General features: G+C 46.9%; 1 protein-coding gene and 1 long non-coding RNA gene across 2 annotated transcripts in view; both read left to right on the forward strand.

Annotated features, from left to right (window-relative positions):
• Positions 1-10832: 10832 nt before the first annotated feature.
• Positions 10833-41010, forward strand: LOC137411259 (sperm flagellar protein 2-like). Its single transcript, XM_078779008.1, has 6 exons — positions 10833-10878; positions 28886-29029; positions 30654-30706; positions 31604-31751; positions 40342-40530; positions 41005-41010. Exons 2-6 carry the CDS (start codon positions 28991-28993, stop codon positions 41008-41010), a joined length of 435 nt encoding a protein of 144 aa, XP_078635134.1. The 5' UTR covers positions 10833-10878; positions 28886-28990.
• Positions 41011-60715: 19705 nt separating this feature from the next.
• The window catches only part of LOC144889475 (uncharacterized), a 28936-nt gene continuing 17562 nt past the window's right edge, over positions 60716-72089 (forward strand). Inside the window, exon 1 of the long non-coding RNA XR_013621761.1 lies at positions 60716-60896. This is a non-coding gene — a long non-coding RNA (uncharacterized LOC144889475). The remainder of the gene's footprint in view (positions 60897-72089) is intronic.

Consider the following 72089-nt stretch of genomic DNA (forward strand, 5'->3'; position numbering starts at 1 on the left):
GGCATCTCTGGCCCTCATGAACATACACCATGACGTCACCATATCCCCACATGATGTGTGACATTTTCATTCAGAAACACAAGCGCCGTCTATTCCAAAATAGCATAATTTACGATTAATAAAATAATTCACATTCCGCTGTCCTATCTGATCTCTTTTGTGGGGAGAACCCCCTGCCTTGAGCTTCAGAACCGAGGCGCATGGCGGTGCCGGGCTTTGACCAGCACCTACTAAGCTACTCTATACACCTTAACATGGCGTGCCTTTAGAAACATGGGAATTCTTCTGGATTCTTTGTAGTTAATTAGCCTAATTAACTCAGGAGATCATAACAATCATTTCGCAAGACCTACACAAATCAGAAATTCCATATCAGAAAGCTCCAGTAGAACTACACAAAAAACATGCCGCACTCATGCACACCAGACACACACACCAGACACACACACACACACACACACACACACACACACACACACACACACACACACACACACACACACACACACACACACACACACACACACACACACACAATTCATCAATTTATAGCAGAAGGAACAGCTGGGCAAGTCGTTTCCCCAGTTCCTCTATCTGACCATTGGTCATCGCGAATCTGTTGAACTGTTGAACCAGGGAAGAGCACAAGGAACTGCAGAAACTTCCAAGAACGCACGAAATACGGTTTCTGACGATCAATTTTGATTTTAAAAAATAAAAATTTGTTCTTTAATTTCCCGTTCCTGCGTTCCCATAGTTCCCATTGACCCTAAAGACCAAAAACACCCCGAAGACTGAAAAGACAACGAAGACCCTGAAGAGCCAAAAGACTCTTAAAGGGGGCCCTAAACGCATATTTTTTTTCCTGAAAACCATTGAAAATGATTAATCACCATTTAATTTGAAGGTAATTTTTTTTTTTTTTTGCCAATGACAAAGTGTCGAAAAAAGCCCTTGATTCCGAGAGTGTCGATTTTCAAGTTCGCCAGTGATGTCATATTGTGAACTCACTATGATCCTGATGGCAACGGTACCTTGAGAAACGGTGCACTCTTAACTTGGATTCCGATACTGATTGGGGATGGTGGAGGACGGGTGTTGTGTGTGGGGGTGGTCATGGGCATTGTTAGCTCGGGTGACGGTTAATGGGGGATTGTGGCTGAAGTGTATCACCAGTCCAGTAAAAGCAAAGCGTTTAATCACAGACCATCATGCATGCTTCCAGCCAGTCGCTATGCCACCGTATCCTCTACTCCCCCCGCCCTCTCACGGAAGCCCAACCTTGCTCCCGATCAGGGGTGACTGCCCGATTACCGTACAGCACAATATGCTCCATTCCGTTACTGTAAAGCACAATATGCTACATTGGCGGCATGGTGAATGGGACGGGAGGTGATTGTGAGGTGGTGGTGGTGGTGGGTATTCTTGACTAGGATGACGATTGAATGGGGGTTGTGAGGGGAAGGTGGAGTGGGGGAGGGGTTTGCGGAGGTCATGGGTATTGTCAGCTAGGGTGACAGCTGATGTGGGATTGTAGGGGGCAGGGCCGGCCCTAGGATTTTGGTGGCCCGAAACAAGATTTTGTTTGTGGCCCCAAAACACTCCCAGCGCAACCACCAAATCACACACTGCTCACAACTGAGTGGACACATACACACACACACACACACACACACACACACACACACACACACACACACACACACACACACACACACACACACACAATGGAGATGGACAAATTAATTAACAACAAATCTCTTACTTTATTTGAAAACAATGTATATTAAAAATATATAAAAATTTGAGAAGTTAAGAAACAATTAAGTAGACAATGACAAATGAACACCAATAAAAACAAAAATATTTTGACAATTAAATAGCAATGAACAATCAATATGAGTGCAAAATATTCAAAATAAATAAAGTGAATACTACAAAAGTGTTAACTATTGTACAAAACAATAGCTATAGGCTACTGTGGAAACTATAGCTATCCATACTTTCACCACCATCCAACATCAGTGAGAAAGTCCTCAAAATCTTTGCCTCCTTGATTTTCTTGAAGCAAAATCGTGAATGACATCATCGTAAGACACCTGCCTGCCAACCTCATGGTTCATACTAATGATGGCAAGTCCAGTGAGGCAATCTTGTGCCATAGATGATCGTAGGTATGTCTTTATGCTTTGAAAAGCTTCTTTCAGCTGATGCCACTGTCACTGGCAGGGTTCAGGCAATCCTCAGGGATATCCAAAGATTTGGATACAACTCTGTCAGTTACTTCTTGTGGACAAAGTCCAGCAGGTCAAATGCAGTCATCCTGTTTGTGGGTAACTGAGAAAGGTTCCTGATTTCCATGGCCAGCTCTCTCCCATCAATGTCGGCTTCCTCTCCACTCCTCAGTGTGTTCTCAAGCTCCTCACATTGTTTCTCCAGTGCTTAATCATCCAAGTTTGGGAAGTTTTGCAGTACCCCAAACTTGCTTTTAACTTGTCCAAGTGTTTCAAACCCGTCGTCCAAAGATGCAGTGGCAGAGTCGACCACCACATTGAAAAATGTGGTATCTAGCCTCTTCAGGGCATCGCTGACTGGCTCATCTGGTGCTTCATAGGCAAAGTGAGTCTTCGTGCTTCGCAGTCTCTTCTCCTTGAGTACGGTCTCCACATGCATTTCCTCACATGCATCTTTTGCAGAAGCTTGTGCAGCAGCAAAGCCATCGTTTCTGTAGCTTAACAGATGGCTCTTAGTACTCTCCAGGAGGTTGACTGCCACATCCAACTGCATTGTGGAAGACTGCAGTAGTTTGCTGACTGTGTTGATCTTGGAGAGGACGTCATGCCACACAACTGTGCAAATCTGAAATCTGAATGACCCAACCTCCTCTGCCAAAGATTGGGCCTCGATTTTTGTGATGGCATCTGTTGCCTTTTCCCTGACTTCTAACAATGCATCCCTCATGCCAGATGCATGGTGGCGCAAAGGGATGATGCTGTTGATACGGCTCTCCCACCTCGTCTCACTCCAGGACTTTACAGTAATGGTGACATGCCGTTTCAAAATGGCCCATCTCTGGGGAGCAGCTGAGAATAGAGTGTAGATCTTGTGAACATTGTCAAAGAAACTGATAGCATCTATAGAGTTCTTGGCAGCAACAGCCACAACAAGATTCAATGAATGAGCTCCACAGGGGACATACAGGGCACGACGGTTCTTCACCAAAAGCCTTGCCTGCACTCCTTTGTTTTTTCCCTTCATGTTGCTACCATTGTCGTATGATTGCCCTCTGCAATCACTGAAGGGAATGTTCAGCTCTTCCAGGCTGCTCAAAATGAGAGCAGACGACCCAAGACCTGTCGATTCGGGTGCAACCAGGAAGCCCAAAAAGTGCTCCTTGATCTCAGGTGTTTCTTCCAGCTTGACTATTCTGATCACAACAGACATTTGCTCCAGGTGGCTGAGATCTGGGGTACAATCGAAAATTATGGCATAATATTTGGACAGTTTAATTTCAGCCACCATTCTCTCCATCATTTTGTCACTGATGCAAGTAATCAGTTCATTTTGAATTGTTTTGCCTCAGTAGGTGGCATGAGAATTCATTCCACTTTCAACTTGGCTGACGTGTTGCCTCATTACTGGGTCAAACTTGGCTAAAAGTTCCACATCTTTCAAGAAGTTGCCATTATTCTGACTGTACAAAGTGTCAACAGTTCCCCTGAGAGCCAGGTTTCTTTCTGCTAATGACTGAATAATGGCGACCAGGCGATTGAGAACCTCCCTCCAGCGTTTTTGTGATGCTTCTATAAGGGACATTTCTACCTGGTCATTTGTCTTCCCTTTCTTGAGTCGAAGCTGTCAAGCTGTCAAGCCTGTCAAGCTCAGGTGTGCCGAGGAAGGACTTCGCACGACGGAGGATGCCCAGTCGGCGACTGGCTTTGGAGGCCAGATTTGAAATGTGGTTTTTCCAGGAAAGATCATGGCAGATAGTGAGACCCAAAAGCTTGAGTGACGGTGAAACACCGCGAGCAGGGAGCAGCATTGCTGCAGCAACTCTCCACGACTCAGCAATTTGCTCTGAAGCAGATTGCCGAAGATTCTAAGGACTTTCTCAAAGTGCTCCATCTGTGCTCTGTCTCCCAAATATTCCTACAGGTCGCACAAGATCTGCCAGCAACCCTCTTCTGGTTAAATTGCCAAAATCTAGACTCACTACTCACCTTCACTCTTCCCTTTCTTTCTTTCCTGGAAGTCCTGGCAGTGTCCATATGTTTTATACCTCTCCCACCTCCCCCTTCCCATGCCCCCCCCCCCAAAGCCCTCGCCCTCTCTCAGATCTCTCGATGTCTCCATGTCTCTCGGTCCCTGCTCTCAAATGTTGTGTTTGTGTCCTTCCCCCTCTCTCCCCATCTTGTCTACCGCTCCCGATGTTATATGTTTTATGTGTCGGTTTGTCTTTCTGTGTGATTAATGTTCGCTCTTTCACGAGCCTCGATCTTGTATACAAAAAAAAAAAGAAAAAAAAAAAAAAAAAAAAAAAAGCTCCAGTTCATTCCATGTGATGACCATATGCTTTGTGTGATCAGGGTTGTTTTCATGGGTTTTCAACAAGGCCCCAATGTTCATCCAGTCTGACAGTCCCTCTTTAACCAACTTGTATGTCTTGCTGGAGAACAGTTTGCAACAGAAGCAGTAAACTGCATTGTTTTTCCTGGAGTAGATGAGCCAGCTCCGCTTAATTGTTTCCCCATTTACCAGTGTCCTGTATGTGTAGTGGTGATGAAAACGTCTACCATCCTGCCTTCTGGGAAAGGTGAATGCTGGGTCAACCTGAAGCGGCCCTCTGCATACAATATCTGTCCTGTCTGCATCTGACAGGATAGATGGCCAGTCAAATGGATGTTACGGTTGTGCTGCAACTGGATATTGGGAGGTGGCAGATGGAATATCAGTGGATGATGTAGAAGGCTGTGGTACCTCAGTTACGACCTCTGCAGCAGACGCAGTCACGTCAGAGGAGGGAGTAGATGCCCCTGAAGTCTCTGAATCTGACGATGTTCCCTCAGCAGCAGTCATGTCAGCTGACGAGGTAGATGGTCCTGGTGCAGCTGATGTTGCTCCAAAATATTTCAATAATGCCCCTGAAAAGATTATACATTCGATTTTTTTTTTTTTTTAAATATAGGCTGGAAGACATTACATGGGTATGTTATATGTATCTTCCAGGCCTATTTATATGTCGTCAGTTTGTCCAAATAATGCCTATTTGGAACAGGCATGTTTTGAATGGGCACTGCACTAGTTATTTTAAAAGACGACTTTAATTTAATGTTGCAAGAAAAACGACTGTCAGATTCATTCAATCAGAACAAACAAACAATCACATACCTTCATCCCGTGTTCTTTTTACCATCTCCAATTTTCTCTTCTTCCGCCCTTGAGCGCCAGACGTAAATTTTATTTTAGGAGCCATTTGTGTCCTCTGTTGGTCAAAATAAGTTGCGAATGGGAGATTGGGAGAGAGAAGCAAGTGCTGGCGATGGCGCTGCTACATAACAACTAAACGTTGACGGTGTAGCGACCCATGGGTCCCCCAAAGCTCGAGACCAGCAACATAATCTCCTTGCCCCAGCTGGTGACGTAACCGGCGGACAAACCACGGCGCCGAGGTTATAATTGCTTGCACCTGTCGGTCACATGACCACCAAAGCGTGCCTCGCCTGAGAGGCGTGCCTTTGGTTCTGACGTATGCTTTTTGGCTTGGATTAAATGTATGCGAACCCGATAAACGGGTTTTCAGAGTTCCCAAGTTGATTATACATTAAACATCTTCTCGGACGAGTTTGTGTCTTGTCCGTCACTTCGTCCATCTCAAGCAGGAGCACTGCTCCTTCACTGGTGACCCCGAGTTTATGACACCCGATGGACACGGCAGTGTCCCTCAAATTGCCCACTTTCTGGGAAGCACATGCCGCCGTCTGGTTCGCTCAGGCGGACTCCCAGTTCGCCCTGCGTGGCATTACGGAGGACACCACTAAATACCATTACGTGGTCGCCGCGCTCGGCTCCGTGACCGCCGCCCGCTGCCTGAGCCTCCTCCAGAGCCCGCCCGCTGACGGCAAGTACGACGCCATCAAGGCACTTCTTCTGGGCGCTTTCGCCTTCTCCCCGGCTGAACGCGCACGACGCCTGCTCGACCTTCCTGAGCTCGGCTATACGCGCCCGTCCGAACGTATGGACTACATGCTCGCGTTGTTCGGCGAGCACCCCTCGGATTTCCTTTTCCGAGAGCTTTTTCTCCGCCAGCTCCCGGCCCAGGTCCGGGTCGCCCTGGCAAGCACGACCATCGCGAACCCCCGCGACCTCGCCAGGGAGGCCGACAAGATCTATTCGGCAAGCCAGCTCATCGGAGCGGCGAGCCAGCTCGTCGGGGTGGCTGCCGGGAGCCCGCCCGCCGCCCAGTCAACGCCCGCGGCGCAGTTTCCCGCCCACCCGCCCGACGCCCGCGACGCAGCTTCCTTCCCGGAGGCCGCCGGGCCGGCGCGACTGGCAGCGGCGACGCCGCGTCGCCCGGTCCCGACGCGTCGACCGGAGCCCCCGCCAGACCCGGCCTGGTGTTATTTCCATGCCAGGTTCGGGCGGCGGGCCCGATCATGTCGACCCCCGTGCATGTTCGGCAAGTCGTGAAACGGTCGGGCCGGCGCTCACTCCCAGCCATGAGCGCCGGCCGTTCCGGAAGCCTGCTATTCATCGCGGACCAAGCGTCGGGGCGGCGTTTTCTCTGCGACACCGGCGCTCAGCTGAGCGTCATTCCCGCTTCGGCGGAGGACAGGCGGGCCACCATTTGCGGCCCCTCCTTAATCGCGGCCAACGGCTCCGCCATCCGCACCTTCGGCCCACGCGCCGTCGCCCTCCGCTTCGGCAGCCAGCTCTTTCGCTGGGAGTTCGTGACGGCGGACGTCCCCATGGCTTTGCTCGGTGCCGATTTCCTTTGCGCCCATGGGCTGCTGGTCGACGTTAAACGCCGGCGTCTCGTCAACACCGAAACTTTCAGCTCGCTGGCGTGCGCCTTGAGCCGTTCCGCGCCCACCGAGCTTTCCTGCGTCCTCCCGTTGGCAGACGGCTTCGCGCGTCTCCTCGCGGAGTTCACGGCCCTCACGCGACCGACGTTTTCGGCCGTCGCTGTGCGTCACGGCATCGAGCATCATATTCCCACTACGGGCCCGCCGGTGTATGCCCGAGCTCGCCGTCTCGACCCAGCCAAACTCGCCGTCGCCAAGGCCGAGTTCGCCGCGCTGGAGCGCCTCGGCATCGTGCGGCGCTCCAACAGCGCCTGGTCCTCGCCGCTGCACATCGTCCCGAAGCCGGGGGGCGGATGGCGGCCATGCGGCGACTACCGCCGCCTCAACGACGCCACTACCCCCGACAGGTACCCCATCCCGCACATTCAGGATTTTTCCGCCCGGTTGGCGGGGCGGACCATTTTTTCAAAAGTGGACCTGATTCGGGGGTACCACCAGGTGCCCGTCCGCCCGGCCGACATCCCGAAGACGGCCGTTATTACACCCTTCGGCCTCTTCAAATTCCTCCGGATGCCCTTCGGCCTCAAAAACGCGGCACAGGCGTTCCAGCGCCTGATGGACGGCGTGCTGCGCGACTTGCCGTTCCTCTTTACCTACCTGGACGACATCCTCGTCGCCAGCACGTCCAGAGCCGAGCACCTCCTCCACCTCCGGACGCTGTTCGGCCGCCTCAGCGAGCACGGCTTGATCGTCAACCCGGCCAAATGTCACTTTGGTGCGGCGACGATCAACATTTTGGGCCACCGCATCACCCGGAATGGCGCCGTGCCGCTACCGGCCAAAGTCGAGGCCATCGCCGCTTTCCCGCGCCCCCGCTCCGTCAAGGCGCTGCAGGAGTTCCGCGGGATGGTGAAATTTTATCACCGCTTCGTGCCCCGAGCTGCGCAACTCATGCGGCCCTTGTACACCGCCCTCCGCGGCCAGCCGGCGAAGCGCGACGTTGTCTGGTCCACGGACATGGACGATGCTTTCACCGGCGCAAAACGGGCCTTCGCCAACGCCACGCTGCTGGCCCACCCGGTACCCCATGCTCCCATCGCACTCACCACGGACGCCTCCGACTACGCCGTGGGCGCGGTTCATGAACAATGGGTAAACGGGGCCTGGCAGCCGCTCACGTTCTTCAGCCGGCAACTCCTGCCCAACGAGTTGAAGTACAGCACTTTCGACCGCGAGCTCCTCGGGCTGTACCTGGCCGTCCGCCATTTTCGCCACCTCCTGGAGGGCCGCCCGTTCATGGCCTTTGTCGACCACAAGCCATTGATTTTCGCCATGGCCAAGGTCACGGAACCGTGGTCGGCCCGCCAGCAGCGCCACCTCTCCGCCGTGTCGGAATACACCACGGACATCCGGCACGTCGCCGGAAAGGACAACGCCGTGGCTGACTGCCTTTCTCGAGCCGGCGCCAACGCCGTCCACCTCGGCGTCGATTTCGCCCAGATGGCGACGGACCAGGCCACCCACGGCACGGTGCAGGCGCTCCGGGTGGCGGACACGGGCCTCCGCTTGGCTGACGTCCCCTTTGCGGACACGGTCCTGCTTTGTGACGTCTCCCAAGGCCGACCTCGCCCCGTTGTGCCGGTCACCTGGCGGCGTCGCATTTTTGCTTCACTAGACGGCCTCTATTACCCGGGCCGGAAGGCGTCCCACAGGCTGGTGTCGGCACGTTTCGTCTGGCACGGGTTGCGACGGGACGTCCGCGACTGGGCCAACGCCTGCACACCCTGCCAGCGGGCCAAGGTCCACCGTCACACCCAGGCTCCGCTGGCTCCTTTCACCGTGCCCGAGCGACGTTTCGACCACGTCCATGTGGACCTGGTGGGTCCCCTTCCCCCATCGCAGGGGTTCACCCACCTGCTTACCATGGTGGACAGGACCACCAGGTGGCCGGAGGCCATGCCCCTCGCCTCCACCACCACCGCCGACGTGGCCCAGACATTCATCGCCACCTGGGTCGCGTGTTTCGGCACATCGGCGGACATCTCGTCGGACCGCGGCCTACAGTTCACATCCGAACTGTGGGGCGCGGTCGCCCGCACGTTGGGCGTTACCCTGCACCGCACCACGGCCTACCACCCCCAGGCCAACGGGTTGTGCGAGCGGTTCCACCGCTCCATGAAGGCCGCACTCATGGCCGGCCTCCAGGACGACGGCTGGGCCGACCGGCTCCCGTGGGTCCTTTTGGGCCTCCGCACGGCTCCAAAGGAGGACCTCCAGGCGTACACCGCCGAGCTGGTGTACGGCCAGGCCCTCCGCGTCCCGGGCGAGTTCGTGCCCGACGCCACCAGCCCCTGGTCCACCGCGCGCCAGCGCACGGACTTCCAGGAGGCCGCCCAACGTTTCGCACCGGTGCCCACGTCCCAGCACGGCGACCCCCAATCCTACGTACCCCCCAGCACTCCGCACGGCGGAGTACGTCTTTGTGCGCCACGAGGCGCACCGGGGGCCGCTCTGGCCACCATATGACGGACCCTTCCGGGTCCTACGACAGGACAACAAGTCCTTCGTCGTCAGCATCGGCGGCCGGGCGGACCGGATTTCGGTGGACCGCCTCCAGCCGGCCCACATGGACGTCGGCCAGCCGCCATGGCTGGCTCTCCCACCGTGGCGCGGCCGCCCCCCGTCCACTGCACCCCCCCCCCCCCCCCCGCGACCAGCCAGGGGTCGTTTGGGTCGGGTCATCCGGACCCCCCTCAGGTTGACTTTCCTGGACCAAGTCTATTCTGGGGGGGGCGTGTGCAGCGACCCATGGGTCCCCCAAAGCTCGAGACCAGCAACATAATCTCCTTGCCCCAGCCGGTGACGTAACCGGCGGACAAACCGCGGCGCCGAGGTTATAATTGCTTGCACCTGTCGGTCACATGACCACCAAAGCGTGCCTCGCCTGAGAGGCGTGGCTTTGGTTCTGACGTATGCTTTTTGGCTTGGATTATATGTATGCGAACCCGATAAACGGGTTTTCACTTTTCAGAGTTCCCGAGACCCGAGTTGATTATACATTAAACATCTTCTCGGACGAGTTTGTGTCTTGTCCGTCACTTCGTCCGTCTCAAGCCGGAGCGCTGCTCCTTCAACGGCAACGTTACCCCAGCGTTACATGGCTACACACCGAGTTAGCCGTGTGTGCCCCCCCCCCTCCCCCCCCCTAGCGGTTGTGGCCCTAAACAACCGCATAGAGTGTTTATACCAGCGGCCGGCTTTGGTAGGGGGTATAGATATTGTGGTTATCCGCCACGATTGAGAGAGGTTGCCAACCCCACGACGAAGCGAAAGAAACAACCACCAAACGAATCTGTAACACCATCCCTGCCGAGCTACCAACCTACGGACATGGGCGATTTGAGTGATGAATCGAACACGTGTCTCACCTCATTCGTGTTGTAATTTTTGTGCTTGTCACCATTTGAATGATGTTTTACTTGTCGAACTTCTCCACTAATGGTTTTATATAAAATGTTTTTGTAATAAGTTTTCTACACGGAAATTATATTTAATTTATTTGACCGGTCCTGAGGCGAGGTTTCTTCTCTGACCGATTAAACGCGGGATTGGAATATAATAAACTAATCGGGTATTTATCATTGATTAATCCTATCATGCCCTATTGATCTGATTTTATTTCATCTGTTTGTGTCGTGGTTCTTTTTCATAATGGTGTAAAGCAGAAACACCAAAGAACGGCCGACATTGTGCCGGAAGTGGCGCTCTTTGCGTCGGATCGCCGGAAGTGGCGCTCTTTGCGTCGGATCGCCGGAAGTCACGTCACGGTCTTTGCGCCGAATCGCTGTGGTAAAAGGTACGGTCGCAGACGTCTTGCGTCTTCCTCGCTGTTTACTGATGGACGCATTCTGCAATTGCATTAATGGAGAGTTTTAACAATGTTGAACAATACTATGAAGGTAAAGTTGCCTTAATTTCATGCTGTTTGTAATATTAAGGTTGAAGTCTTGGTCACGCAAAAGGACACCTCCAGTGGCGTCCGCTGACAGGAAACAGCTGTTCGAGAAATTGCTTTAAAAACAACTCACACGGTTCCATGTCCTTGGCCGAGTCCGTTAAAAGTTATATTCGCGACCGCAACGACAGACGGTTCGAAGAATTTAATTAGTTATCGATGTATCTGTTCTTTATATTTCACTGACTAGTGACTGGGACGTCTTGCTGGAGGCTTTGCCGTGGTTACGTGGGACTCGAGCTCAGCCGGTAGGAAACCTTCACTGGGAAATCCGGATCTTTAAATAGTTAATATTGACAAACGCAATGAATGTGTAGATTGCAGATACTGATGATAAGAAAGGTTGGGTACATGAGTCATGTGGTCGTTGAGAGCACGTATTTATTAATAAGTTCAGCTTTTAAAGGAGGAATAGTGCGATGAGTACTCACGGATTTACACACACACACACACACACACACACACACACACACACACACACACACACACACACACACACACACACACACACACACACACACACACACACACACACACACACACACACACCCAAACACACACACACATACATAAACACACACACATACACACACATTTATACACACACACAAACACATACATAAACACACAAATAAACACACACACACACACACACACACACACACACATACACACACACAGACATACATAAACACACACACACACACACACACACACACACACACACACACACACATAAACACACATATATACACACACACACACACACACCTTCAATCGAGCTGGAGACTTGCTCTCTCCTCAAGATCTGTGATTGGTGCTTGATATGGAGACAGTGGTTCGGATGACCACCAGGTACCTACATTTCAGAAAGAAAGGTCCTCATTATCAAAAGTGATGCTTCCAAGTGGCCCGTCAGTGTACAATAAATCATCAGACACTGATTTTTGCAGCAATATGTCCCCTACCTGGAGAACTATCACACTTGTGCATGTACCAGCCAGCACAGTAATGAATCTGGACATGGAGATTCATCCATAAAGTATCCCCAGGGTGTCATGCTTTAGATGGTTGAACATGGATGTTGTAGTGATGCTGCTGATTTGACTATACGCTGACAAGAACACAAGTCTGCAATTGCACAATTGGTTGCACCGGCACTGTTCGAAGCCTGCGCGCAACTGCAGTGTGGTAATCTTCATCCTGATGAAGCATCACTTACACGAATGAAGGAAAGAAGTGTCTTCTTCAGTCAAATATTGAGGCTGCTGGAGTGTTCCAGACGATGACCCGTACTTGGGTTATAACACAGCCTTCACTCACTCAGCATGTTGTACATTGTTCCAGTCTAATCGAGTGAAGAACTGATTGGATGGACTCTGCTTTTCGTGAAGAGTCGTTTGATGGTCTTGATTGCATTCTCAGCTTCACCATTGAACTGCATTTAGTGCGTTATATGAGTTCCCTTCCAAGGAACTTCAACGCAAGAGGACGCAATTAGGCCCATTAAGCCTGTGCAATGGTTGCGTCAAGCAAGGAAGCAGCACCTGCCAGCAAGTACCATTTTTTTTTGAGTCTTTGATATGATTTTGCTCGGGTTTGATGAGCCAACGACCTTCCAGACTTAGAGCGGATACTCTAACCATTATGCTGCCGAGTCTGGTAAAGGATGGGACTCAAACCTGCATCCCCACATCAACCACATGGTTTTTATCCCACTAAACCAAACAACTATTCAATCTCCAACTATCGGGGACACCTCTTCATGGTGGTTGTACCCCCCAACGCAAGTTGGGGGCCAAATATTTCCCATTCTCCCGTGCTGCTTGGATTCGCATGTCAGGACAGCTCGGTCACAGTCAGACTGCCAATCGTTCCCAATGGACCGGCCCTTTCCCTCTTGTCTCTGTCTCTTTTCTTTCTCTCTTTTTTTCTCTCCCTCTCTAACTCTGTCGTGGCCCTGACTTAGTGAAGGCGGCGGTACACCATCTTGGATGTGGGGGATCTCTGGGTCGCTCCTGCGAGACTGATCAGCTGTCTCCGTGCCGTGGGCTTGTTTTAGAGAACTGTCTGGGGCTATACAAGAATAACAACTTGGTCTTCTCTTTTCGTATGCAGCACAGGACTGCCGGTAACATCATTGGCTGAGGGACGCGGTTGTGCCGCTGATGCAGTGTCCATATTAAGAGTAGGCGGCCGGCCAACCGGCACAAAAGTGCTTTTAAAAAGTGCCATAGGTATTCTTTGTTAGAAGCTGGCATCCATGCTGCATGTGTTCACAAGACCTTGCTCTACAACATAGGGGTGGATGCCAAGCTCACAATCGCATTTTGTCGGACATACTGGTCAAAACTGACCACTGGTGACCCAAATTACCATTTTGTAAATACTGCTTTATTTTCATCTACAAGACGAGGGCTTTCCAAAACTGTATCATTTAAGGATGGAGAGTAGTTTATAAAAGTTTGGTAGCCTTATAAATCCTTGAAATTATATTGAATTACTAACAGATTCTCGACACAAAAACACGTTTTTCTCTAAATTGTAAAAGCAGGCCTGGAACGAAAAAATAAAGACACCGTTTTGCCAAACTTGAATGATTTATTAAACTTGATCATCCAAACTGTTTGATAACATACATATTCTGCTATTTCTTATTAAATTATTCTTAACTGGCAATGAAATTGACCCCGAAATGGATTTGATATCCCAAATCGCAAAGCATAATGCTCGATCGATGTGGGTACAATATCGGTTTTTTGGGGGTTTTTTGGGGGGGCTTTTTGTATACTGAATCGAGGCTCGTGAAAGAGCTAACATTTATTTCACAAACACATCAACCAGACAAACAAAATATATGAAAAGAGGGAGCGGAAGACAAGATGGGGAGAGGAGGGGAAGCACACAAACACAACATTTGAGAGCAGGGAGATGTGTGGGAGGGAGAGGGCTTGGGGGGAGGAGGCATGGGAAAGGGGGGGGGGGGGGGTGGGAGAAGTATAAAACACAAGGACGTCCAGGACAGAAGTTGGTATTTCAAAAAAGTGGATTTGGGGTGAAATTAGCGGGGGTAGAAAAGATCAAGGTTTTGGATGGGGGAAGATAAGAGATGGTGGTGAACAGCTGTTTTAAAGACCTGGAGGGTGGAGTGGGATTGAAGAGAGTGAGGGAGTTTGTTCCAGAGGCGGAGAAAAGAGGAATGAAGGAGTGAAGGTGAGCAGAGAGTCTTGATTTTGGCAGTTTAACCATAAGAGGGTTGCAGGCAGATCTTGTGCGACCTGTAGGAATATTTGGGGGACAGAGCCCAGAGAGAGCTGGGGGGTGGGGGGGGGGCAAGGCCAGAGAGGAGTCGGTAGAAGACGGAAAGACCACCAACCTGCCTGCGGTGAGTGAGTGAAAGGCCCTTGGAGTTAGCTTCATCGCGGGAGATTCCAATGATTCTGAACGCTTTGGTTTCAACAGCGTGAAGACGAGCTAGGTGTGAGGCAGGAGCACCAGCCCAGAGGGGAGAGCAGTATTCCATTGAGCTGCGGATGAAAGCTTGTATGTGGTAAGGAGCTCAGGTGTGCCAAGGAAGGACTTCGCACGACGGAGGATGCCCAGTCGGCGACTGGCTTTGGAGGCCAGATTTGAAATGTGGTTTTCCCAGGAAAGATCATGGCAGATAGTGAGACCCAAAAGCTTGAGTGGCAGAACTTCTTGGAGAGGATTATTCAGAAAGTGGATGGGAGGATTGTCCAGTCGGCTTTTCGGAGAGACATCGTAAGAGTGTGAGATTTGTCAGGATTGAAAGACATGTTCCACTGGTTGCCCAGTCTGTGATTTTGTCCAGGTCTGCAGAGAGTGAGGAGATGGCAGACTGCCGATCTGAGGGATGAGGAATGGAGCGACAGAGAGTAGAGTCATCAGCAAAGAGATAGAGAGGATTTTCAAGAGAGTCAGAGAGATCATTGATGAAGACCAGAAAAAGCACAGGGCCCAGAACACTGCCTTGGGGAACTCCAGCCTGAACAGGAAGAGGAGATGAGAGAAACCCATTCAGGGCCACACGTTGACTACGACTAGAGAGGAAGTCCACCAGCCATGCGTGGAGATTTCCATGGATACCAAAGGAGGAGAGTTTGGTGAGCAGAGCGGGGTGCCAGACCATATCGAAGGCACGTGATATGTCAAGGGAGACAGCTCTAATTTCCTGTTTGGCATTGAGGACCTCCATCCATTGTTGAGAAAGCAGAAGCAGCATGTCCAGAGTAGAGTGACCAGGTCTGAAACCAAATTGATGATCAGAGATCAAGCCATTGGAGAAGAGGAAAGATTTCATATCTGAAGCAATGATTGATTCCATGACTTTGCTGATAATTGGGAGAAGGCTGATTGGTCTGTATTTGCTAGGATCTGTTTTTGCACCTTTTGTCTGCAAAGCGGTGATGTTGGCTGATTTCCAAGCAGATGGCAGATGACCTTGAGCAAAAGAGAGGGTGAAGAGAACAGAGAAAGGGAGTGAAAGAGCGGAAGAACAGGATTTTAGGACCCGTGGGCTGATGCCGTCAGGTCCAGTTGCAGAATCAGAGTCGAGGGTTGACAGAAACTTTTCCACCTTGTCAGGAGGAAAGGACACAGAGTCCAGGAGCAGCTGGGAACGACTGGGTACAGTGGGCACAGAGAGGGATGGGTTTGGGACACAAGATTTAGAGGCAAACACAGAGTTGAGGCATTCAGCTTTTTCACGTGCGGAGTCAGCCGTGTAGCCATTTGAGGTGAGGGAGGGGATGGAGGGGGCACAAACACCAGAAACAGATTTGACCAGCTGCCACCAGGATTTGGAAGAGGGAGACAGATAAGAGAGTTCAGTCTTGAGAACGGAGAGATATTGTTTCCTGGCTCTCCTGAGGGTGGACACACTTGTTTCGCGCTTTGTGAAAGGAAATGAGATTTCCTTCCGTTGGATTTGCTTTCCAGGAGACGAAAGCAAGTTGTTTCTGGGCAACAGCCTCACCACAAGATTCCGTGTACCATGGACGGGAGGAAGGGTATGACAACTGAAGATGAGATGGGATAAATCTGTGCATGAGAGAGAGCAATTTACTTTGGAAGAATTCCCAGGATGAGTTGATGTCAGAGGCGGTAGAGATGGGAGACCAGTCCAGATGATTGATGGCTGCTTGAAGACCGTGCCAGTTGGCCTGAGTGAAATGCCAGACTCGTCGACGCTGAGGAGGCTCTCTGAGAATGGTCAGAGATATGTCCACTTTAACAAGCACATGATCAGATGAGCCGATTGGAGCAGAAGAAGAGCAGCAGACATTTTCAGGGAAGTTAGTCATAACCAAGTCCAGAAGAGAAGATGCTCCATTGACTGAGATCCGGGTCGGGAAATTGACAGATTGTGTCAGTCCCAGTGAGTCGCAGAAGTCCTTTGCTGAAGAGCCATGGCTGGTGAGAGAGGTACCCACACCCAGCCAACTGGCATGGTGACAATTGAAATCACCACATATGAGGAAGAGTGAGTTGGGATGAGTAGATAGAAGTTAGTCCATATTATCAGACAGCGAGATGTAGATGGAGTCATCACTGTTTGGTGGACGGTACAGCACACATATGAACAAAACGTGGGAGCGAAGGGGAAGCCATAGCCAAAGGTATTCGTCTGGGTGAGGTGGAGAGAGGGCAGTGCAGGGCGAGTGAGGAAGAGTTTGTTTTATAAAGATAGCAACCCCACTTCCAGGACGAGGCTCAGGTCTATCATACCAGAGGAGGGAGTAACCTGGGAGAGATACCAAGGAATCAGAGACATCATGAAGGAGGAAAGTTTCTGTTAAGCAGATCACGTCTGGTTTGTCAGAAGCAACCTGTATGGAGAGATCAATCAAGTTTGAGCGAAGGCCCCGGATGTTTGAGGTCCATACCGTTAATGAAGAGGAAGGGGGAGCATCGGATACAGAACAGGGGGTGGGGGGGAGGGGTAGGGTAAGATGTGGAAGAGGTAGGGAGAGCTGTTGAAGGTGTGTCAGAGATTTCAGAATAGCTTGGAGAAAGGGAAGAATGGGGTGGAGAAAAGGTTTGATGGTAATTGGGTGAGGCACAGTGAGGTGTTATTTGAGGAGGGGGAAGAGCAAGGCAGAAGGTTGGGGGAGATGAAGGTGAATTTTGGAAGGGGGAAGAAGCGGGGAGGACGCTTTGAGGAGGAGGAGTGAGAGGGGAGTCTAGGAGGGGAGGAGAGAGGGAGAGTCTCGGAGGGTAGGGGTGTGGGGGGAGTTTAGGAGGAAAGGGGCAAGGGGGGAGATTTGAAAGGGATGGGTGATGGGGAAGATTTGGAGGGGAGGGGCAAGGGGGAAGATTTGAAAGAGATGGGTGATGGGGAAGATTTGGAGGGGAGTGCCAAGGGGGAATATTTGAAAGAGATGGGTGATGGAGAAGATTTGGAGGGGAGGGGCAAGGGGGAATATTTGAAAGAGATGGGTGATGGGGAAGATTTGGAGGGGAGGGGCAAGGGGGAAGATTTGAAGGTGATGGGGAAGATTTGGAGGGGAGTGGCAAGGGGGAATATTTGAAAGAGATTGGTGATGGTGAAGATTTGGAGGGGAGGGGAAAGGGGGTAGATTTGGAGGGGAGGGGTGATGGGGAAAGTTTTGAAGGGGAGGGGTGATGGGGAAGTTTTGGAGGGAAGGGGTGATGGGGAAGATTTGGAGGGGAGGGGCAAGGGGGAAGATTTGAAAGGGATGGGTGATGGGGAAGATTTGGAGGGGAGGGGCAAGGGGGTATATTTGGACGGGAGGGGTGATGGGGAAGTTTTGGAGGGAAGGGGTGATGGGGAAGATTTGGAGGTGAGGGGTGAGATTGGATTTTGAAAAGGGTACGATTAATGGGAAACGAACATTTATAGCAAAATGGGTTTCTTGAGACCTTCGAGTCAAAAATACGTTTGAGGACGCTGAAGGAGGGGTGGAGTGCAGGAGAGTTACGGGAATGTAGAAAAAAGGAACTGTAAGAGATGGATTTTTTTTTTTGGAATGAATCGATTTGGTGAGCAAGTCGAAAGCATCCTTTTATAGAAGAAGAAGAAAAAGGTGTTATAATATATGACAGAATACAGTTCTTCAGGGGAAAGTTTAAACATTTTTAACAACGTGATCACGAACAACGTGATCGAAGAACGAACGAACAAATAAGAACAACGAATAAACGAATAAGAACAGAGAAGGAAATATATATATATATATTTTTGAGTTGAGATTTTAAACAAGGAAGTATGGGGTGAAAAACTGTGACAAAAACAGAGAACGAAAGTAATTGCAGTGCAATCGATGGACCGCTGAGAGAAAAACAAAGCCTCAAGGTCGGACACGGTAGCCTACTAGGCCTCAGAATACGCGACACAAATTAACCGACGATTTTGTATACATGTATGAAAAATTAACACCGAGAATCTTACTAAAGACACACTTTAGGTACACACACCGACATATAGATACAGTTTCGACAAAAACACAATTGTGAAAAATTACTTAACTTCGAAAGCATGAGCGCATGGACAGCTTCGAAAAAACGTGTTTTACAATTGATATTGTGAATCAACCAACAATACAATGAAAATACTTCCGTTTCGTCCTTTTAGAGTTCTTCATTTATATTGATATACTATATTCACATGTATTCATATCCATGTAAATGAAATATTGATTGATGCAGTGGATGCAACTTCTACTCGCGAACTTTGTTCATGAATAGCATAGTTCTTATAGACGAATTTGTTCGCATCAAAACACACGTCTCAAAATTGTATTTCCATGTCACAGTCCATGAATCTTTATGGTTATTTAGTCCATGGTTTGATCGGACGGATTGCAACAGTTCTCTGCATTACAGCCACATGCTGGAGTGCACACCTGTCTCGATCCATAGCACTTGCAGTTAGCCCGGCGGCATTTCGTTTGACATCCACAGGAGATGATCTCGATACAGGCCTTTGGGATTGATGGGATTCGAGTCCATACAATAGTCAACCCAGTCAGACCTGTTGACCATCCACCACATACAGATGGATCCTCGGCTATGGCAACTGGAACATTTGCTTGCAGCCATATCTTGGCTTGGTGGTTGGACCGTTCCCAGTGTAGTTGGAACGAGTCTTCTGTTGGTGGAAGCATTTCCAGAGATTTCTTGCCTTTGGAAAATACATCATGCCTGCCGTTATTCACGCCACCAGATGGATCTGGCACATTGTACAAGCGACAAACAAACTTCCGTCTGTTTAAAGCCCCGATCTCGACCAAGTCCTTCGAGCAGGTGTGGATGTTCAACATACACTTTCCATGCGGCCTTCTTCCCAACACCGGCAAACGACGAACATGTGTCGCAACCAGTGACAGCGTGAAAACCAAGTATATTTTCAATGACTGGTTGAGATAACTTCTTGACGATTTGGTGGACTGGATAGCATTTCAGGTCTTTTGCTGATCCACCGATCATCCATACTTCCATGTCCCTGGAGACAAAGAAGTGAAGGAGCATGAGAAGCACATCTGTATCCCTACATATCACCTGGAGTCTACCAAAGCCCACATCAGCAGCATGGAGGCCATGTCGGATCAAACGAGTGTCGGCTTCTTCATGATTAGCTGACAATTGGGAGATATCTCCATGTATGCTCGACTGTGCCTTTAATTCTTCAGTGAAGAATGAAGCTCTTGCATCAGACTCCGATGAAGCGCTTGATACTGCAAGGGTCTTTGCAATGACAAAATCCAACTGATCGCTGGGATACATTAGAAGGGATGATTGGACATTTAGAGGACGCACGAAACTACCCTTGGAACCAATACGTTGGCTTACGTCATCGTAGAAAGTTTGTCGTCTTGAAAAATATCGAGATGGCGGCGTTGTATTCGTGGTTTTACAAATTCGCTGGTATTTGTTCCAAACATCCCCCATGTCGTAGACATGACCCAACGATAGCCCGTTTTGTAGGTCCACGCAGATTTTGTCGAAACCTTTGTAATTTTCTCTCTGTGTTGTGACATCTTTCTGTGCTTTGTACATTCTTCGCTCAAACTCCACCAAGCATTTTAAGTGGTACTTCCCCTCAGCTGCCACTAAATCTACTACATTGGCTAATCTGACTCTCATTGTTAGGTCAATTTTTGCCATTGTCAGTATTTTGTCGGAGAGGGGACATCGTCGCCACATTGTGCATTTTCCGTCGATCTGCATCTTGACAAAACTTGCACCGATCGGAATCCATCTGATGGGATCTGCGACTTGTTCATGAGAATGTCTCACCAGATGTTTCGCCGATCTCACATGTTGTTAATTGGGAACCCTGTTTCTTTCTCAGTCGATTCAAGCGATCCTGAGAAGTAAAGTTACCGTAACAAGTTTTGTGCCAATGGATACTGTTTGACTCCCACTGTGTTTCTGAAATATCGCTCAAACTTTCTAGAAGAAGGGCCGAATCAGTGTCTCCTAATTTTCTTCTTATCTCAATAACATCAGAAATTCGAGCTTTTCCAGCAGATGAGCCGATTCGCAGAGGTTCTACCTTGTCGTCTTGACAAAATAGACAGAGGGTGAAATGTAGTACATCTGCATTTCGCCTCCGCTTCAACACTTTCACCGGCTTCACACCAGGGCTTGCCATTTTCAGTAGGACTGCTTTCTATTTAATGTGAATCTGTAAAGATAAAGAAAGCTTGTTTTATTGAGTAGATTGTGTAATGTAGGCTATTATTAACGAATATTTCCTTTGTATGCTGTGGACAGTTCATATCTACCCTGAAATAGACGCATTCAACTGTAAAAATGAAAATCGAGAAAAACGACATTTTGTCCTTGAAATTCCTGTTTTATCATGTAATTCCAAACTTACAGACAGCAATTGTGTTCAACCTAACAAGGCTATGGCTTATATACTTATTTTTTCTGAAAGTCGATGAAATGTAGATTAAATGTGTATTAAAGTCAAAAATAGTCATTTTTGACCATATATGGCGCCTGGGGCCTCGCGTGCTTGGCGAGCCGTTCACAGCCCAGAGGCCGCGATCACGGGCTCCGACCGGTGGCTTGCCGAGAAGGGGTCCGCTGCAGCAGCTGTTCCCGTTACGGGACGTGCCCGTTTGGAGCACGTCAGGAAGAGGTCTGTTCAACCGCCCACGTGCGGAGATCGAGCTACTGGGGCGCAGGGTCCTCGCGAACATCGCCATCCTAGTCGACCTTGTTCGGCCATTGACTTGAGATCGCGATTCGCCTGCGCGAATCGACCTTCACCTGGGTCGGGAGGGGCCCAGAGACATTGTGAGAGACATTGACCATTGAGGGTGCCGTAAGTAGGGGGCAAGGTGGGAATATATAAGATGGCCATCTTAGAAGTATTGTAGGAATGCATATGGAGGGTTGAAGTATTGTGTTGTTGATGATTCTACTCAGGGGTGAATATATTGTTGATTGATCCAGATCCTTGGTGTGGTTTCCTTATTGATTTGGATTGTTTCCTTCGTTGGTCCACTGGAGGGTTTACTTGGTATTGATTGCGTTACGAAAGCGTATAAATCATATATCTTTCTGGCGGGGTTCCTCTCAAGGTCCGGGGGTCACCGAGACCAGGTGGTCACAGGGAGGACCACGTAACAGAATTGGGGGCTCGTCCAATTGAATTCCGGGATATAAAATTGTATAAAATAATAAAATAATATTTTTATTAATTAAAATTAATTAATTAATTATTAATTGGTAAAATTATAAGATTCCCTGAATTGAGTCTGGTAAATTTTTGGGAAATTGTGGTAAAGTCTTGGGTGAAGGTTAACAGGTGTTAACGATAGTCACCATGGCGTTTGTTGCACAGAACTTTGCGGTAACCCCTGGTGAGGCACAGTTCCGAGCGTTACTAAAATCGGACCTCTTGAAATTGGCCAAACATTTTAACTTGGAGGTCCGAATTAATTTGAGGAAGGCCGAGTTGCAGACCACGGTGATACAGTCTATGGTGGGATTAGGAACATGGGACGAGTTAGCCTGGGAGTGGCTACCCGAAGAACCAGAAGACGTTGGGCTCCGAAAACTGGAGTTGCAATTGCGGAGCCAGGAACGGATCAAAGAAGAAGAAAGGAAAGCAGAAAAGGAAAGATCAGAAGAGGAAAGGAAAGCAGAAGAGAGGAGAGAAGAGAAACAAGCAGAGGAAAGGAGAGTGGAACGAGAACTCCAGGAAAGGTTAGAAGGGAGAAAAGCAGAGGAGAGGAGAGCTGCAAGGGAACTCGAAGCAGAGGAGAGAAAAGCCGAAAGGGAGTTAAAGGAACGTGACATGGCGCTTCAGCAAGAAATTAAATTCAAGGAGCTGGATTTAATGAGAGAACGGGGAGAGGTACCACCCTTGATGACTGGGCCGACACCTAGCCAGAACACCTGGGATGTGGGCAGACATGTGAGGCTGGTTCCACCCTTCAGTGAAAAGGAAGTCGCTAAATTTTTTCCACACTTTGAGAAAGTGGCTCGACAGTTAAACTGGCCGGAGGAGTCCTGGACCATACTAGTGCAAAGTGTGCTGGTGGGTAAAGCTCAAGATATTTATTCGGCGCTACCAATGGACCAATGTGCAGATTATGAGGTATTGAAGAAGCACATTCTCAAAGCCTATGAGTTGGTTCCTGAAGCTTACCGGCAAAAATTCAGGAATGCCAGGAAGAGGGAGAGTGAGACCCATGTGGAGTTTGCCAGAGTGAAAGAAAACATGTTTGATCGGTGGTGTGAGTCAAAAGGAGTCGGGAAAGACTTCAAAGCATTGCGTGACTTGATCCTGGTGGAGGAATTTCAACAGTGTGTCCACGAGGACATCAAAGTGTACCTGCAGGAAAAGAAAGTACCAAAGTTGTGGGACGCAGCCACCATGGCAGATGATTATGCCTTAACACACCGGATAGGGGTCCACAAACCTAACTCCTCGCCTAGACTTCAGCAGGGGAGTTATGGAACACCCGGTGCGGAGAACGACAATACATGGCGGTGGCCTCGAGGTGATTATGGGGATAACTCTGATACCCCAACTGCTTGAAATCAGGGGGCTACGGGCCCAAGACAAATTTATTTTCCGGGGGGCCCGAGGCAGACCACGAGTTTTTCCTCCGGGCCTACTTGCGCTTTTTGCAAGAAACCTGGACATGTGATGTCCCAATGTTATGCCCTGAAAAAGGAAAATCAGGAGCGGAGTTCGACTAGTACGACTCCAAATGCAATGGCCATTGTGAGAAATCGCCATCAAAAGGGTTACCAACCATTTATTTCAGAGGGGTTTGTGTCACTGGATGGAGCCTCGACTAACCAGAGACCGGTTAGGATATTGAGGGACACAGGAGCACATCAATCTTTAATGCTTGAAGGCATTTTGCCATGGTCCGAGGAGACGGCAACGGGGGATAGTGTTCGTTTACAGGGGATCGGTGGCTGTGTTAGTGCTCCACTTCATGTCATCCATTTGGAGTCCGATTTGGTGTCAGGACCGGTCACCGTCGGTTTACAAGCCACGCTTCCTGTAGAGGGTGTATCTGTGGTTATCGGGAATGATTTGGCCGGGGTTCAAGTTTATGGTAACCCGAGGGTTGGTAAAGAGCCCAGCAGGGAAAATAAAACCACACCAGCTCGGGATGGCGACAAAAGTACCAAGTTATTTGTAGGGGGACTGAACTTCAAAACAGAGGAAGAAGTTCTGACCTCTGTCTTCAACAGATATGGGCCGCTGGTGGAAATGCGGTTGGTAAGAGACAGGGAAACGCAACAGTCAAGAGGGTTCGGCTTTGTCACGTTTGCAAGCACAAAAGATGCCAGAGAGGCAGAGAAGAATTGGAATGGCAAGGATTTGGAGGGTCGAACCATAACAGTAGGGAAGGCATTTCGTAGGCGTCGAGAGGTCTACAGGAGAGGACAACTGGGCGGTAGTTTTGGTGGTGGCCGCAGCCGATAGTACTATGGAGGCTCCCAGAGTTACGGCATCCCCCGAAAGAATGATAATTATCAGAGCACTGGCCGAGAAGGAGACCGCCAGTCAGGTGACTACTGTGACAAGTGGTCCCACCGTAATTATTAGGAGTCCGGAGAAGTTGAAGCACTGAATACGGCGGAGCCGCCGAGCCCAGATTCCTACACAGACTAACCGTGAACTCTACGTTCCTAAAGGCGTCCATGTAGTGAATACTCGGCTTGGCCTCCCGGAAAAAGTGCTATCGAGTTGCTTAACTTTGGATCTTTGATCAACCCCTTAACCTTCATTCACAAGAAACGGACAGTCAAAGTCAGAGGGTCATGAGATGGAGTTTGGCTTGGCAGGAGTCCAACGGGAAATTGAACATGTAAAGGGCAGGGACAATGTCGTTGCTGGTGCTTTGTCCAGAGTGAATTACCTTTGGAAATCTCTGGGGGTTTTGTGAAATTTTGTTGCTTTATTTTGGAGATGTGATAATTGTTGCCCAGGGGAACTGATGATTTAGGGTGTGAGTTATCTTGTCTGTTTATCAAAGTTGGCCTGCAAATAAAGTTTTCGCGGTGTTCAAACTTTCTTTCTTGAAGGGGGGGGGGGGGGGGGGTGTTACGAATTCCGGGTTTATGGGAATGGCTATTCAGGTCATTTCTTATTAATGTTTATTCTATTAAAGGTTGTTGTGGCTAAAGGGGTAGAAGCGCTCCTGGTAACCACGAGACCGGAAACGGGATGGTGAACCGGAAGAAAAGAGGAAGACCAGGTCTGGAAAGAAAAGCGGCCATCTTCTTCGACCAGCGGACGCGGGTCAAGTCGCCTTTTACCTGCGGCAGAACGCTGAGTTGGAAAAGCCCGTCTGGCGCGAGGAGTTACCTGCGCGGGGTAATTACCTGTTACGTGTCCGGTTGCCGGGGGTTCCTGGAAGGAACCAAGCGTCCGGCACAGTTCGCCTCAACGTCTACGAGAACGAGTACGGGGGCGCCTGGGGCCTCGCGCGCTTGGCGAGCCGTTCACAGCCCAGATCACGGGCTCCGACCTCGGTGGCTTGCCGAGAAGGGGTCTGCTGCAGCAGCTGTTCCCATTATGGGACGTGCCCGTTTGGAGCACGTCAGGAAGAGGTCCGTTCAACCGCCCGCGTGCGGAGATCGAGCTACTGGGGCGCAGGGTCGGCGCGAACATCGCCATCCTAGTCGACCTTGTTCGGCCATTGACTTGAGATCGCGATTCGCCTGCGCGAATCGACCTTCACCTTGGTCGGGAGGGGCCCAGAGACATTGTGAGAGACATTGACCATTGAGGGTGCCGTAAGTAGGGGGCAAGGTGGGAATATATAAGATGGCCATCTTAGAAGTATTGTAGGAATGCATATGGAGGGTTGAAGTATTGTGTTGTTGATGATTCTACTCAGGGGTGAATATATTGTTGATTGATCCGGATCCTTGGTGTGGTTTCCTTATTGATTTGGAATGTTTCCTTCGTTGGTCCACTGGAGGGTTTACTTGGTATTGATTGCGTTACGAAAGCGTATAAATCATATATCTTTCTGGCGGGGTTCCTCTCAAGGTCCGGGGGTCACCGAGACCAGGTGGTCACAGGGAGGACCACGTAACACTAGGTAATTTGAATGTGGGACCAATTGGGGGGGGGGGGGGGGGGGGAGGAGGTAAGGTGGCAGAGATGATGTAGAGAAGGAGGTTGGAAGTGTTGTGTGTACAGAAGACCAGATGGAAAGGAGACAGGGTAAGGAGGTTGGTAGTAGGATACAAGCCTTTGCATGTGGGTGGGGATGGAAGGAGTAATGATGTGGGAATAATCGTATCGGAAGATACCAATAAGTAGGTTGTCAGAGTGGAAAGATGGGAGGGATGGATAGTTATGGCATGGGTGGTGGTACAGAGACAAATGATGTGTGTTATGTCAGTACATGGGCCACAAATGGTAAGGACTGGCGTGGAGAAGCAGGAATTGAGGGACGCACTGGAGAGGATGATGGGAATGGTTGAGATGGAGGTGATGCTGTGCATTGCGGGAGAGATTAATGCACACATGGGAGTAGCGGAACCAGGTGAAGAGGAATCTGTTTGTAAATTTGGTTGGGGAACGAGGTATAGAGAGGGTCAAGAGCTGGTGGAGCTGATGGTAAGGAATATGATGGCCATAGCTGGTTCATTCTTTCAAAAGCGGGAAAGCCACACGCTTACCTAAAGTAATGGACAGCATAGAACAGAAGTAGATTTGGTGGTGATAAGGAAGTGACAGTTGTGGAGGGATAAGGATTGCAAAACAGTAGCGGGAGAGCATGCTACTACCCAACACAAGCCTGTGGTGTTTGTTGTGAGGATGAAGAAAAGGAAGAGAGTTTATTTTTGTTTGCCAAAGGTTTGTGGTGTTTGTGGCGTAAGAGCAGAGGTCAGAAGATTATTTGGTGGGGGAAGTGTAGGGGCAACATCATCGTAGAGTATAAGGAAAGGATGAGGGCCAGGTTTGACGATTATGAGGGCTCGATATGAATCCAGGCTTGACTGCCGAGAGGTGTGCATACCTCTAGGCCATTGATAAATGAAGGTTATCCTACTTAGAATGTCGCCAACAACAACAACAACAACAACAACAGGCATTTTAAGGCCATTTTCCCTGCTCGAGCGGGGTTCGCCTTGCGGTTTCCATGACAATCTTCTCCATTTTGCCCTATTTTCTGCTTCTCCCCTTGTTAACCCCCTTGCCCGCATTTCTTCTTCCACCACCTTTAGCCAAGTCTTTCTCGGTCTTCCCCGTCCTCTACCTCCTTCTACATTCATTTCCATCACTCTTCTCAACCAGTCACTTTCATCCTTCCTCAACACATGACCAAACCATCTCAACCTGTTTCTCTTCACAGCACAGCAATGCAATGCGCATGGAGAAAATAAAGAAAACCAGAGAATTGTCTGTTCTTTAATTGTCCTTGATGTTCCTGTGTCCACCGTACACAATGTTATCAGCAAGTTTAATGCCAATGGCACTGTAGCCAACCTCCCTGGACGTGGCCGCAAGAGAAAACTTGATCGTAGATTGCAGCGAAGGATTGTTTGAATGGTGGAGAAAGCACCTCGATCAACTGCCTAACAGATTCAAGCTGAACTTCAAACACAAGGTACGACAGTTTCAACTCGCACCATCCGTCACCACCTCAATGAAAGGAGACCCAGGAGGACCCCACTGCTGAGAGAGAGACAAAAGAAAGCCCGACTGGACTTTTCCAAAAAACTCCTGAACAAGCCAAAATCCTTCTGGCAGAATGTCCTGTGGACAGATGAGACCAAATTAGAGCTTTTTGTTAAAGCACATGATCGTGTAGCGGTTACCGCTGGATGCACACAATCGCCTTGCACCGGCCAGAACACGGCCAGACGCGCCTCTCCCGGGCATGCCCGGACTCGCTGTTCCCGGGCACGCCCGAACCTCCCGGGCACGCCCGGTCTCGTCTTTCCCGGGCATGCCCGCTCTCGCCTTTCCAGGGCTCGCCCAGAGCGTCCGGGCATGCCCGCTATCGCCTTTCCAGGGCTCGCCCAGAGCGTCCGGGCATGCCCGCTATCGCCTTTCCAGGGCTCGCCCAGAGCGTCCGGGCATGCCCGCTATCGCCTTTCCAGGGCTCACCCAGAGCGTCCGGGCATGCCCGCTCTCGCCTTTCCAGTGCTCGTCCAGAGCACCCGGGCACGCCCAGCCTCGGCTTGCCAGGCCGCAGCCAAACACGCCCGGGCAGGTCCAGACTCGCCTTTCCAAGGCTCGCCCTTGACACCCGGGCATGCCCGGTATAGCTTTTGCCAGGCAAACTTCCCGACATAAATGTGTATATATATTGCTGCCTGAAAACGGGCTTTTGTCAGAATACCTGAGCTGTTTTGTTTCAATAAAGCAACTCGGACGAATTCCGTCTTTGGTCGCGTCACTTCTTGCGACTCGCGTTGGAGCGCAGCTCCTTCAATCTATATGTTTACAGAAAACAAAATGAAGCCTTCAAAAAAAGAACACCTTCCCTCCAGTAAAAGATGGAGCAGGTTCAGTGATGTTTTGGGGTTGCTGTGCTGCCTCTGGCACTGGGTGCCTTGAATGTGTGCATGGCATCATGAAATCAGGAGATCACCAAGGCATTTTGGAGCACAATGTTGAACCCAGTGTCAGAAAGCTGGGTCTCTGTCAAAGGTTATGGGTCTTGCAGCAGGACAATGACCCCAAACACACTTTAAAAAGCACCCAGGAATGGTTGAACACAAAACTCTGGACTGTTCTGAAGTGGCCAGCAATGAGTCCAGATCTAAATCCCATTGAACACCTGTGGGGAGATGTGAAAACAGCAGTTGGGAGAAGGCACCCTTCAAATCTGGGAGAACTGGAGCAGTTTGCACAAGAAGAGTGGGACAAACTGCCAGTAGATAGGTGCAGGAAGCTCGTTCATGGCTATATGAAGCGCTTGACTGCAGTTATTTTGTCCAAAGGCCATGCTACCAAATATTAATCTCGGGTGTCAATAATTTTGTCAATGCCATTTCTATTTGTTGTCTGATTTAAAAGGATATATTAAGCTCTGAATCAAAAACAAATGTTCTGTAATATTAACAGTAAAATAAAGAATTGTGGAGACCTAATACGTTTGTGAATTTCAACTTATTTTTAGGGAAAATTGTGAGTTATTTTTAAAAAGTGCAAGAGTGGCAATATTTTTGGCCATGACTGTAGATAACAACTGGGTTTACAGCAGTAATGGGTACAGTACTTGTGTTTGATGGTTTGCTTGTACTCTTTTTTATTATAATGGGCATTTTTGTCAGTCACAAAAAGCAAATGGTTTGTCAATTTTATTTAATGTTTGTTTTTATTCCTAAAATGCATTTTTTATATAATTTGCAGGATAAGCAGCGTACGATTTTATTGCTGTAATGCCTATGGAGGAAAGACAACTGCGTTGGTATTGTGGATATTGAATGGTACTTCAAAGTGGGTGTTGAAAACACAATGGATAAGAAGAAACAACGCGCGATTGAAGACGTTGAGGTACATTGCACACATGCGAGTACAGTGATATTTATTTGGTTTTTAGGGCTAAAGTCATGCTTGCTGATGAAACATACGAGTTGAGCACTATTCATATAATGCTTCAACAGAATAAACATTTTCAATATAAATGCTTTCAGCAACTAGATGGTATTCATGGAATACTTACCTCGCGCAGTCTTGGGAAGAACTTGGTGCGAGACAACTCTTCGGTTTTTTTATTGAAGTGGCAAATTTGTAATTGCATCTATCTACACATCTTAGGTATATGTGTACAAATTATACTTTGAAGGGTCTGCTCTAAAGTTTACTCATAAGCCTTTACAAAGTTACATTTATTCTCCTTACCTCTGCCACCAAAGGTGGATGGAGGTTATGTTTTCACCCCTGTCTGTTACTTGCAAAATCGAAGATTTTTCAAGCATATTGGTTGGTTGCGTTTGTTATGGGGAGGGGTGGATTTTGCAAGTATCGTGCTCTGAATGACGTCTTCTTCTTTGTCTGTTTGTCACCGGCCTACAGGTCACAATTCTAAACCGATCGTCACGAAACTTCACCAAGTTGTAGAGGTCGTCACAATTGAGAAGCCTATTGATTTTTGAGGTCGAATTTCTAAAATCGCCATTTTAAATCCGATTGACTTGAAAACTGAACAGCATTTGTATATTGATTCACTAAATTGGAAACAAACTATTTTTAAGGTCAAAGGTCAACTCAAGGTCAAATTTCCAAAATCATCAATTTTCATCTGAAAAACCATCAATTTTCATCCCATTGACTTGGAAATTGAACAACATTTACACATTGAGTCACTAAATTGGGAAACTAATTTGTTGAGGTCAAAAGGTCAAAGGTCAACTCAAGGTCAAACCTCCAAAATCATCAATTTTCATCTGAAAAAACCATCAATTTTCATCTGATTGACTTGAAAATTTAACAGCATTTGCATAGCGCCTCACTGAATTGGGAAACCAACTATTTTTTTAAGGTCAAAGGTCAACTCAAGGTGAAACTTCTACAATCATCCATTTTCATTTTAAAAATCGTCACTTTTCATCCTATTAACCTGAGCTTTGATCGAGATCATCAATTTAATCTGGATTAAATGGACAATTTGATGGATCAATGGCATCCTTTTTTGGGGGGAGGGTGGGGAGGGGGTGGATTTTGCAAGTATCGTGCTCTGCATGACATCTTCTTGTTTATCTGTTTGTGAACATGATATCTCAAAAAGTTGTGGACGGATTCAGATGAAACCTGGTGTATACGTTGCTTATGTAACTAGGACAAATCGATTCGATTTTGGTGAAGATCCGAAGCCAGATACATATATGAGAATTTTAAAAAGTGATTTTTCACCATTGAGTGATCGGGCCAAAAACGATATATGGCATGATGTTTCAAAAAGTTGTGGACGATTTATGACAAAACTAGGTGCATGAGTTGTTTAGGTGACAAGAACAAGCCAATTCGATTTTGGTTCAGGTCCGGATTCAGATCTTGCCTATTAGTGGTATACAAAATGTGAGCTGTTCAGCCCGGCGGAGGTATGCGCTCTACCAAGTGCCGTTCTAGTTCTTCATGTATTCTTTGGTTTGCATAATGCAGATATTTTCTTTTGCAGGAATTCACCAGTGGCATTGTTAATTATGCGAAGAAACAATATCCTGGCTTTGAGTATGTATGATTTCATTCCTTATTATTATTTTTTTGCAGTGATTGTGGAATGAAACAGTTTAAACTAAGCATTGGATTGGTTTGCTGCATCACTTATGCACCTACTCAAAATCCCAACATGCCATACGAGCTTGCCTCGCTATCATGCTGCACTCTATAAGATTACAGCCAAATAAAGTCACACGCATTCACAACAAACCACGCCCACTTACTCACAAATTACACAGCCAGATTTCCAGGATGCTTTACTGATGCACAGAAGAGTATATCCAGGCAGGGTGTGACAGTAACATACTGCTACCCCAGAAGTACCTGAACAGAAAGGTGCTTGCACAGCTACTGAGGTACATCTATTATAAACGGATAAGGTGTGTGTGTGTGTGTGTGTGTGTGTGTGTGTGTGTGTGTGTGTGTGTGTGTGTGTGTGTGTGTGTGTGTGTGTGTGTGTGTGTGTGTGTGTGTGTGTGTGTGTGTGTGTGCATGCGTGCGCATGCGCATTGTAGGTTGTCATCTCCATATGAGGGTTTCAAAAGGTGGAATGGAGCCCTCCCTGTTCTCAAAGTATCCGTTTTAAAAGCTAAGATCGATTTATCTGGTTGGAATATATTACAATATACAATTTCACCTTTGTAGTATGATTTGTGGGTATGATTACCAATTGAATTTTTTTTTTAATGTTCACACTTCTTGGAGTAATGTGAAGTTCTTGTTCTGAGTACTTTTTAACCCTTCTTAAACAATCTGCTACTTTCTTCAGTAAGTAGATGACCAAATGATCAGTTCAGTTTTATTTTGAAAATGTTGTGTGCTTGGAAATTTGTTACATCAACATCAGCCATGTGGTCGGTCACAAGACGATAAAGAGACTTTTTACGTACATGTTATCCTCACTACTAGAACATGCATCCCAAAACCTTGGGGAACAGAAGAGTACCTGGCTTCCATTCACAAAAATCTTCATGAAGTGACACAGACAAGGGAGAAGAAGAAAACACGTCAGAGTAGAATGCTTGCTGACAAAATGAAAGTGCATGAAGGACATGAGGTAAATCATGAAGCATGGTGGCTGATAGCAGTTTTTGTGGGTACATCATAATACATGATATCGAACTGCTCAAATTGACGATCTTACAATTGTTAATGAAGTTTCCTCTTTATCGGCTTAATTTGCCATGATTATCTAATTTTGTGATGTAGTATGATGCATCAATGGTTGCAAAATATTCTGTATTTTAAATATAAATTTATCATTTACACATTGAGGTTTTAAAAGAATATGCCTCAATTTTATTTGCGTAGTTTGTTCATATATCCTAAACAAATGGCATGAGATTCCCCAATGAAAAACAACGAAATTTCACACTTTTATGGCAATGGTTGTCTGTTGTAGCTCGCCAGAGAACTCACCAGTACAATGTAGTGGTTAGTGTACTTTTATCGGTTCCTCTTTGGTCCATGTGTCAATATTTCCCTGACTAATAATGCATCGTAACTACATCACAATTGATTGGCAGTCATTTGGCAATACTTGTTAAATGTAGTTATTTTACAATCAGCTGTGGTTTTGTAAATACCGAACATAAACGTAACATAATCTATGCTGCCAGGTAAATATGTCGTTGCTATTGCTGCCATTTAATGAATGCACAACGACTGAAATTGGAGCCTGTAATTTGTTTAGATGAAGATCATGGCAACAGGATATCATTACCTCCACCACCGATGGGTCGGTACGAAAGTAATTGCTCTTATTTTAATTCTCACTAAATATACCCGGTAATTCCAATTATTATAGGGAATATGTATACATATGTGGCAAGTCTGAAGTTATTTTTCCACATAGTCTCCATTAACTGCAACGCACTTTCCTGAGCATCAATCTGATTCTTGTTTTCCGATGTCACTGTGGTTATAGGCTGACCACCTCGAAACTTGTCATCAATATCGGTTTCCCCGCTCTTGAGGTGCTATGCCCAGCGTCTAACAGTACTCACATCAATGGTAGAATTGCCATACACATTATTTAAATGACTATAAATGTCCACTGGAGGAACCTGTGATGCATAAGAAATTCAGTTGCTGTTCTCTGCTTCGTACGTACATCTAGCAGGGCAGTCATTTTAAAAGCGTCGTGTGATGTCACTTCACCAGTCACAGTGTAGCTCAACTTAGAATGGGTGGGAGATACAAACCTTTCATTGTGATCTTGCGTAGCTTTTCTACAATGCTTTGGTCATGACATGAAAAATAAAAGGCATTACTTTCGTATCAACTCTCATATGTTCACAATACTCCCCTGATCTGGAAAAACCTGGTAAGTGATCTCCACTGGAATTTGAGATATTCAGAAAAAAAACAATGGCCCTTTGAGATTAGGGTGCTGGGAACAAAATAGTTAGTTTAGGCATGTTAGCTGAACATGTGGGACAATGTTTCCAGTGCACATGTCTTTTTTATTCCAGTGCACATCTTTTTTTGCTTTGTTTATATGGGTACATAACGGTTTACTAGGTTTTTTTCCTGATCAGATGCCTGCTGTTTTGGTAGGCATCTGATGAACTTGAACTCCTTTCGCTGAACTCAAAGCGATCAGATGCCTGTACCAACAACGGAACGGGGTCGTAAATATCTCAGTAACAGGCCGTATTGCCTTTGTCTTGGTTTATCTCTCCCGGGCCAGATGGTAAATAAAAGACAGATCAAACGTTGTTGCTTTGCTCATATCTGATCGTCGATTGCTTATATACTGAAATGCAAAAGAAACTTACCACCTTTGAAACCTTTAAATATCAACAATAACACTGCGTGTAGTAAATGTGTGAACTTATTTGCGGACAATAGTGTCCTCACTGTCAGACAAAACGGTCACGGATGGTCACTTGAACCTTCAATGGTCACTTCATAGCACAGCTGTTGAACAGCCGTTTTGACTGTCAGTGATTAGCCAAGGGGTACGGGATGATTTTAATGAGCTGCACGTGATGTCTTAATATTGGCTTTAAAAAGGCCAGTACAAAATGGGCATTTTGACCGAAAAATTTGACCATTTTGACCAACTTCAAAAAGACCGAAAACGCAAAAGAAACTTACCACCTTTGAAACCTTTAAATATCAACAATAACACTGCGTGTAGTAAATGTGTGAACTTATTTGTGGACAATAGTGTCCTCACTGTCAGACAAAACGGTCACGGATGGTCACTTGAACCTTCAATGGTCACTTCATAGCACAGCCGTTGAACAGCCGTTTTGACTGTCAGTGATTAGCCAAGGGGTATGGGATGATTTTAATGAGCTGCACGTGATGTCTTGATATTGGCTTTAAAAAGGCCAGTGCAAAATGGGCATTTTGACCGAAAGATTTGACCATTTTGACCATTTTGACCAACTTCAAAAAGACTGAAAACGCAAAAGAAACTTACCACTTGTTTGAAATGTAATAAAATTGTAACAGTTCAAAATAAAACAAACCAACAATTGCTAATTGAAACATTGGCATTTTATTGATGACATGTCAAGTTTTTGACCAAGATACACCATCTCATCAGTTTGTTCTACAGTACAGAACAGCACAGGGTGCAATGTCAGTCCCCTTTCAATAGCGTGTGTGGCCACCATTGTTTTAGATACAGGCAGTGCATCATCGGCGTATACTGCCTACCAGTCTTTGGATGGATTGCTGCTGGATTCTGTCCCACTCAGTCCTCAATGCTGAAAGGTTCTCAGTTCTGGGTGGTCTAGCAGGAATGGCAGCAGATGAGGTCGCAGGATGTTATCCACATACCGCTGGGCATTAAGATTCCCATCCACAACCACCAGTGGCGTCCTGTACCGGCCTGATATGGCGGCCCACACCATCACACTTGGGCCACCCCACCTGTTGGCTTGATGCACGCAACAATCGGCATATCGCTCGCCAGTTCTTCTCCAGACACGCTCACGCCCATGAGGACTGTCCACACAGAACCTTGACTCATCGCTGAAAGCGACCTCGTTCCACTGCGCCAAGGTCCACCGCTGATGCTGCTGGCACCATCTCTGTCGGTTGCGGCGATGGGCAGCCGTCATCACGGGGCCTCTGTATGGTCTTCTGGCAGTCAGGCCATAGTCATGCAGTCGTCTTCGTGCAGTATCATTGGAGATCCGTGGGTTTGCACGCCCCGGAGTTTCTGCCGCAGTGCGGGATGCTGGACGGAATCGATCCCGCAGGTGACTTCGGACCATCTGCCTGTCCTGCCTTGCAGTGGTGACTCTTGGCCTCCCTGATCGAGGTCTGTCATCTGCAGAGTTGTGGAGGGTGTCTCTGTCCACCAGGGCCGATATCGTCTGGTGTGAACAGCCAAGGCGACGTGCCACCTCACGGTAGCTCAGTCCGCCTTGCAGCATGCCCAGGGCACGCTGCCGTTGATCCCTTGACAATCGTGGCATGTTGATTGAAATGCCCATTTTGCACTGGCCTTTTTAAAGCCAATATCAAGACATCACGTGCAGCTCATTAAAATCATCCCGTACCCCTTGGCTAATCACTGACGGTCAAAACGGCTGTTCAACAGCTGTGCTATGAAGTGACCATTGAAGGTTCAAGTGACCATCCGTGACCATTTTGTCTGACAGTGAGGACACTATTGTCCGCAAATAAGTTCACACATTTACTACACGCAGTGTTATTGTTGATATTTAAAGGTTTCAAAGGTGGTAAGTTTCTTTTGCATTTTCGGTCTTTTTGAAGTTGGTCAAAATGGTCAAATTTTTCGGTCAAAATGCCCATTTTGCACTGGCCTTTTTAAAGCCAATATCAAGACATCACGTGCAGCTCATTAAAATTATCCCGTACCCCTTGGCTAATCACTGACAGTCAAAACGGCTGTTCGACAGCTGTGCTATGAAGTGACCATTGAAGGTTCAAGTGACCATCCGTGACCGTTTTGTCTGACAGTGAGGACACTATTGTCCACAAATAAGTTCACACATTTACTACACGCAGTGTTATTGTTGATATTTAAAGGTTTCAAAGGTGGTAAGTTTCTTTTGCGTTTCAGTATATATCCGTGCGTGGCATGATTTCATTTAGAGTTTTCTCGGCGAGGCCACAAGCAATTGAGTTCTGGCTCGTCGTGATGATTCTCCATGGCTGTGTTGATTGAATAATAAACCTGCTACTTGAGAACCCAATTTGGCTGGACTCGCCGGGAATCCGTCTCCGGGCGAGCGGGACCGGCGCGGTATCCAGCATTTGCTACAGCGAACCCTTGTTCCACAGCGCTTTGAGCTTGCGCGAGCATATATAATTAATTATGCATAAACTCCCTCTGGCTTCGCATGACTAGGACAATGTCTGGTTTCTGTCAAAACCTTGTGAAAATTACTTTCTAAGGGGAGTTCTCTCTCCGAGCAGCAGGAATTCGGCTGAGACGCAGATAACGTTGTACCAACACCGGAACGGGGTCGTAAATATCTCGGTAACAGGCCTTATTGCCTTTGTCTTGGTTTCTCTCTCCCGGGCCAGATGGTAAATGAAAGACAGATCAAACGTTGTTGCCTTGCTCATATCTGATCGTCGATTGCTTATATATCCGTACGCAGCACGATTTCATTTAGAGTTTTCTCGGCGAGGCCACGAGAGATTGAGTTCTGGCTCGTCGTGATGATTCTCCACGGCTGTGTTGACTGAATAATAAACCTGCTACTTGAGAACTGAATTCGACTGGACTCGTTCGGGAATCCGTCTCCGGGCGAGCGGGACCGACGCGGTATCCAGCATTTGTTGATTGATTTATGACTGCGATATCTAGTATGATTTATGACCGCGGTATCTAGTACGATTGGTATGACTGCGGTAATGCGGTATCCAGCATTATCATTGATTGATGATATTGACAATGAATTTATGACCATTTGATTGGCCAAGTTGACATTATGACTGGCCAAGTTGCTTGGTTTTGCCAGAACTAAATATACTAAAGCAGAAGAGTTTTGTTAACTTTTGTTGGACTAAATGAAAAAGCAAAACCTAGTATGTCAAAAAATATGTCCAACTAAGTTTTGACCAAAATTCGATTTACGAGGGTTTTCCAGATCATGGGAGAGTATAAGGCTGTTCATCAGCATGTGACTGGAGTGTATCTTTCACTCTTTCAGAACATGAGTATATGCCTGTGATTAGATCATTGTCCATGAGCTGAATGGGAAAATGATCATTCACCCATCACTAACGAAACAAATTGATATAATTTATGTTATGTTCTAACATCCCTAAACAATGCACTACTCACAATAAGTTAGGGATATTGTGGGAGTGAGTTTATTTTTTTTTTTATAGGGGTTAGGGTTACGGTATTGAAATCAAGAATGCTGTGTTTTTTCACACATTAATAACCATAGAATTAGGACCAACAGTTTTTTAAAACATAATTAATACACAAAATCAACCACACCGAAGAACCTGCCAATATCCCTAACTTATTGTGAGTAGTGTATGTGAAAGGTTTATCAACATATTGTCGTGTGTCTGTCCTGTAGTGAACACTGCAGGGCGACAGATGACCAAACGAGCTTTAACTCCAAGGCGTTCAATCCAATGGCGGACCTACGTGAAGGAGAGGAGTGGGGGAAGGGCCACGAGCGCTTACCGGTACGGGTCCACAGGACGTCTTCGAACCTGCGATAATTAATTCCACTGACACGGATTTAAAATGTACAAAAATACCGGCTTTATTGAAGAAATGCCGGCGAACAAAACAATGCACGGTAAAATAAGATTCCTAAACAGGACGTCCCCAGACAAACTCGAATGCAGACAATGGGTAAAATAACTGTAAAAATAAATGCGTGTTTGTTTTGTGGCACTTATCTCTGAGCGTCTTCTAAACCCCGTCGAGAATCATTCAGGCCTCGAGCGCGCAATCCGGGCGTGGCACAGGCCCTGGCAGGAAGTAGGCCTCAGTACGCCCTCGTTCCCTCAGCCACGCTCGTCCTCATCGTCCGCCTCACCAGCACTCACGTCTCTCAGCGCAAGAGCGCTATGAACTGTCACTGCACAGCACCAATGTTCCAACGCCAGAGCTTATCGGCGACCATTCACCTCTGGTCTACAAGCCGAGAGAAAGCCAAGAGCGCTCGTGAACTCCGACCGTTCGTTGTGAAATCCCGAAGAAGATATAAAATCGTGACCGTTCTCAATGAATGTCCCTCGCTCAAGAGCGCACCATATATGTGACCGTTCGCTATGGAGGCCAGCCCGGAGAGAGCTATCGAAGCAAAGAGACAAAATGTCGGGAACGCGACCATTCGCCACCAAACCCAGAAAATCATAGACAAAATGTCGGCCCTCCAACTCCTTTGTCCTCAAGGCTCTGACATCATCCGACGACGTCTGCCTCCCCACTCCTATCAGCTTGTGCCATCTCATTGCTCTTGGTGTCCTGACCAATCGCTGCTCTTCGGGGTGTGGCCTTACGGACCTGCCGTGCCTTTGTGATCACCAGGTCGGCGGTATCATCGGTGGTTCAATGTCCTGGTTCCGGTCGCTTTTATTTAGTGTTCTAAATGCGCGATTTCTTGCTATGTGTGTGTGTGCTGCATTGTCATAAGGAACAGAGGAAAAATAACAGAGCCCATTACATACAGGGGATTAATTACCCATAATCTCTAACTAATTAACATAACCCCACCCCTCTCCTGGGGACACTTATACAGTCATGTGAAAAAGTAAGTACACCCCATGTAAAGTTTTGACTTTTTCAACATATTTCAACATACAGCTATTTGATCTTCATTCCAACAATATTGATAGACAAAGGTGATATAATATAACAAATATCATGAAATATTTACATTTTGTAGTCCATAGTATAATTTAAATAAACATAAATGCAAATTTCGCATGTGGAAAAAGTAAGCACGCGACTTCAAGCATTTTAAGCAAACATCAAGCAAGCAAACGACTTCAAGCAAACATCAAGCATTTTATCCCACTGATAGGCTGGATCTGGATTCAGACATGAACCAAAATTTAATCGGCTTGTTCTTGTCACCTAACCAACTCGTCCACCATGTTTAGTCATAACTCGTCCATAACTTTTTAAAATATCATTTACACCCTCGCCAGTATGTGTTTTCAGTGGTTTTTAAGGCTGTTGTGTTAAAACAACTATGGCGGCCGAACCATGTGACCGATGACGTCATCATTATTTTTTTTCTTCATTAATTTATCCCTAGATGATGCTCAAGAAATTTCATCTTGATTGGATGAAGTTTTGTACTTGTCGACTTATGACGTCATAATGGAGGCACCTATGACATCATCATTAACATGTATTATTCCCCATGGAGAGTTCTTTACAATGAGCCATTTCTCAATTTTTTCTATGCAGCACTTTTGGAGATGTAGAGGTGCAAAATTTTTCTGTTTTTCCAAGATACAAAACATAAACTGTTCAGCCTGGCGGAGATATGCGCTCTACCGAGTGCTGTTCTAGTTTTTTTGGGGGGGATTGTGGGAAAGCATATGAAGGAACTGTCAGACACACAATGCTTCAGGAAATGCCAACCTCCTCATGCAGAAGGCTGTGGAGTCTGCTCCATCACCAACAGTGTGCTGGTCGGAGATGACACAGACCTCCTCATCCTACCATGCAAGCTTAGAGTCTCATGACCTGTTCTTCCGACCAGAGCCCAGAGCAAAGAACAAAACTAAGTTTCACATCTGGAACATCAAGGTGTTTAACGAACAGCAAACACATCATCTCCCTCTATGCTGTGCTTGGATGTGACACAACATCTCACCTCTACGGGATCGGGAAAGGAGCTTCCCTCAATAAATTAAAGACAAGCAGTCACTTCCCTGAGCAAGCCAAGGTGGTTAATGCACAGTCAGCTTCTAACGATGATGTTGTAGCTGCAGGAAAGTAAGCCTTGGTGATCCTCTACAATGGGAAACCCAGCGAAAAGCTAAACTCGCTGTGGCACATGCAGTTCTTTGAGAAGGTAGCTTCCAGCACGTCTCATGTTCAACCACAGAGCTTACAACCTACATCAGCAGCAGCAAAGTACCACATCTTCTGTGTGTACTCTCAGGTTCAAGAGTGGAATGGATCTGGGATGGACTCATTCCAAAAGAGTGGGGATGGCAGGAGAGCGATGTGTGGCTTGTCCCCTCTCCAGGTGTCTGTGCTCTACCTGTTCCTGAGACTCCTGTTCCTGTTGACCTCCTGTGATCCTCCTGTGATCCTCCTGTTCCTGTGAGTCATGTTCCTGACTCCTGTTGTGTATTGACTCCTGTTCCTGAGGAGCTGCTTACGGTCATCAGGTGCAACCATCAGACCGACTGCAGCAGTTTGAGGTGCACATGCAAGAAGCATGACGTTGTATGTACGACTGCTTGTGGAAACTGCAGAGGATCTGGTTGTACAAACACAACACAGCTGGCATTTGGTGAAGATGAAGATGATGACATTGTTGGCTTCTGAATGTATTGTTGGCTTACAGAGAGACAGAGACACAGGTTTATTGCATTGTGTTGTGTTTATTGTTGTTGATGTTCAATAGTTGAGCCTCTTGTAGGAGATCCAGTGAAATCAGAACACTGCTTGATTTGTATAAGCTTTCCTTATGTTCCTGTTTCTGTTTATTTTTCAGCAATATTGTAGAATCAAAAAACTTGCCAACCATTTGATGTATCAAAGTCATGAAGAATCTCAGATTGCTGTTCAGCTTTTTCACAGTCGTCGAGAGAAGCATTTGTTTTGTGAAACCAAAATATTTACAGAAATGCAGTGTGAAAAATTACGAATGCAAGAATTTCAAGATTCCATGGACATAGAAAAGGTAAGATAAACATAAAAATTTCCCAGATTTTGGTATAAAACATTCATTCATTTTCCCATAAATTAGGATGCCACAACCCTAGCATTGTAGGTATGGTTTCATTCTGGTATGATGAAACTACTTATAGGGGCAATTTGTAGGGGTGCAAGGAGAAGGGTTGGTGTCTTTAAAGATCGTCGGGTGAGGTGGAATGCTTGTAAACATTAGCTAGTTTAGCAAATGCACGATGCATAGTAGAAACAACGAGTTTGTTTGCTAGGCAAAGTTTGCGAGGCTAGTACAAGGCAAATGTCACAGAACTGGACGATTTTCTTTTGGAGTTCCTTTCAATGATGGTTTGCACTTCACATCAAGCATTTATTGCTTGCTGCTTTGTGTTTTATCTGAAATACAAACACGAGGCAAGCAGCGCTTAAATATGGGCCTTTTATTCTTATTGTTGTTTTATAACACATTGCTCATTGATTTGAACAGGACTAAGTGGTTCAATTTATATGTGTAAACAAGAAAGAGCAATCAGAGATTGCAGACCCTCGCCAGGACATGTTTGTATTTTGTGGGGTGTTTATTAGCTGCTGTGTTTGTGTTGTTTATTGATGACATGGACTTATGTCCAATACAATATGGCTGCCAAACCACGTGACCAATGACATCATCAATTTAATCCTCCCATACAATTTTTGTGTAGGTCATGCTCAATAAATTTCAAACTGATCGGATAAAGCGTTATACTTATATAATTATGACGTCATAATGAAGGCACTGATGACATCATCATGAATATATGTTGTTCCCCATGAGGAGTACGAGACAATGGGCCATGTTTCAATTTTTTCCATGGAGTGGTCTCGGAGATATGGAGGTGCAATTTTTTCAGTATTTCCAAGATGGTGCCAGTACCACGTGACCTATGACGTCATAAGTATCATTAAAAAATTCTACAGGAGGAGGTGCTCCTACGGTGAAAATTTCTTCGTAATCGGACCAACAGTTACAGAGAAAAGCACACTCACATTCTGTGCAGACAAACAGACAGACAGGCAAACAAATGAAAAATCACTCATAGAGCGACACTTGGCAAAAGAGTACAAAGCAGAATGGCACTCAGTAGAGGATCCTTTTGACCTCACAAATAATTGGTGGTTGAATTCAGTTTGCTGATATGAAAATCCAATTCAAATTTCAAGTCAATCGGATGAAAATTTAGGATTTTAGAAATTTGAAATTGTTGCTGACCTTTGGCCTATGTTGCTCTTTTGGCCTATGCTGATCTCAAAAATAGTTGTTGGTTGAATTGAGTTAACTGATATGTAAATCCCATTCAAATTTCAAGTGAATCGGATGAAAATTGAGGATTTTAGAAATTTGAAATTGTTGGTGACCTTTGGCCTACATTGCTCTTCTGACCTAAGCTGATTTCAAAAATAGTTGTTGGTTGAATTCAGTCAACTGATATGTAAATCTTATCTTCCATCTCTTATCTTCCATCTTATCATTCATCATACCATCTCTTATCTTCCCCCATCCAAAACCTTGATCTTTTCTACCCCCACTAATTCACCCCAGATCCACCTTGTTTGAAATTCCAACTTCTTTCCTGGAAGTCCTGGCAGTGTCCATATATTTTATACCTCTCCCACCCCACCCCCCCCCCCCTTCCCATGCCTCCCCCCAAAGCCCTCTCCCTCCCACAGTTCTCTCGATGTCTCCATGTCTCCATGTCTCTCGGTCCCTGCTCTCAAATGTTGTGTTTGTGTACTTCCCCCTCTCTCCCCATCTTGTCTACCGCTCCCGATGTTATTTGTTTTATGTGTCTGTTTGTCTTTCTGTGTGATTAATGTTCGCTCTTTCACGAGCCTCGATCTTGCCAACCATTTGGCAAGATTTGGCAAGAATGCCAAAAATAAAAAAATAAAAAAATATCACATTCCAATTTCAAGTCAATCGGATGAAAATTGAGGATTTTAGAAATTTTTAAAAAAGTGGTTGACCTTTGGCCTACGTTGACCTTTTAACCTGCTTGAACCAGTCGTTGGTTGACTAGCCTTCTGGATACAGGCACATTTGTCAGTTGCTGCCACTCAGACCTAAGCCGATTAGCTGACTTGGTACGGCCATTGCGAACTAACCGGTGCCGCTGGCGATCATCCCTCCTTGTGGTTCTGCGGGGACTTCCTGGCCTCGGTATTGGAGTAGGGACACCCCTCTGAGCATTTCGTTTCAGGATCTTTGACACCTGACCTTGAGTGATGCCATTCTGCCGAGCAATAGCACGCTGTTTCATGCCGTAATTTCATAAAGCCACCACTCCATGACAAACAGCATTGTCGAGTTGACGGACCATCTCCAGAGGAAGCGGCAATAACTTTTGGAGACGTGCAGCAGTTGTTTTCCACTAATACAGAACGCAACAACCCTTGTATACCCGACTGTGAAGCCAATCATCAAATGCACCTGTCCGTACATTTTGCCACACCACCTGTGATATATTCCTGTTGTTGACTTCTTGCTGCGACAGACAATCAGTGACATGGTTCTTTTAACAAATAAATCACCAAAGTGTAAAAGAAACTCACCAGATTGATATACTGAGTTAAGAAAGTAAACCCAAGTCAAGAAAAAAAAAATATTCCATATTAAATGCCAAGTCTGTATATATATATTTATATATACACAGACCTGGCATTTAATATGGAATATTTTTTTTGTGGGGGTGAACTTACTTTTCAAGTTGACTTCGAACCAAAAGTTCATTGGAATAATGTTGAAATTATTCGAGATTTTGTTAATGTGACCATTAAAAGAAACAAAAACCACATTTGACATTTCGAAGCAAATAAATTGATCCTTGAAAGTGATGGAAACTGATATTGAACTCAATTCACGGACAGTACTGTGTTAAACTTCTGTACGTTTTCCAGAAGTATTTCTTTATTTTGCACATTAGCCAAAATCTTTTTTAACAAAAACAAAAGTAAAATTACAACTGGGATTACGGACAGCAAAATTACAGTTCAGTACGTTGTGTAACCCCCACGAGCATTCAGGAGAGCACGTACACGTTGAGGCATGCTGTTCACGAGATTTGCCAAGGTTTGGACAGGAATCGCTTGCCATGCAGTGACAATAGCCTGCTGCAATTCACGCACAGAGGTAGGCTGCTGGTCCAAGTTGTCGATTTGACGCATTAATTCTGCCCACAAGTTCTCTATCGGATTCATATCCGGGGACATGGCAGGCCACTCCATATGCTCTACACCACGGTCAGCAAGAAAGTGTTGGATCATGCGAGCATGATGAGGCCATGCATTGTCATCTTGGAAGACAAAGTTTCCTCGAAAGGCTACACGAGCAAATGGAAGCAATGTTTCTTCCAGAATGGCCCTGTACTTGAACTGGTTCAGGTTTCCATTCAGAACAACCAGGTCCGTTTTGCCCCCTGCATGAAAAGCAGCCCAAACGGTCACCCCACCACCTCCAGCTTGGACTCTTGGCACTATACAATCTTCGTTGTTGGCTTCATGCACTTGTCTGCGCACTCGGACATGGCCATCTTGACGATAGACCAGAAATCAAGACTCGTCACTGAAGATCACGTGATTCCAGTGTCCTGGCTGCCATTGGCGGTGCTCTCTGGCCCACTGCAATCGGCGTTGGTGGTGTTGTCTTGTCAGGCGTGGCTTTCTCAGGGGACGCCTGGCACGATAGCTTGCTTGAACCAGTCGTTGGTTGACTAGCCTTCTGGATGCAGGCACATTTGTCAGTTCCTGCCACTCAGCCCTAAGCCGATTAGCTGACTTGGTACGGCCATTGCGGACTAACCGGTGCAGCTGGCGATCATCCCTCCTTGTGGTTCTGCGGGGACGTCCTGGCCTCGATATTGGAGGAGGGACACCCCTCTGAGCATTTCGTTTCGGGATCTTTGACAGCTGACCTTGAGTGATGTCATACTGACGAGCAATAGCACACTGTTTCATGCCGGAATTTCGTAAAGCCACCACTCCATGACAAACAGCATTGTCGAGATGACGGACCATCTCCAGAGGAAGCGGCAATAACTTTTGTAGATGTGCAGCAGTTGTTTTCCACTAATACAGAACGCAACAACTCTTATATACCCGATTGTGAAGCCAATCGTCAAATGTACCTGTCCGTACATTTTGTCACGCCACCTGTGATATAATCCTGTTATTTACTTCTTGCTGCGACAGACAGTGACATGGTTCTTTTAACAAAGAAATCACCGAAGCATAAAAGAAACTCACCAGATTGATATTCTGAGTTCAGAAAGGAAACCCAAGTCAAGAAAAAAAAAAATTCCATATTAAATGCCAAGTCTGTATATATATTGTTGTGGATATGAGGATTGTGTTTTTTTTTATTGCTTTATTGTGGACCCTCCTGCCTCCAGTTGTGTATAAAGGTCAAAGGTCATGCTCGTAGTTATTTCACAAGCACCCACGTAGCCAATAATAGATTTCCTCCTTGTTGACAGTTATTTCCTTATTCTGTGTAGTAGGGTAAGGCCTTGTCTTCCATTAATTTGACACTCCATTGCACTGAATTCAAATAGATAGATCCCCTTTCATTCCCATTCCCAAAGCCTCAATTGCCAACTGCATTCACCGCGACTCCATTAGCCACGAGGTAGGCTTGGAGAAGAAGGGGGAGGAGCTGCCGAATCCTGGGCGTGCCGCCCATCGTCATCAATGGTGGAGCCAGAGGGCCCGGGCCGACCAATCAGGGCCGAGGCGAGCTCACCGATGGGCGTGTTCTAGAGGCCGGCGGCTTGATCGCCGGCGGCGTTATAAAAAGCGCGCGCGGAAGCCTTTGAGAGAAGTGATGAGAAGGAGGCCAAGAGAAGTGCGAAACTAGAAGTGCGCCAGAGACGGCAGAGGAGTTCAAGTCCAGAAGTGCGAAACGAGAAGTGCGCCAGAGACGGCAGAGGAGCCCAAGTCCAGAAGTGCAAAGAAAGAGTTCTGCAGAGAGCCGCTTCAACCAGCCGCGTGAAGCCCTGACGGGGCAGCAAGTGACCCTGCCGGTGTGCGGTGAAAGCCGAATACAAGGAGCTGCCGGCTCCTCGCTTCCCGCCCGGAGTGGACCTGCTCGCTGTGCCCTGTGACCCCACCTGCTCATCCCTCCAAACGATTCCTGTCCTTCCATCCTTTTGTGTACGTGAGTTTGTTTTGTGTGTTCTGTCCAGGGTATAAGTTAAGCCTGTTTAGATAAGCTAGCAATTTTCACTGTCAGCCTCTTCTTCTGTAAATTATTTTCTTATCTTTCCTCCTCCTTGGTTTCTTTCAATTGTGTAAATAGTAAATAAATAATAGTAGTATTCCCAACCTTTTGTCTTCTTCTTCTCCTTCTTCTTCTTCTTCTTCACATCCGTGTCATCTTTGTCTTTTCCTCATTGAATATCTGTGGCACGATTTGGCCAACGTTTCAGGATCGGATCTAGTCATTGTGAAAACGGTTCAGGCCGCGGCGCCATCCACTCGGCAAACTAACATCTCATCCGCGGTCCGTAACAATTGGTGCCAGGAGCGAGATACGGACCTGAAGCGCTCAGTGCGCTCAAATTACGAGTGGGCCGAAATTTGTTTTATAAAATCTTAAATTGTATTTTAAAATTCCAAATTAAAAAAATCGTGCCAGGGATAGTCAAGATGATCGGATGCCGGTGGGGGAAATAGAGGAGGAGTTAGGAGTAACCCAGGACCAGAGGGAAGAAATGGAGGATAATAATGAGGAGGTGGTTGAGGAGGTGTCAGGTGCACAAAATGGCGCCCTCGCGCACGTGGTTACAGCGGCACCAAATGTCGCCGCGCCCGTGACCGTAGCAGCGCCGCCGATGGATTGGGGCCTATTTATGGAAAAATAAAGGCCTTTATGGTTAAGTCGGGTGAAGAAATGGAAAACAGAAGGAGGGCTGACAGTGAGCAATTAAGAAAGGGGTTAGACAATAATTTTAAGGGTTTAGACAATAATTTTAAGGGGTTGGACAATAAATTTGAGGGGTTAGACAACGGGATAAAAGAGGTAAAGAATGGGTTAAGGGAGTTAGAAAACACAATGGACGACAAATTGCGGGAAGTAGGGGAGCAATCCGCCCGGGAAATCAAACGGATGGGGAACCAGATAGAGGAGGTGAAAATCGGGCTAGAAGGTAAATTGGATGCTCAGAGGGATGAGTTGGAACAGATGAGGGCGGCATCTACTAAAGAAATGGAGGAAATGGGAGAGGAGATAAGACGAGGTGTAAGCGAGGAGGTCTCGGGGGTACGCGAGGAGGTAAAGCGAGGTGAGAAGCGTATGGAGAAAGAGGGGAGAAATAATACGGCAAAGTTACAAGGGGGCATAGAGGACCTGACGCAGGAGGTGGAACAGCTGACGGTGGGACAGACGGAGTTAGTGGAGCAGGTGCAAAAGAACACTGCGGTACTAGGAGGGTTAAAGGCGACACAAAAAGAACTAAAAAATGACTTAATAGCGACGAAGAGGGAATGTCAGATGGTACGTGAGGGACTGACAATGAGGTTGGACGAGGTGACGGAGGCAATGGAGACGAAGGACCGGGAGGTGAGGACGCACATAGAAACGGTGAAGGTAGCCTTAGAGGACGAAATTGAGGAGACGCACCGGGAAATAAAAGAGGTGAAGCAAAAGTTAGAGGAAGTGGAAGAGGGGGTGAGTGACATTAAGAAGAGACGGAGGGAAACTAAGAGGGAGATAAAGGAGGAGGTGATGGAATATGTACAAGGTCGGTGCTCAAATCGTGGTGGTGTGCTCGCTAACCAAATAAAGAGTTTGTAGGTGGCGAAGGAGGTGCGGAGACGAGGTACCGAGGTGAGTGGCGGTATACTCGGGAATGTATATGGTGTGAGGGAAGATTCAGTCGGCTTGGGGGTTGGTTTGGACCCGTGTGTTCGTGAGAGGCCGCTGGTGAAGTGTGCGACAGGTACGGAGTACGAGAGAGGAGGTGTGCGAGAATGTCCGACTCTGGGGTGCATGAGGAAAGAGTGCGCTGTCAAGAGTAAGGGAGAATGCACACCTGTGGTGAGTGTTACGGAGGGTGTAACGGGAGAGTGTGCGCGAGAAAGGTGTGTAACGGACGGGTGCATGAGTACAGAGTGCGCTGTCAAAAGTAAGGGTGATTGCGCGACCGAGTGTGGTGGTGAAAGTAGTAAGAGTGACACGGAGCGTGAGTTGGTTGTGGCAGGTGAGAGAGGATGTACACCTGGAATGGAAGGATGCACACCTGGAATGGTAGAGCGTGTATGGGAATGCACACTTGAGTTAGTAGTGAGGCACGTGTTTGGGTGTGCAAGTGATAGCACACCTGTGGTTGTCACAGATTAGGTGACCGAGGAGGGAGCGCGAAGAGGTGTGTTGGTGAGGTGTGTGAATGACGAGTGTGTGTCAAGGTGTGCGGTGGTCAGGTGTGTGACAAAGTCTGTAAGCGGAATGAGTGTACCTGGGTGTGTCAGGGAAGGTGCAATGACAAAGAGCATGGAGACGGCTGGATGTATGAGCAAGGAACGAGCTGCGGGGTGTAAGCATGCGAGTGGAGCATCGACGCTAACCGGGTTAGCGGTTAGAGCGACTTATAGCCGAAGCGGGCCCTCGGGGCGTGCCGGGCAGCTTTGCGTGCCGCGGGGATTGTGACCGCGGCGGTTTCGAAAGAACCGCCGTGCGGGATCCACGCCGGGCCGCGCTCTGATCGGCCGCGTCCGTGCTCCGCTAGGCGGAGCGGGCGGCCCGGTAGGAAGGGTCGTCATGGCGACCCCTTTTTGTTGAGGCGTTCCGGCAGGGCGAAATCGGGCCATTGGACGGCTCCGTGCCGAGATGGTGCGTGGGATCTCGGCCCGGGTAAGCCCCCGTCCCTGCACCGAATGCCGGACGGATCCAACCGCCGGCACCAAGCAACCCGCATTCATTGCTCGGCTGTGCGAAGCCGGGCTTTAGAGATGAATTGGCGCACCGAGGCTCAAGTATAGGGGACTGTGATGATGATAGTGTTTTGGACCCGAAATTGAAAAAGCAAAATTTAATGATTGGCAAAGGATTGGCAGAGTGATGATTGGTAGTGATTGGCAAATTTTTAATTGGCTGAAATTTGATGTGCCAAATTGGTAGTGAGAGATACCCGATGTGGTGGGATGGCAACTCTGCCATCTCTGACAGCGGGGGCAAAGGAGCAATAGACTTATGGGGTTTGGCAGTGAAAACTAGCCCGGGACGGTTAGGATATAGTGTGTAGGGACCTAGAGATTGACAATAGGTAACGATAAGGTTAGTTAGTGACAATGATACCTGTAGTGGGGACGCAGGTAGATTAGTTTGGATTATAATGACGAAGGAGCGCAATAGTTTAAAGGCGCGACTGGGAAGCGCAAGTTCCAGAGGGGAGTAGTTAGTTCAGATGATGCCGTGTGTGTGGTTAAAAGGTGTGATTGCACAGTTGTGCAACTGGACAGGTGTATGGAGCAATGGTTGAGTGAGTAATGGTGATGTGTGCTGAGTTGACCAAATGGTCCAGGAAGGAAGGAGGGTGCAGAAAGCACCAGGAGTGATTGCACAGGTGTGCAACTACAGGTGAATGGAAAATGGTTGTGTGGAATATATGGAGTATTGGAATGGATGGCCGTGGAGTGAGTATGGTGGAAACTGTGGAGTGAGTATGGTGGAATGGATGGCCGTGGAGTGAGTATGGTGGAAACTGTGGAGTGGAGTGGATGGTGCGAAGGTGTGAATGGGGGAAGGATGGACCCCCATCACGAATACCCGGGGAGGGTAGTGTAAGTGTTAGGTAGAGGGTACAGGTAAATTGTGGTTGGATATTGGCATCTGTGGTGCGTGTGGAAGAATGGTACTTGGATGGGTGCGTTAGTGTTGTGGAAATGGCTGGGCGTGTAGCCTGTTAGTGTGTGTAGTTGGTTGACACTCCGCCACTGTTAGGATGTCGGCCAGGTGAGGCCGCAGGTGGGCTCTGGGAGCCGGTAGTTGTTGTGGATGGGGCCCGAGGATCCGGAGGACGGACCCGGGTAGCCCAGTGCCAGAGGGCACCAAGGGGTGACAGAGCCAGGAGGGGCCTTCTCCAATTAGATAGGTTAGGGTGAGGAGCTAGGTAAGCTTGGGTGGCAACTACAGTGGTGGAGGTGTGCAGGTGGGTACGCCTGCTGGGAGAGCTACATGCCCCAGTCCTGAAATTGTGCAAGGGCACAGGGAGTTGAATCAGGGGAGTGAGACCCCAAATTGATGAAGCACCACAGTTTGGTCAATGGGAATTTGGTTCTTAAAACCACATAGAGTAAGATGGCCAATGGTTTGGCAGGGAAAGACCCCGGTTAGTGTAAACGTGTGTTAATGTCATTTAGAGGATAGTTAGAATTAAGAATCTCCTCGCACCATCTACATCCACTCACCTGAGGTGACGCTACTCCACACCATGCCATGGATGTTTGTTATTTTATTATTTTGATGCAAATGTTTGGAATGTGAGATGCATCATGACGTGGGTGTGACATTGTGCTGATGTTCCATCTCTTCCTCCTTATGAGGATCGATGATGAATTGGGTGATGGCAAATTTTGGTTAGAGGGATTGTGGAGACGAATTTGGTATAGGGGAAAAATGGGGAAGACGTGACGATAGTGACGAATTTGTAATGTGTAGATTGTTGTAAATATGGGGTGAGGGCAAGGGTAGAGTAGGTGACAGGGGGGGTGACGTACGGTAGGGACGAGCTTTTCTCCTCTCCGTCTCCATACGCACCTCGCCTTGCATTGCCCTTATTGATGACCCTTGTGACCTTACCCCTCGCTCATCTGTCTTTTCCCCCCTTTGTCTCCCACATGAGGACTGTGCGCCACTGGGCACCGAGGGGAGCATGCGTGAGTCCACCATTGGGCGCCCGAAACTCTCGCAACCACAGCTGTCTGCATCGATGCACCACCTTATGGACCACATGTCTGTGGCTGAGCACAAACTGATGGACCCCATGGGTTGGGGCATGGCCCCTCTGCTGGAACCGGCCATGAAGGCCCAAGATCTTGCTGGCGGACCTTGGTCACAGGGCACCTATGCCCCACAGGTGAACCACACTAGTCGGCCCTGTGGGCCATAAATAAATAAAAATGGACACGTTGGGCGCATTTTATTTTAATCCAAATAGGCCGCCAGCAAAGAAGATGACAACATCAGGAAGAGAGCATTAGCCAGCAGAGGGGGCCGAAGAGCAAGACACCACCAAGGGTTTGTTGTTTTTATTTTTTATTGAACAGTGATGACTGTGCACCGATTGGTGCTTGAGGGTGTATTGGTGTGTTGTGGGTGCTTTCATGGTGCATCGATGCAGGGCAGACTGTTTCCCCCCCCAAAAGAACAATCACAGGTCCTGGGTTGCGTATTGTAAATAAAAGTAGCGTCAACTAAATAATACTCCCCCATCGTAAATGTATAGTTTGAAGACAATTCCGCAATTCGGTTAGCTGTGGGCGTGAGTCTGTTAGGTAGGGTGCAATGGAGCAGCGGGACATATTTATTTATGTTTTAAAACTGTCACACTCAGGGTCAGGTTAAATGTAGAGGGAACTACACCTATGTGCCACACTAAAAGTAAAGGTAAGAGGCCCGGGACGTGCCTAAGAGGAGGAGGGTGCAGTGTTGTGGATATGAGGATTGTGTTTTTTTTTATTGCTTTATTGTGGACCCTCCTGCCTCCAGTTGTGTATAAAGGTCAAAGGTCGTGCCCATAGTTATTTCACAAGCACCCACGTAGCCAATAATAGATTTCCTCCTTGTTGACAGTTATTTCCTTATTCTGTGTAGTAGGGTAAGGCCTTGTCTTCCATTAATTTGACACTCCATTGCACCGAATTCAAATAGATAGATCCCCTTTCATTCCCATTCCCAAAGCCTCAATTGCCAACTGCATTCACCGCGACTCCATTAGCCACGAGGTAGGCTTGGAGAAGAAGGGGGAGGAGCTGCCGAATCCTGGGCGTGCCGCCCATCGTCATCAAGGTGGAGCCAGAGGGCCCGGGCCGACCAATCAGGGCCGAGGCGAGCTCACCGATGGGCGTGTTCTAGAGGCCGGCAGCTCGATCGCCGGCGGCGTTATAAAAAGCGCGCGTGGAAGCCTTTGAGAGAAGTGATGAGAAGGAGGCCAAGAGAAGTGCGAAACCAGAAGTGCGCCAGAGACGGAAGAGGAGTCCAAGTCCAGAAGTGCAAAGAAAGAGTTCTGCAGAGAGCCGCTTCAACCAGCTGCATGAAGCCCTGATGGGGCAGCGAGTGACCCTGCTGGTGTGCGGTGAAAGCCGAATACAAGGAGCTGCCGGCTCCTCGCTGCCCGCCCGGAGTGGACCTGCTCGCTGTGCCCTGTGACCCCACCTGCTCATCCCTCCCAACGATTCCTGTCCTTCCATCCTTTTGTGTACGTGAGTTTGTTTTGTGTGTTCTGTCCAGGGTATAAGTTAAGCCTGTGTAGATAAGCCAGCAATTTTCACTGTGTCCTTTTTTCTTCTTCTGTAAATTATTTTCTTATCTTTCCTCCTCCTTGGTTTCTTTCAATTGTGTAAATAGTAAATAAATAATAGTAGTATTTCCAACCTTTTGTCTTCTTCTTCTTCTTCTTCTTCACAGCCGTGTCGTCTTTGTCTCTTCCTCATTGAATATCTGTGGCACGATTTGGCCAACGTTTCAGGATCGGGTCTAGTCATTGTAAAAACGGTTCGGGCCGCGGCGCCATCCGCTCGGCAAACTAACATCTCAGCCGCGGTCCGTAACAATATATATGTGTATATATATATATATGTATGTATGTATGTATGTATGTATGTAAAGGTAAGAGGCGTTATATATAATAATTAACCGCAACAAAAGGTTAAAAATTTGAAAGGGGGTGTAGACTTTCTTTTGGCACTGTATATATATATATATATATATATATATATATATATATATATATATATATATATATATATATATATATATATATATATATATATATAGATATATATATATAGATATATATATATATAGATATATATATATATATATATATATATATATATATATATATATATATATATATATATATATATATATATATATACAGTGCCAAAAGAAAGTCTACACCCCCTTTCAAATTTTTAACCTTTTGTTGCCTTATACCCTGGAATTTAATTGCATTAAATCAGACTTTTTCCACCTTTATTTATACATCGTAAACCACAACCTCCAAGTGAAGAATAAATTCTCCAAATTTCAGAAAATTAATTTAAAATACAAAAATATCATGTTTGGATAAGTTTCCACCCCCCTGAGGTTAATACTTGGTGGAAGTACCTTTGATAGCAATTACAGCTGTGATTCTGTTGGGATAGGTCTCTACCAACGTTGCCCACGTTGTTTGGGCAATATTTGCCCATTCTTCTGCACAAAACTGTTCAAGATTCCAGGGTATAAGGCAACAAAAGAAATCTCGCGAGATCTCGGAGACGGTGGGAGGGATTTTCGAAGCTCCACACGGTCTCCACGTTTTTCGAAGTTAAGTCTGTTCACAATTGTATTTTGTCGAAACTGTATTTATATTTCGGTGTGTGAAGTTATTGTGTGCAACTTTGGTTGTTTCTCGGTGTTTATCTTTCATAAATTGATCGTCTGTTTGCCGTGTCGTGTCTTGAGGCCTTGTACAGTGTGCACTGTACAACCTTGAGGCTTTGTTTTTCTCTCAGCGGTCCGTCGTTTGTGATCCAATAACTTTCGTTCTCTGTATTCCCAGGCTTTTCACCCATAGCCTACTTCCTTGTGTAAATCTCAACTCAAAAAAAAAAAAAAACAAAAAAAAAAACATTTCCTTCTCTGTTCTCATTCGTTTATTCATTCTTATTCGTTCGTTCGTTCTTCGACCACGTGTTTCTCCCCAATTTCCCCAGATAGTTTTCACTCATTAACCTTCAATGTTTACACTTTCCCCTCAAGTTATGTATTCCGTCATATTTTATAACACCTTTTTCTTCTTCTTCTTTAAAAGGCTGCTTTCGACTTGCTCACCAAATCAATTCATCCCAAAAAAAATATCCATCTCCTATAGTGCCTTTTTTCTACATTCCCTAAACTCTCCTGCACTCCATCCTCCATCCAGCGTCCTTAAACGTATTTTTAACTCGAAGGTCACAAGAAACTCATTTTGCAATAAATGTTCGTTTCCCATAAATCGTACACTTTCAAAAATCCAATCTCACCCCTCCCCTCCAAATCTTCCCCATAACCCCTCCCCTCCAAATCTTCCCCATCACCCCTCCCCTCCAAATCTTCCCCATCACCCATCCCTTTCAAATCTCCCCCCTTGCCCCCTCCCTCCTAAACTACCCCCTCACCCCTCCCCGCCAAGACGCCCCCTCGCCCCTCCCCTCCTAGACTCCTGCCTCACCCCTCCCCTCCAAATCTCCCCCATATCCCATCCCTTTCAAATCCCTCCCCTTGTCCCTTCCCTCCCAAACTCCCCCCTCACCCCTCCCCTTCAAATCTCCCCACCCTCATTGCTTCGCAATTTCCCCCCTGTCACTCCCCCTCCTCAAAGCGTCCTCCCCGCTTCTTCCCCCTTCAAACTCTCACCTCCATCTCCCCCAACCTTCTGCCTCGCTCTTCCCCCTCCTCAAATAACACCTCATTGTGGCTCACCCAATCACCATCAAACCTTTTGTCCGCCCCATCCTTCCCTTTCTCCGAGCTATTCTGAAATCTCTGACACACCTTCAACAGCTCTCCCTATCTCTTCCACCTCTTCCACATCTTACCCTACCCCTCCTCCCCCCTGTTCTGTATCTGATGCTCCCCCTTCCTCTTCATTAACGGTATGGACCTCAAACATCCGGGGCCTTCGTTCAAACTTAACTGATCTCTCCATACAGGTTGCTTCTGTCAAACCAGACGTGATCTGCTTAACAGAAACTTTCCTCCTTTATGATGTCTCTGATTCCATAGTATCTCTCCCGGGCTACTCCCTCCTCCGGTATGATAGACCTGAGCCTCGTCCTGGAGGCGGGGTTGCTATCTTTATCAAAAACTCTCTTCCTCACTCGCCCTGCACTGCACTCTCTCCACCTCACCCCCAGGAATACCTCTGGCTACGGCTTCCCCTTCGCTCCCACCTCTTGTTCATATGTGTGTTGTACCGTCCACCAAACAGTGATGACTCCATCTACATCTCGCTGTCTGATGATATGGACCAACTTCTATCTACTCATCCCAACTCTCTCTTCCTCATATGTGGTGATTTCAATTGTCACCATGCCAGTTGGCTGGGTGTGGGTACCTCTCTCACCAGCCATGGCTCTTCAGCAAAGGACTTCTGCGACTCACTGGGACTGACACAATCTGTCAATTTCCCGACCCGGATCTCAGTCAACGGAACATCTTCTCTTCTGGACTTGGTTATGACTAACTTCCCTGAAAATGTCTGCTGCTCTTCTTCTGCTCCGATCGGATCATCTGATCATGTCCTTGTTAAAGTGGACATCTCTCTGACCATCCTCAGGGAGCCTGCTCAGCGTCGACGAGTCTGGCATTTCACTCAGGCCAACTGGCACGGTCTTCAAGCAGCCATCAATCATCTGGACTGGTCTCCCATCTCTACCACCTCTGACATCAACACATCCTGGGAATTCTTCCAAAGTAAATTGCTCTCTCTCATGCACAGATTTATCCCATCTCGTCTTCAGTTGTCATACCCTTCCTCCCGTCCATGGTACACGGAATCTTGTGGTGAGGCTGTTGCCCAGAAACAACTTGCCTTCGTCTCCTGGAAAGCAAATCCAACGGAAGGAAATCTCATTTCCTTTCACAAAGCCCGAAACAAGTGTGTGTCCACCCTCAGGAGAGCCAGGAAACAATATCTCTCCGTTCTCAAGACCGAACTCTCTTATCTGTCTCCCTCTTCCAAATCCTGGTGGCGTCTGGTCAAATCCGTTTCTGGTGTTTGTTCCCCCTCCATCCCCTCCCTTACCTCAAACGGCTACACAGCTGACTCCGCACGTGAAAAAGCTGAATGCCTCAACTCTGTGTTTGCCTCTAAATCTTGTGTCCCAAACCCATCCCTCTCTGTACCCACCATACCCAGTCGTACCCTGCTGCTCCTGGACTCCGTGTCCTTTCCTCCTGACAAGGTGGAAAAGTTTCTGTCAACCCTCGACTCTGATTCTGCAACTGGACCTGACAGCATCAGCCCACGGGTCCTAAAACCCTGCTCTGCTGCTCTATCTCACCCTCTCTCTGTTCTCTTCACCCTCTCTTTTGCTCAAGGTCAACTGCCATCTGCTTGGAAATCAGCCAACATCACCGCTTTGCACAAAAAAGGTGCAAAAACAGATCCTAGCAACTACAGACCAATCAGCCTTCTCCCAATTATCAGCAAAGTCATGGAATCCATCATTGCTTCGGATATGAAATCTTTCCTCTTCTCCAATGGCTTGATCTCTGATCATCAATTTGGTTTCAGACCAGGTCACTCTACTCTGGACATGCTGCTTCTGCTGTCTCAACAATGGATGGAGGTCCTCAATGCCAAACAGGAAATTAGAGCTGTCTCCCTCGACATATCACGTGCCTTCGACACGGTCTGGCACCCCGCTCTGCTCACCAAACTCTCCTCCTTTGGTATCCATGGAAATCTCCACGCATGGCTGGCGGACTTCCTCTCTAGTCGTCGTCAACGTGTGGCCCTGAATGGGTTTCTCTCATCTCCTCTTCCTGTTCAGGCTGGAGTTCCCCAAGGCAGTGTTCTGGGCCCCGTGCTTTTTCTGGTCTTCATCAATGATCTCTCTGACTCTCTCGAAAATCCTCTCTATCTCTTTGCTGATGACTCCACTCTCTGCCGCTCCATTCCTCTTCCCTCAGATCGGCAGTCTGCTGCCTCCTCACTCTCTGAAGACCTGGACAAAATCACAGACTGGTCAAACAAGTGGAACATGTCTTTCAATCCTGACAAATCTCACACTCTTACTATGTCTCTCCGAAAAGATCGACTGGACAACCCTCCCATCTACTTTCTCAACAATCCTCTCCAAGAAGTTCTGTCGCTCAAGATTTTGGGTCTCACTATCTGCCATGATCTTTCTTGGGAAAACCACATTTCCAAGCTGGCCTCCAAAGCCAGTCGCCGACTGGGCATCCTCCGTCGTGCGAAGTCCTTCCTCGGCACACCTGAGCTCCTCACCACATACAAGGCTTTCATCCGCAGCTCAATGGAATACTGTTCTCCCCTATGGGCCGGTGCTCCTGCCTCACACCTAGCTCGGCTTCACGCTGTTGAAACCAAAGCTTTCAGAATTATTGGAATCTCCCGCGATGAAGCTATCTCTGAGGGCCTTTCACTCACTCACCGCAGGCAGGTAGGTGGTCTTTCTGTCTTCTACCGACTCCTCTCCGGCCTTGCACCCCCAGCTCTCTCTGTGCTCTGTCCCCCAAATATTCCTACAGGTCGCACAAGATCTGCCAGCAACCCTCTGATGGTTAAACTGCCGAAATCTCGGCTCTCTGCTCACCTTCACTCTTTCATTCCTCTTTTCTCCCGCCTCTGGAACAAACTCCCTCACTCCCTTCAATCCCACTCCTCCCTCCAGGTCTTTAAAACAGCTGTTCACCACCATCTCTTATCTTCCCCCATCCAAAACCTTGATTCCCACCGCCCCCTTCCCATGCCCCCCCCCCCCCAAAGCCCTCGCCCTCTCTCAGATCTCTCGATGTCTCCATGTCTCTCGGTCCCTGCTCTCAAATGTTGTGTTTGTGTCCTTCCCCCTCTCTCCCCATCTTGTCTACCGCTCCCTATGTTATATGTTTTATGTGTCGGTTTGTCTTTCTGTGTGATTAATGTTCGCTCTTTCACGAGCCTCGATCTTGTATACAAAAAAAAAAAAAAAAAAAAAAAAAAAAAAAAAAAAAAAAAAAAAAAAAAAAAAAAAAAAAAAAAAAAAAAAAAAAAAAAAAAAAAAAAAAAAAAAAAAAAAAAAAAAAAAAAAAAATCAGTCAACTTACGTTGGGAGCGTTGATGGACAGCAATTCTCAAGTTATGGCATAGATTTTTGGTTGGGACTCTGACTGGGCCACTCAGGGACATTTATCTTTTTGTTCCTTAGCCACTCCAGTGTAGCTTTGGCTGTATGCTTTGGTTTGTTATGCTGAAAGGTGAACTTCCGTCCCAATTTCAGCTTTCTTGCAGAGGGCAGCAGGTTTTCCTCCAGGGTTTTCTGTATTTTGCTCCATCCATTTTCCCTTCTTTCCTGACGAGTGCCCCAGTCTCTGCTGATAAGAAACATCACCATAACCTGATGTTGCCACCACCATGCTTCACAGTAGGGATGGTGTTCTTTGAGTGATATGCTGTGTTGGGTTTGCACCAAACGTAATGTTTTGCATTTAGGCCAAAGACCACAAAAATTTGCCAAATGGCTTCAGAATCTCCGGAGTGTTGTTTTGCATACCTCAAACAGGACTCGAGGTGGGCTTTTTTGAGTAATGGCTTCCTTCTTTGCCACCCTACTACAGGCCAGACTTGTAGAGTGCTTGGGATATTGTTGTGACATGCACACAGTTACCAGCCTTTACCATAAAGGCCTGTAGCACTTTCACAGTTGCCATTGGCCTCTTGGTGGCCTCTCTGATCAGTCTCCTCCTTGCTGGGTCCTCCAGTTTGGAGGGATAGTCTGATCAAGGCAGGGTCTTGGTGGTACCATACGCCTTCCACGTCTTAATGATTGTCTTGGCTGTGCTCGAAGGGATATTCAAGGCCTTTGAAATATTTTTATACCCATCCCCTGATCTGTGCCTTTCCACAACTTTATCTTGAAAGTCTTTATCTTTACTGAATTTTATCTTGTTCAATAGCTACTTGGTGGAAACCTCTTTAGGCCGGAGTGTCCGAAGTTAGGGTTCTAGGCCCTGACCTATTCCTAATCTTCATCAATGATCTGTCTGGCTCTCTGGAAAATAACATTTATCTACTTGCTGATGATTTTTACCCTCTGTAGTGACATCCCTCATCCTTCAGATAGTTAGGCAGCAGCCTCTTCCCTCTCTTCAGACCTTGACAAAATCATGAGCTGGTTAAATACTTGAAACATTTCTTTCAATCCAGACAAATCTCACACTTTCACTCTTTCTCTCTCTCTGAAAGGATCATATGGCAAACCCATCCTTGGCACAGCTGAACTCCTATCCACCAACAATGCCATCATCTGCAGCTTGATGGAGTTCTGCTCTCTGGTCTGAGCTGCAGCACTTGCATCACACCTTTATCAGCTTGACACCATGGAAACCAAGGCCTTCAAGATCATTGGAATCTCCTGTGACGATCTGAGTCTCTTGGCCTATCACTTTATTGGCAACAGTTTGGTTGTCTCTCTGTTTTCTACCGCTTCCTCTCCAGTCTTGAACCCTCTGCTCATTCTGTGCTTTGTCCCCCCGACCCTTCCCTCAGGTTTCCACATGGTGAATGTGGTCGACCGTCAACCCCCTTCTGGTGAAACTCCCAAAATCCAGTCACTGTTCACCTCCACTAATTTGTTCCTCTTTTCTTCCTCCTGTGGAATCAACTTCCACATTCTACTATTGGGGATGCTTCTTCGTGGTGGTTGTACCCCCCAATGCAAGTTGGGGGCCAAATCTTCTCTATTCTTTGCTGCTGCCTGGATTCGGCAGGGTAGCGTGGTCGTGGACAGAGTGCCAATCGGTCCCCATGGACCGGTCCTTTCCCTCTTCTCTCTCTCTCTTTCTCTCTCTCTCTTTCTCTCTCCCTCCCTCTCTCTCTCTCTCCCTCTCTATCTCTCTTGTTCTCTAACTCTGCAGTGGCCCTGACTTTGTGAAGGGGGGGGGGGGGGGTGCACCATCATGGATGTGGGGGGATCTCTGGGTCGCTTCTGCGAGATCATTCGGCTGTCTCTGTGTCACCTGCTTGTTCGAGAGAACTGTCCAGGGATATACAACAACAACAACATCAACAACTTCAACATTCTCTCCAATCTCGTTCTTCTCTGCAGGTCTCAAGACAACTGTTCACTATCATCTCAGTTAATTTACCATCCAAAACCATGATCTGTTCCATCCCCATTCACCACCCAAGCCCACCTCCTTCCAAATTTCCATTTTTCCTCCTGAGAGTTTGCTTTTGTATCCATCTTGTCCTTCCTGTGTATCCTCCCCTATACCTCATCCCCGCCCCCCCCACATCCCTTATTTGGGCAAGTCACCCTCTATTTTGTCCTTCAATTCTGCTGTTGGTACCTCCCTCTCTTTCTACTGTTCTTGTATTCCGTTGCGTTCTGATCCATAAAGTGTTCTCGCTTTTACACAAGCCTTGAATTTGTACACAAAAATATATATATAAATACTATGATAACACATTAATGCCATTTTGAGATCATTCCGGACATCTACTATATGAATCGGGGCTTCCTTACCTATATAAAGCAAACCTAACCAGATTTCATCATTGAGAAGAGGCCTACATGTGAGTCTTTGTAGCCAAGGTAAATTATAGACAAGCAAATGGTTACCAATGTGGACAAACTTGCACATGCAAAATGGCCACTGCATGCACTATTGACAACACAAAAATCTGGCATTGACTTGGTATATTTTAACAGCTGCCAAATACCGTACTGTGTGGTTCTTCTGTGAACAATAAAGCAAGTACACATCATATAATACATCTTTTTTTTGGACCTTTGCTGAAGAATGCTATCTTCTCTTCAACGCAAAACAACTAGGTCTGACTTGTTCCATCAGATGGAATGGAGAAGATAATTATAACCTGTGCTTCATCATACTCTTGGTGAATATACTGTTGAGGGTGTGAATCATTTCAGTATTTGTCAATCAGTTTCTGATTTTACCCAGATCTGCAGTCAAAACGCCACACTCACTGCTATGGGGGAATTTGCTGCATTTTCCTCAAAAACATTTCCCTAAAAATGCAAGATTATTGATGTATACAGGTACAAAAAAAACGATTGGTGTCAATATGCCATATAGTTTCATTAGTTATATTTTGAGAAACAATTACGTGCCAGATCATTTGGATTGTTTTGTTTTTGTAAATGACATCCATGCCATAATGTCTCACTTTTTGTGTATGAATAAAACAATTAATTGCCTTTTGTCTTTTAAACTTCCAAATAGGCAATGTGCAGGCTACATGAACTATCCAGAAGGGATAAACGACAACAGGAAGAAGCCTTGTATATGAAATCCCAAGATGAGCAAGTGCATGCACACTGCCAAAAACATTACAACATGTGCTTTCATATTGCACTTCAAATAACTGATTTTGCTACCAAAGTTGGGGAGTACTTTGAGCTTATGCAAAGGTATTTTTTTGTTATAGCTTTCTCATTTCATCTTTGGTTGTCTCCAGTGTGCATTATGGTTAAGGTTGTACAGTTAGCATGTTACTTTGTCAGATACTATGACAAGGATTGTGGCCCTGATTTAATGGTAACACGTGACTGAAATGCTGAATGTTTTCACGTGCAAAATGATGTAAAATAATTATTATACAAATATATTTGGCTTTTTACTTTTTAGAGTTTTTGCGCATTACTTGCTGAAAAAGTATCGTCTAGTATCGTCTGTATATTACAAGAATAATCTTTTGATGTTTGTGTGATATGTATTTCATGGGTCTAAGGTGTATAAAAGGTGTAGGGGTCTTTAATAGTTCTAAGGGTCTAAAGGGTATGTTCCAATAGTAGTTAGGAACTGAAGGATCTTAAGGTTCTATGGGGTCTAACGGATGAAAAGGTCCAAAGGGTCTAAGAGGTCGAAGGGGATCAAAGGCTCCAAATCAAAAAAAAGTCTTCACTCTGGAGAGGAGCTTCAGTGGAGAGGAGCTTCTGCTTCTTCTGATAAGGGCCAACAAGGCCGAAACACATGCCCGTGGATGTTCCCTCTCTGGGGTGGACTGCTATATATATATATATAGTGTTACAGTTTTGAGATGTGTACAGTAAGGTCAATAAATGTTAAAGGTTTGCCCCCCATAGTTAGTCACACGAGCAACATGTAGGCCCATTTGTAGTATAGTTATGTCTTAGTATATGTGAGAATAGGCCATTTCCTCTGTTAGTTCTGCGTTGTGTAAAGACAGGAGAATAGGCCCTACTTCTGCAAACCATTCTACCTCTGTAGGCGCAATCCATTTTGCTACCCATTGGTTGTTCATTAGTCGAGTTAACACGAGGTAGGCCTAAGAAGGTGGGGGTGGCGTAGAGGGTGGAGCGGCGTCAGGAGCTGTCGGTAAGCGCAAGCCGCCAATCAGAGCTCGAGGGTGGTGGCGTCGGCGTTGCGTCAGAGGGCGTGGTGAAAATATCTGGTGAGTTCCAGAGGGTTCGAGGGGCGTATCTATAAAGCCCGCTGCGCGAAAGCCCTCGACAGGACTTGCGTCACAGGACTTGCAGAGAGGGGACTTGATGAGAGAACTCGCATTGTACCGCTTGATGAACTTGACCATCGCATGAGAACGCGCGCGCTAACCAACACCAAGGCATTGAAGAAGAGGAGTTGGTCGTTGAATATACGCGGGCGCAGCCAGGCGCGTTTATAACGAACTTGCGCATTTCAGCCAAGCGAGTGAACGAGGCAGAGTAACCGCCCTTTGCCGTAAAAGCCGTCCCGCCCTTTGCCGTAAAAGTCCTCTCTACCGTTCGCCCCGATATTATCTCCGTGGTTCGAGAGACACGCTACGAGTCCCTGCCTTCGCCGACCTCCATCTTCACGGACGTGCCGGGGACCGTGGAGAGCTGGACGAGGACCATCCTTGGACGCGCTGGGGAACACCTGCCCGTCTGCAATACCCCGTGTGAGTGTGAGACGGGCCCGTTGTCCCTGGGATAATTAAGTCTGTCTAAGCTTGCTCTGTGTCTCTTCGTCCTTGAGCTGTATATACATGTAATAATAATTAAACCAATCTGTTCTTTCTTCTTGATTCGATCGTCGTTGTGGTTTCATCATTGACTAAGCGTGGCACGAATAAGATCGCTTAAATCTGGGTCCATTCATTATAACTGTGCGGATCACGTGAACGCAAACCGCTCGGCGTGTTCCAACCACACGTGGTTCGTGCGAGGCTTGTTTCCTCGCTTCCAGGGCAGCACGAGTACTTAGGTACGAGCGACAATTTGGTCCCAAAACCCTATTTGGCGCTGTCCTGAAGGGACGTTGCAAGCCCCGGTTCTGCCAGGCCCAGTAAAGACAAGGGGACTAATCCCCCCTTGATAAGGGGAAGAAGGCCGGCGAGAGAACCATAACAATATATATATGTATATATATATATATATATATATATATATATATATATATATATATATATATATATATATAATCGTTAGATTAAATAAAACGCGGACGTAGCTTCAGGACGTCGATCTTTAATTGGGTCTTTAATCTTTTGTGATCTTTAATCACAAAACAAGACAAACAAACAATTAAAGATCGACGTCCTGAAGCTACGTCCTCGTCTTATTTAATCTAACGATTATTTATTCAATACAAATGAGACGCCCTGCTCGTACTTTGGAGTTTCTACTATTTCTTACAGTTATATATATATATATATATATATATATATATATATATATATAATGGTATCTGTAATCTGGATCTCCAACCTAATGAGCGGACAACATGACGTCATCGCCATGCACGTCCGCCTTGCCTGCAAAGTTCCAGAGGAACCATCTAGCAGTGCGTCATTACGGATTATAAATACAGATACTGTCACAAGTGCATGCAAAACTCACAGTTACCGACCTAGTTGGTCGGTACCGACCTGGTGTATATATATATATATATATATATATATATATATATATATATATATATATATATATATATATATATATATATATATATATATATATATATATATTGTTGCGGATATGGGACTTGGCCTCAATATCCGCTTGTAAATACTCCCCTATTTCCCCAATACTCCCCAACAATCCCCCATTCCCTAGTCCCATTGCCTGTAAATAACACTCTGTAGAACCGACCTTCCCCTTTTTCCCCCATTAAATGTCGTGCCCAGGTTCACCGCATCTCACGTAGACAACTATAGGACATCTTGCTAGTTATTCTTAGTCTATGTCAGTTAAGGACTCGTTTCCATTAATTCTGACTCTTCGTTGCACCAGAATGTGATCGTATGGCACCAGTAGTGAGTTTAGGACCTCCCCTTACCTCCTCCCATCTTCCCCATGAAACAACAACAACAACAACAACAACTACAACTACAACTACAACAACAGAGGAGAATGGGGGCGGCGCGGCGCGGGGGAGTGTGCGTCCTCACACCGGCTCGGTTAGCCGCCATTGACCATGCGCTCCGACGGGGTTACCACGAAGGGGCTCCCTGTCAGCCCCTCGTCAAGGGCGGAGCCGGTAACCCCCCCGCATGCACCCAATGAGAAGCAACGGGCCGATTCCATCTGGGGCGGAGCTAACGAGCCGAGGGCGTGTCACTCCCCGCCGGATATACGCGGCCACTTACCGGACGTGACGTGAGATGCGCCCCGAGCTTGAAGAAGAGACAAGTCGCGACCTCCAAGCGCTGAGCGAGCTCCACACATCGACCCGGTATTGCAGTACCTCCGAGAACGGTGCACCCCCTCCGAGAACGGTGCACCTTGAGCCATCGACTGCCCGCTTTCCTTGCCATCAATCCCCGTGTGAGTCAGTTTTGTCCTGTTTATCTGTCGTCTGTCGGGGCTAATATAAGAGTGTGTCTAAGTGCCTGCCTTTCTATGCTGTCCCTCTTGTCGTTGTAATCTGACCTTCCGCCCTAATATAACCTCCTCCGGAGGTCTTGAGAACTGAACCCTTGGTGTCGTGTCATTTTAATCCAGCCGTTGTGTCTTTTCCATCATTGATTTAGCATAGCGCGACTTAGTCAACGTTCGAGCATAATCGGGTAAACTGTGCAGACGCGGCCATACCAAACCGCTCGGTAAACTAACATCTAAAAGCCGCGTCTGTAACAATATATATATATATATATATATATATATATATATATATATATATATATATATATATATATATATATATATATATATATATATATATATATACTAGACGACCCATGACCCGTTGGGTCAGTCAGTTTGAATAGATATGAGAATAGAACTAAAGCGAACGCTGGACATCATCAGGGAGATTATTTGGGCCAGCAAGCCATAAGGCTCACCTCTCCAGCGTTCTAAATCACTTATCTGTGACACGTGATTTCGGCCCTTATCTCCGATCACGTGTTTTTTTTGTTTTTTTTGTTTTTTTTAGAAAAAACACGCGACCCGTGGACTACCACGATTTTGTTGTCAGAGGACACTTCTGATGACGATGTTCTTTGTCGACGATCCTCCATTTACATAAACTCGCACGTTCTCTTTCCTCTTCCCTCAACTGAGCGCCACATGCAGCTGACCATGCTGGAAGACCGGTTTCTCCAGGTAGACCAGCACATTCTCCATAGTTTGCCCTTGCGCCTTATGGATCGTCATTGCGAAGCAGGATTGTATGGGGAACTGGCAGCGCTGCAAAGGGATATCCTCAGCTTCCGACAGATTTAGTCGGATCCGAGGGAGCATTACAGTTTCGCCTTCAAACGTTGAACTTATGATCCTCGCAACTATAATATTTCGAAGCATGTCCTCAACAATCATGCGCGTCCCGTTGCAAAGTTTCGGAGGGTCCAAGTTCCGCATCAAAATGATAGGGGATCCTTTTTTGAGCTCGAGGTTGTGCGGCGGCAATCCCGAGACTTCAACGGAATCTAGGAATTCCGTTGGGAAGTGCGTCGCATCAGTACCCTCAGTCACACTGTTGAACGCAGCATACTCCTTGCTAGCACCAGGGAACCTTGTGATGCATCTTGAATTGATGTTTCGCATCATATCGTTGAGGGGCACTAATATAGACCTTGCTGAAAAAACCTCCATCGGATTGGCGAATGATGGATATATGGTATCGATGCACTCATCGAGCCCACTCGCTGTCAGCAGTATATCCTCTGGCAAATCTATCTCATCATCGGCATTTTTCTCGATTCTATCCTCGCCGATGTCGAGCAAAAATCTTGAAAACTGCCCACTTCCGTCGGTCAGTCGCATATTAGTTCTCAAGTGAAACATTCCAAAGCTCTGCCATAAGTAGGACTTCTTTATGCAAGCATTCTCAACGTCAGCATCACACCCTCTTTTCACCATGGGCAGAAGTTGACAGAAATCACCACAGCATATCGTCAAGATCCCCCCAAAAGGCTCGTCTTTGTCACATACATCACGCAACGTGCGATCCACAGCCTCGAAACTCTCTCTCCTGATCATAGGACACTCATCCCACACGATGAGTTTTGTACTTCGAAAGAGGTCTGCGATAGTGGAATTTTTATCGATGTTGCATACGCCATCTTCCCTCGGTGTCAGAGGGATTTGGAACCTTGAGTGCGCTGTTCTTCCACCAGGCATGAGGGTAGCAGCTATGCCAGATGAGGCCACCGCAAGGGCAACTTCTCCACTCGCTCTCACTTTAGAGAGAATCAGGTTAATAAGAAACGTCTTCCCTGTGCCTCCAGGCGCGTCAATGAAAATCATTGATGACTGATTCGTGCGGATGCAACCGCACGCAAAGTCATAGACAACTGTCTGCTCATCATTGAGCAGAAGCTGCCTTTCGTCTACGATTCGCTGTTGTTCCTCCGTGTCGTATTGGAGTTCTCTCAGTAGGTGAATGTTGGCAATCCCTTCATGACGAAGAACAGTCGTTGGAGTCGGCAAGTGAAAATGTGCAACAGTTCTGTTCAACAATTGCAGTTTCTGCTGCAAATACGATAGAGCCAAGTCATGATGGCGCTCGTTGATGGCAATATTGGGATCATTTGCAGATCGTCGATGAGCTAGAAGATAATCTTCAGCCATAGCGTCCTTGAAACGTTCCCATAGATCCAATGGATTGTCGACTTCACTTTGTGTGAGGAGCACAACGAACAAATCCCTCATGGGTCTGGGAAGGCGTGTCCTCTCAGCATCTCGTCTCGCGCCAGACAGCGTCTCCTTGCAGCAAACCCATTTCTCTGCAAGCGTCTTTGAATGTGGGTAGAATGACATTATCACACGTTCTCAGGACTTTGAACGAAGTCGGCCCTCTCACGTGGTGGAGGAGTAGTCGGAAATAGTACAGGTCACCAGTACGCGGCGAAACAGTGTAAACTCGTCCCAATATGTCATCCTCAAACATTCCAGGGTTACCCTCCACCGGTCTGCCCTGTTTTCTTCGTTGCCATCTCTTCTTGGTCCATGTATAGAATCTCGGAACATCCACGTACAACAGTGTCTTAGCGAAATGGTCACGTCTGCAAAGATCCATAAACTCTGTCAACGTGGTTTTGGCCATATTGGGATTATTTCTTTGTTCACGAACGTTCCCAGCAAAAAATACCTGTTGTTCATTTGGCAGATGTACTCCTAAACGGATAACGGCCGGCTTCCTGTCATGGACTGAGAATCCAAGAATGGAGGCAACAGCCTCTGAAGGTCCAATGTATCTACCCGTCAAGTACTCCGTTATCTCGTCGTTTGTGCGCAGTGCATACGTAGCTTGATCGCTACCTTTCATGGCATACTTAATAACATACTTGATCGACTTTATAGAGCAGCATATTTCAACGTTGATGTGGCAATCAAACGTTTTCAGGAGATAGAGATTATGGGGAACAACCCACTGATTTGTAACAGGTCGTCGTTGCCTCCCTTCTTGGTGCCCTTCAAATCCTCCCATTTCTGGGGATCTTCTTCTATATATTGGGTACGAATCGTCTCCGCACCGTGTGTACGGAGCATATGACCGCGGGTATCTGTGTCTGCATGCTCCATTCTTCCAGCATCCAGTTGCTGTGGAACAATATGGACCATGGATCATGTGCTTCAACACCAGTCTGTGTCCCTCTGGATCTTCATCGGGATCTGGTATTTCAGCTTGTACAAATCGATCATAGTCTTGTGGTCTCGGCTTTGAAGCTTCATCGAGCCACAGCAAACAGTGTATGTGAGGGAGACCTCGCTTTTGGTACTCCACACACACAACGTGAGCGATACAGTTCCCGAAGAAGCCTTCTGATCCAGTGAGGTATTTAATGAACACCGTTTTCTTCAACTCGAACACTCTCGCAATGAGATCCGGTCTGTCGTTCTCACTTTGGTGAGGAAACAGGTTATTGGAGATTTCAGGCCACTTTGGATTACACGTCATAGTGATGAAGTAGGTCGCGTTACCATATTTTCTTACGTACATCATGGCATCTTGACATCGCTCCATCATATACCTCGGCCCCCCTACAAATGTCGATGACAGTAGTACGCGGCGTCCGATGTTGGACAAATCGTCATTGTCATTGAGAGCATCAGTGAAGCCACTGTATGTAGCAGACCTCAGCGATGCCTGGTTCAGTCTTATAAACGCCAATCTTGTGCCTTCCATTTTGGCTGCCATATCAACAAGATACTGCTGGAACAGACGCCCCCCTCTGAGGAGGTAGTTGAACTCATCCTCGTGGTTCATTATTCGGTAGGAGTAGTATTTCATGGCAGTCAATCTCCTGCCATTGGTCATGTTCATTTCGGGCTGCCATCCGTCATCTCCGAATGGGAAGAAGAGAACATACTGGAGTGCGTCGTAAGAACGGTGCAACTCAGAAATACTTTGCAGCGCTCCTCCTCTTGCTTTCAATACAATGTGACGCGCTGTAGCTTGAGGATCGACAGTATTCTTCACAACGACACCCACTTCATCAGCGATTTGACCATTGAACCTCCTCTCATGTTCACCAGCTGGTCTCCTGTTGGGATCAATAAGAACGAACGCCTCTGGCAAATTGCCTATTTCCTCGCGTGCCATGCGGAACGAGTGAACGTAAGGATTCACTTGTCTCAGCATGGTCTCTAATGCTCCAACTACATCACGGTGAATACCAGCATTGGTGAGTATCCGCATCCTCAACTGTACGCTGTCATGTGGATCTAAGAAATAAATTTGGAGGAATTTCGGTTGTTCATCCGCATTTGGCAAGAAGGAACCGATACGATGATGTATTTGACCCTGAATTATGACCGATGGGCTCCATGCACCATGCCGAGGAGAAACTTGGCTTCCTCCAAATGATGTCATTTGAAATAGACAGTTGTATTGTCTGATGTTCCTGCGGAATTCGTTCGCTGTGGGTCCATCGCCGGCAAACAGATCGTGTAATTGATGGGGTAAAGGTCCCAGATTTCCCAAGGACACCTTTCCATTCGTGCAGCAAAAATGAGCTGTTTCACCTTGGAAAAGAAGCGCTCTACAATGTGGACAAATCTTGTCCATCGCACCGACGTCAGCAGAAGTGAAATTTCTTGCATTCTGCGCGTTTCTCTGCCTTGTCCCAAGAACTTCCCTTATCCTATCTCTTTCTCGCTGGTCCTGAAGACGCTGTGCCGTCTCCTCTGCAGATTCCGCATCTCTCCTCATACGATCTCTTTCTTGCTGCTCTTGATGGCGCTGTGACGTCTCCTCTGCAGATTCCGCATCCCTTCGCAAGCTGACTCTCTCTCGTTCCTCCTGAAGACGCTGCGCTCTCACCTCCTCCGTCCCAGCACTCCTTCTCATCCTTGCCCTTTGTCTTTGCAGCTGAAGGCGCTGTGACCTTTGCTCAGGCGTTTCAGCATGTCGTCTCTTCCTTTGGCTTTCTCGTTGCTGCTGAAGACGTCGTGATCTCCCATCGTCTGTTTCAGCACCCCTCGGAGATACTGCTTCCGCACGAGAACTTGAAGGAATGTTGCTATTCGCGTCCATAGACGTGAGGTGTGATTCGTTGGCCGCGTCCGTAGCGCCGTCGGAGGGTTGATACGACATTCTTCCTGCAAATAGTATTGTTTTTGTGCTATCGTTTTGCCGATCATCAAATGACAAATAAATTACATTGTGACAATTAAAGATTTCAAATAAACCTATTTAAAGTGTATGCGCATATAAATAATAAAAAAAATCGAAGAAATATCTCTCGGTAATTTCCTGAAACATTTTACTTCCGAGTAATAATGTTGAATGAAATAACGAAGATATATACTGTATGCTTGTTATTTTAGGCGGTGTATTTTCGTATATCAACGTGACGCGATTTTTAAAATATATCTCTGCAATTTCCCGTGTGTGCGTGAATGTTCTCAATTATTTCTTTTACCGAGTCTAAAACCATCGATAAAAATGAAATCAGATGGAAGCGGTAATAATAAAAAAAATCGAAGAAATATCTCTCGGTAATTTCCTGAAACATATTTTTGCCGATCATCAAATGACAAATAAATTACATTGTGAAAATTAAAGATTTCAAATAAACCTATTTAAAGTGTATGCGCATATAAATAATAAAAAAAATCGAAGAAATATCTCTCGGTAATTTCCTGAAACATATTTTACTTCCGGGTAATAATGTTGAATGAAATAACGAAGATATATACTTTATGCCTGTTATTTTAGGCGGTGTATTTTCGTATATCAACGTGGCGCGATTTTCTTCCCGTTTTTTTTCAACCGAGTCTAAAACGATGTTAGCGACTGTGAAAAATGAAACGATATATCGAATTTGATTTGAAATAAAGCTGGGAGAGAGAGCAAGACACCACGGGCCTACAAAACAGGCCTCAAAGCTATGCGAGTTAATAAAATGGTGGATATTACTACTCTCTCAAAGGGGTTAGCCACGCCCCCGGACCGATCGAATGTTACACACAAACACGCAAGATTTCAATTTTATAATTATATAGATATATATATATATATATTGTCGCGTAACCGTGATTAACACCACAGTTACGGATGACCGATTTGCGAGACTTTAACTCCCGAGGCGAACACTCAATGGCGGACTCAAGTTCAACACCAACGCGCGGAATGGCGGGACGCAGCGAAGGCTCCGCAACCTTATCTATTAAAATCAAACACCCAGGAAAACTGCGTTCAAATATATACAGAAAATAATATAAGGGTTTATTAGGAAAAGTAAAGCCAGTGAAAAAGCCCGCCGGTAAATCTAATAACTCTAATCGGGACGTCCCCACACGACAGACAGCAAACACAAACGAGGGAGATTAATTACGAAAATAACACGTCTTGTAAAATGTACACAAGGAGCTCGGCTTATCTGTCTTTGTCGTCTTGTATTGTTTGCCGTCCACCCCGGCACCGCTCGGCCCCGATGCACCCACGAGGCCTCGCTCCACCAGGCTCCGATCCTCTCGCCGCCCACCAGGTCCGTGCACCACGCTCCAAAGCACCCAACGCAAGCCAGCAGCTTCACACGAGGTCGATCCCCACACAAAGCACGAAGACAGGACCGGAGAGAACGCAGGTGTGACTGCACGTCTCGTCCTTCCAACTCGCTTCTCAATTGCTCACTGCCAAGCTCGAACTCGACTGCGACTGCCCGAAATGGCGTGTCCTCTCCAACTCCAACTGGCGAACTAACTCCGTGTGACTTGCGACTCAACTCTCTGGTGCCTGCCTGCGTCTGCCACGAACTCAACTCAACTTCGCGAACTCCTGAAATGGCGTCCGACCGTCGCCTATATTGGTGGCCGATGACGTCACATTGGCGCACTCCTCAGCCAATCAAAGCCTCCCGCGACTCCTGACATCTCTCCCCTCCGCCACCCTGCGGTCCCGGCATAACACGTGCCGGCCAGGTTTGTAGGCCTTTGGAGGTGTACACGGTGGCGGCCAATTGTGGTGGTGTTTTTGACCTGGTTTCCTGTCAATTTAATACGAAGTCCTTGTCAGGGAAAGGGGATTATTTAATGTTGCGCTAAGGACCTAACTAATGTTTATGTGGTTTGCAGTGCCATAAAGGACAAAGGTTTGATTACTAGGTGATACTCACAGGGGCGTTACCTTTAATCCCTCACTATTTAACACTCGAATCTCCAGGTAGATCCACACTCATACATCTTACCCCGACAACCGCCTGAACATCAATAACTTATTACATGTAGAGTCCCTGTCACGACAGTCGAATACCTACCTATTCAGATCTACCTAGCTCTAGATGTTGCATTACCAAATTCATAACACAGCCCCCCCCCCTGGAACCGTAGCTCCTGCAAGGTTCACCGCAGGGCTACCATTCCAGCCTTAACACTTACTGTCACACACTTAATTAACCTATGAAATAAATCAGGAAGGGCTGTGGGAAGTGAGTCGGACTACCTACCTACACTTCCTTAACATGCTGAACCCCTTAACCATCATGCAAGTATGTACATCTTCTTCGTTGTTCCTGTGGAGGGAGGAAACAACAACACACAACACTAACTTAACCACAAAACTTAACCATCTTTCCAAACTCAAAACTCTAACCTTTGTACATACCCCGGTCTACAGACCGCGTCCCCCGGTGGATGCCACAAGACTCAACCTTACCTGCGGGGCCATCCCCAATGCATCCCCCTAAATTTCCACGGGCCCCGTCCAGATGTTAC

This window comes from Myxine glutinosa, chromosome 1 (genome assembly GCF_964187855.1).
Source record: "Myxine glutinosa chromosome 1, kmMyxGlut1.1, whole genome shotgun sequence".
Taxonomy (NCBI): domain Eukaryota; kingdom Metazoa; phylum Chordata; class Myxini; order Myxiniformes; family Myxinidae; genus Myxine; species Myxine glutinosa.

Bases quoted from the DNA above. Each gene is read 5' to 3' on its own strand.
- LOC137411259 (XM_078779008.1), top strand. From the start codon at position 28,991: ATGGATAAGAAGAAACAACGCGCGATTGAAGACGTTGAG. The intron at 29,030-30,653 runs GTACATTGCACA...TTTCTTTTGCAG, and splicing joins GCGCGATTGAAGACGTTGAG to GAATTCACCAGTGGCATTGT. The intron at 31,752-40,341 runs GTAAATCATGAA...TTTATTTTTCAG, and splicing joins AAGTGCATGAAGGACATGAG to CAATATTGTAGAATCAAAAA.